The sequence below is a fragment of the Lactuca virosa genome, chromosome 2 (assembly GCF_052849685.1).
Source record: "Lactuca virosa cultivar CGN04683 chromosome 2, Lactuca_virosa_CGN04683_v6, whole genome shotgun sequence".
Lineage (NCBI taxonomy): Eukaryota > Viridiplantae > Streptophyta > Magnoliopsida > Asterales > Asteraceae > Lactuca > Lactuca virosa.
Genome location: NC_136427.1, coordinates 231306419 through 231378507, shown reverse-complemented (window position 1 = coordinate 231378507; position 72089 = coordinate 231306419). Strand labels below are relative to the sequence as shown.

The 72089-nt window shown below is 38.3% G+C and overlaps 4 protein-coding genes and 1 pseudogene across 5 annotated transcripts; all 5 read right to left on the bottom strand.

Annotated features, from left to right (window-relative positions):
• Window positions 1–29961: 29961 nt before the first annotated feature.
• COL2 (CONSTANS-like 2) lies at window positions 29962–32165 on the bottom strand. Its single transcript, XM_079079574.1, has 2 exons — window positions 31344–32165; window positions 29962–30505 (listed from the first exon to the last, which is right to left on the bottom strand). Exons 1-2 carry the CDS (start codon window positions 32109–32111, stop codon window positions 30143–30145), a joined length of 1131 nt encoding a protein of 376 aa, XP_078935700.1. The 5' UTR covers window positions 32112–32165; the 3' UTR covers window positions 29962–30142.
• A 2060-nt stretch (window positions 32166–34225) lies between these two features.
• LOC145160403 (uncharacterized) lies at window positions 34226–35500 on the bottom strand (annotated as a pseudogene).
• A 98-nt stretch (window positions 35501–35598) lies between these two features.
• LOC145160402 (S-adenosylmethionine decarboxylase proenzyme-like) lies at window positions 35599–38149 on the bottom strand. Its single transcript, XM_079079573.1, has 4 exons — window positions 38023–38149; window positions 37877–37938; window positions 37169–37314; window positions 35599–37067 (listed from the first exon to the last, which is right to left on the bottom strand). The coding sequence occupies exon 4, from the start codon at window positions 36922–36924 to the stop codon at window positions 35836–35838; it is 1089 nt and encodes a 362-aa protein (XP_078935699.1). The 5' UTR covers window positions 36925–37067; window positions 37169–37314; window positions 37877–37938; window positions 38023–38149; the 3' UTR covers window positions 35599–35835.
• A 1918-nt stretch (window positions 38150–40067) lies between these two features.
• On the bottom strand, window positions 40068–43639 carry LOC145160401 (Tetratricopeptide repeat (TPR)-like superfamily protein). 2 transcript variants are annotated; one of them, XM_079079571.1, is made up of 3 exons: window positions 43429–43639; window positions 41245–43260; window positions 40068–41161 (listed from the first exon to the last, which is right to left on the bottom strand). In XM_079079571.1, exon 2 carries the CDS (start codon window positions 43047–43049, stop codon window positions 41268–41270), a length of 1782 nt encoding a protein of 593 aa, XP_078935697.1. In that variant the 5' UTR covers window positions 43050–43260; window positions 43429–43639; the 3' UTR covers window positions 40068–41161; window positions 41245–41267. The 2 variants fall into 2 exon arrangements, with proteins under 2 accessions (XP_078935697.1, XP_078935698.1); XM_079079572.1 differs by lacking the exon at window positions 40068–41161 and having other exon boundaries at window positions 41197–43260.
• A 17684-nt stretch (window positions 43640–61323) lies between these two features.
• LOC145160400 (Ypt/Rab-GAP domain of gyp1p superfamily protein) lies at window positions 61324–64111 on the bottom strand. Its single transcript, XM_079079570.1, has 9 exons — window positions 63859–64111; window positions 63336–63523; window positions 62858–63053; window positions 62604–62774; window positions 62406–62522; window positions 62137–62334; window positions 61987–62046; window positions 61768–61866; window positions 61324–61663 (listed from the first exon to the last, which is right to left on the bottom strand). The coding sequence occupies exons 2-9, from the start codon at window positions 63467–63469 to the stop codon at window positions 61565–61567; spliced, it is 1074 nt and encodes a 357-aa protein (XP_078935696.1). The 5' UTR covers window positions 63470–63523; window positions 63859–64111; the 3' UTR covers window positions 61324–61564.
• Between the last annotated feature and the right edge of the window lie 7978 nt (window positions 64112–72089).

Genomic DNA, 72089 nt, shown 5'->3' with positions numbered 1-72089 from the left:
ATCTCCCAAAATTCGTGTGTGCTAGAGTGTAAATCCAAGAATACTCCACCAAAAAGCTACTCATTTGGTAAGCTACTCTCTAAGTTTGATAATTAACTTCATTTTATGATAATCTTCACTCCTTAACACATCATTTCGTGATCCATGCTCTTAGATCCATCTTAGGTTGGAGATCTACTCAAGAAAGCTAACTAGGGCCGAGATCTCTCCATTTTCTTCACCACAACCGAAATCATCAAACCAATGTGAGTTCATACCCCCTATTTTCGATTTTTACTATGTTTTGGGGGAGAATACAAGTTGTTTTGTGTAGATCTATGTGTATATGCATGATTTTGTGTGATTTTCATGATATAAGTGTGATTATGTGTTATAAACTTCATAAACTTGAAAATACGCTAAAATATGATGATAATTGTAGAACATAACACTTATTACAACTTATTATGCAAATAAAAGGTTTAAAACACTTCAAAGTTGTTTAAAAACTAAGAAAGTTGCATGAGAGGGCAAAAAATGACAAAATAATCAAAAGAGAGGTTATTATATATAACTCACGGTTTTAAGGGACCAAAAAGGATTTATTTTTGATAAATATGAATCTCTATGGTATTTGTGATTTTAAAAGGGCTAAAAGTGTAAATTATCACAAATGGGCCTCATTTTGGGATTTCACGGCTTTTGGGCCAAAATTGTAAATTTTTGGGCTTTTGTGGGCTTAAGTGTCATTTTAAACAAAGTTGAGCCAAAAATGTAAATTTTCGATAAAAAGGGTTGAAAATGTAAATTTATTAAATCTTGGGCCAAAAAGAAATTTGTTCATAGTTGGGCCGAGAATGTGAATTTTTCATAAAATTGAGGCCAAAAATGATATTTTTGACAAAAGTGGGTTAAAAATGTTACTTTTACTTAAAACTAGCCTTAATTGTAAACTTTTGGTCTTAAAGGACCTAAAGTGTCATTTTTACCAAAAATGTGCCTTAATTGTAAATTTTTGGCTTTAAGGACCAAAAATGTCTTTTTACAAAAAGTGGGCATTTTATGTCATTTTGGTAAACAATTAAACTTAACAACCAACGTAACAACAAACAGATCAGTTTTAGGGTGTTGAAATCACAACGTTTTTTTTAAACAGACAGCATCGCGTTGTCTGGAATCATTCACTTCATACACTCACAAACATTAACACACATGCATTAACACAAGACCTGACACAAACATTTCAAACTGTTTTATTTTTAGAAAATATCGGATTTTCTGGTGTTTACAAAGTAATACAAAACATTTTACCCAAACATGCTTATGAACTCACCAACATTATATATGTTGACCTTTTTAATTTAACTTGTATTCTCAGGAATTCGTTGAGCAGGTCGGTCAGCAAGAATACCTGGATATTTTGTTATCACCATCTATTTTGGCATGTAATATTGAAATACAATACTTGATGTAAACAATGACAGTTCTAATATTACATGTGTGATGATGGTGATGTATTGTTTCAATTATATACACTGTGATGATACTACAAAAATGAAGTCACCCAAGCCCCCGGATGTTTCCGCCGTCTGGTTTGGGGGTGTGACAGATTAGTATCAGAGCATTGTTTATAGTGAACTGGCATATCTAGTCATACAAGATATGCAACTATAAATATAATGAGACTAAACTACTATGAACAAAATAATTAAAATACATACTTAGATGTGCATTAATACAATAACACTAAAAGTCTCTGGAGGAAATTGAACATCGTGGTTAAACTCGTACAGTATGTAGTCGTATTGGGGATAAATAGAGCCTGATCAACTATATTTATTCAAAATACGACCAACGTGTGTTTGGGAGTGATCATGGTGGGCAATGAATCTAGAAACTTACCAACCTTGTATCCAAAAAGCTTTTAAGGAACTCAAACATAAACAATTGAAATACTATAGGAGTATTTTGGAATGCTATCTACATACACTCCCCTTACACACTTCTCACCCCTCCGTTTCTCGCGCAATCATCATGGAAGAGTTCCAACAGGGATTCCTTTACTATCATTCCCTAGTGGCCAACGGGTTGATTGAGGGAGAAACTGGTATGATTCAAGGAGCAGATCCAGGTTTAGGACCTGAGGAGTACGTGGAGACAGACTATGAGTACAAGATATCCGATGAGGAGATGGAAGAAGTAGGGGACATTGAGGAAGTCCCCAGCGAGCCTCGCCCTTCAGAGATGATACAGGACCATCCCACAGCACAAGAGGATTCCGCCGATCGGACACGCTCCTTGGAGGAGGAGGTTGCCACCCTCAGACAGCAAATTTTAGCAGCAGAAGCCCGAGCGGTGCGAGCAGAGCATGAGAGAGACGAGATCACGAGGGAAATGAGTGACATTTGATTACCCCACCTCATGGTGCGACATTTTGGCATTTGATTACCCCACCCGACCCTTCTCGCCGCAACTAGGATCAGTTTCATCCACTATTGTTATGATTTCCTTTATGTACTACCGACTTCATGATTAAGTGATTACACTACTCATGGAGTCGTTACGCTGTCGGATTTTTATGTAATGTATGCCTTATAAAGGCAAATTTTCATGTACTAAAAAGGATTATTACTAGTGAAATTGGTTATATATATTTATCGTGATGTTGTTACCTGCTATGTGTTCTATTATTTTTATTTCATGTTGATTGTATGCATTCATTTACACGCACAACCGAATCACCGAAATTGTTCTATATTCAAGGAATCTCGAAAACAAAATGCGCTGAATACTCACCATCTTTCCGTGCCATGACAGAAGATGCCTCAAATACCAAATCACGGAAACAACACGGCACCACCACCACCACCTCCACCGGAGGTAAACTCGGTTGCGTTCCAAGCAGCAGTGTCAGTTGCGGTCACCGCAGCACTGGCACAGATTCACAACGGGAATAACGGTAGAGGTAATGGGCAAGGAGTTGGAAGTTCAAACCAGGGGATGAACCAAGGACCTACAAAGGTCTGTACCTACAAAGATTTTACGAAAGCCAAGCCTCGAACCTTCAACGGAACGGGAGGCGTGATAACCCTAAAGCGGTGGATAGAAAAAGTTGAATCAGTATTCGAGATCTGCGTATGCCCCGAAGAGTGCAAGGTGAAGTTTGCAGCTTGCACATTTGTCGATCAAGCGCTTTCCTGGTGGAACGGTCATGTGGAGGCCATGACTCTCCCAGTGGCAAATGTTATGCCATGGGAGGAGCTTAAGGAAATGTTAATGGCGGAGTACTGTCCAAGAGGAGAGATCCAGAAGATGGAGCAGTAACTGTGGAATCTCACAGTTCAGAACTCAGACATTGATGCTTACATCTCGAGGTTTAGTGATTTGTCACTCCTATGTCTAGGCATGATCACGTCTGAAGGAAAGAAGATTGAAAGATTCATTTGGGGATTAACCTCTCCAATCCAAGGAAATGTAATAGCAGCAAACACTGAGACGTATGACAGTGCTAAAAGACTAGCCAAGAAGTTATATGACCATGGCAACAAGAAGGGTGCCAAAGCTGGGGAAACTGAAGTCAAGAAGGAGGGAAAAGATGACAAGAAAAACAAGGACAACAAACGAAAAGGACGACAAAACCAAGAGTCATCGAAAAAGCAACAAACTATAGCAGTCCATGCTGCTACTGCTCAGGTTGCCTCGGCACCACATGCTCCAGCCTCATCTGTGCAAACCACCACCAAACCCTACTCGGGAACCTTAAACAATTATAACAAATGCGGCTTTCACCACCATGGAGAGTGCAGAGAAATACAGTGCACAAATTGCAACCGTAAGGGTCATACCGCCCGATACTGTAGATCTCAACCCCGACCGAACCAATGGCCAAACAACAAAAACAACAACAACAACAACAACAACAACAACAACAACAACAACAACAACAACAACCGCAACAACAATAACAACAACAGTAACGTTGGGGCTAGTCACACATGTTATGGATGTGGAGGAACTGGCCATTTCAGACGCAATTCCCCTAAAGCCAACAACCAAGGGGCAGGAGGATCAGGGAGGGTCCTGACTTTGGGTCAAGGTGAGGCAGTCCAAGACCCGACAATTGTCACTGGTACGTTCCCACTTAACAACACTTACGCGTGCATTTTATTCGATAGTGGAGCTGAGCGGAGCTTTGTTAGTAACAAATTCAAACACTTACTAAACCAACAACCCAAAAGCTAAGCGAAGCCTTCACGGTGGAGATGGCTAATGGGAAAACCGAAACAACCAAAGATGTTTAAGTAGGGTGCACATTAACACTAAACAATCATTCATTTCAAATAGATTTGATGCCAGTAAATATTAGGAGTTTTGATGTGATAATCGGCATGGATTGGTTAAGCCCCCACCGTGTTGATACTGCCACGAGAAGGTCGTTCGCCTTCACCTCCCCAATCACGAAACCCTAATAATCTATAGTGATAAACCTGGCGCCAATCTTCGTCTTATCTCATGCATCAAGGCACAGAAGTGCCTGCACAAGAAAAATTATGCCTTCCTCGCACATGTTGTGGATAAAGCCAAAGAAGAAGTAAACATTAAAGACATCCCAGTGGCATGCGACTTCCCGGATTTATTTCCTAAAGACCTTCCAGGAATACCCCCAGAAAGACAGGTTGAATTCCGAATCGACCTAATACTGGGAGCCACATCAATTGTCAAATCACCCTACAGGTTAGCTCCCGCCGAAATGCAGGAGTTATCCAATCAATTAAGCGAACTTCTGAACAAAGGATTCATCAGGCCAAGCTTCTCACCCTGGGGAGCTCCGGTCTTGTTTGTAAAGAAGAAAGACGGATCCTTCAGAATGTGCATCGACTATCGGGAGTTGAACAAACTCACCGTCAATAAACCGATATCCACTCCCTCGGATTGACGATCTATTTGACCAGCTTCAAGGATCTAGTTACTTCTCCAAAATATATCTAAGATCCGGTTATCATCAGCTTCGAGTTCGGGAAGAAGATATTCCAAAAACTGCTTTCCGAACTCGATACGGCCATTACGAATTCATTGTGATGCCCTTCGGTCTAACAAATGCCCCCGCAACATTTATGGACCTCATGAATCGAGTTTGTCATCCATTCCTCGATAATTTCGTGATCATCTTCATCGATGATATTCTCATATACTCCCGAAGTAAGGAGAAGCACGGTCAACATCTCCGTCAAATCATGGAAACCCTAAGAGCTGAAAGGTTATATGCGAAACTCTCCACATGCGAGTTTTTGATTCGCATTGTAAACTTCTTGGGTCATGTAGTCAGCGAGGAAGGAATTCATGTGGATGCTTCCAAGATCAAGGCCATTGAAGGCTGGGCGATCATGAATACACCAACAGAAATCCGACAATTCTTGGGTCTCGTAGGCTACTACCGAAGGTTTATTCAGAACTTATCCAAGATAGCCAAGCCCCTCACCACTCTGATACAAAAATGCGTACCCTTCAACTGGACGGACAAGCAAGAAGCTGCCTTCCAAACCTTGAAGCGAGCCCTCTGTAGTGCTCCAGTGCTATCCTTACCAGAGGGAATCGAAGACTTCGTAGTGTATTGCGATGCTTCGAACCAAGGGTTAGGTTGTGTCCTCATGCAGCGTGGAAAGGTGATAGCTTATGCGTCTAGGCAATTGAAGACACATGAAGTGAATTACACCACCCGTGATCTCGAGCTGGGAGTCGTGGTCTTCGCCCTAAAAATTTGGAGGCACTACCTATATGGTACAAAGTACACCATCTTCACGGATCACAAAAGCCTCCAGCACATTCTAAATCAAAAGGAGTTGAACATGAGACAGTGAAGGTGGGTTAAACTGCTAAACGATTACGAATGCGAGATCAAGTACCACCCAGGCAAGGCTAACGTGGTAGTCGATGCCCTGAGCAGGAAGGAATACTCAGGTTGTCGGGTGAAGACATTATCAATAACCATCCACTCCCACCTAACCTCACAGATCAAGGGAGCCCAATCAGAGGCATTGAAGCCGGTGAATGCCGCAAATGAAACGTTGTGTGGGATGGATAAAAACCTTGAAACTAAAGATGATTGAGCTTACTACTTCATGAATAGAATCTGGGTCCCAAAATTTAGGGGATTCAGAGAGATAGTCATGAACGAGGCTCATAAAACGCGATATTCCGTCCATCCAGGTTCGGATAAAATGTACCTGGATATTAAACAACATTATTGGTGGCCAAATATGAAGGCATAGATCGTCAATTACATGGGCAAGTGTCTCACTTGTGCCAAAGTGAAAGTGGAGTATCATAATCCCTCGGGGTTATTACAACAGCCAGTGATACCCGAGTGGAAATGGGAAAGGATTACCATGGACTTCGTAACCAAATTACCTAAGACAGCGGACATATTGGATGCTATCTGGGTGATTGTAGATAGGTTAACCAAATCCGCCCATTTCCTGCCAATCAAGGAATCGTACAAGATAGAAAGATTAACACGAATCTATATAAGAGAGATCGTGAGACTTCATGGGGTATCGGTATCTATTATCTCGGATCGGGATAGTAGATTTACTTCACAATTCTGGCAGTCGCTTCAGAAGGCAATGGGAACACAAATAGACATGAGCACTGCTTACCACCCGCAAACCGATGGCCAAAGTGAGAGAGCCATCCAAACACTTGAAGATATGCTCCGAGCCTGTGTGATCGATTTTAAATATTCATATAGTTTACACATAATAGCCTATAAAACACGTAAGCATACAAATATATGAATAATTCTTTCTTATTCATTCATATAAAAATTACAATGGTTGATCAAAGTGATTACAAACTATGACTTAATCTAAGAGGAAACGCATGCGTTACAAATATAAAGTTAGAGAGTGTGTGTGTGTGTGTGAGAGAGAGAGAGAGAGTGTGAGAGAGAGAGAGTGTGTGTGTGTGTGTGTGAGTGAGTGAGAGGAGGGGGATGGGTCAGACTTATTTTATTTATTTAAATTACAAATAAATAAAACAAATAAAATTGATAGGGTCATATAGTAACGTAGGTTTGGAAGGGATAAAAATGCAAGACTAACACTAATCGGGGACAATCCAAGTGGGAAAAAAATACCAAACACAGATTATCCCAAACTATTGGTAGCACTCCAGTAATTTACTTATTTTATATGTTACAATTAAAATTTTGTTTCATTTACTATATATATATATATATATATATATATAGATATATATTGTCACAACTAGCATTTTTGGTTAGGAAATTATGTTTTCATGTAAATCAACTCTTGTGTAACTTATAATCTAAGTTGATGTCATGTACTATGTTCATTCAAAATCAACCATTTGAATCAAAACTCATGAGTGAAGTTCAGAACCTAATTTAATACATCTCATATACTCAACTGTGGGTTGAAACCCTAATTTCACAGTTCAAACCCTACTGGACTAGAAATCATTTATTGGGCCTAATGGGATAATAAACTCACAACTTGGTTATTTGGGATCTAATTGGACCCACTTTCATGAATATGTAACCTTTTGGACCATGTTGGGCCTAAAATATCTCATTTCACTTTTATGGGCCTTATTGGACCTCAAATGACCCACTTCATTCTCATGGGCCTTTATGGGCCATGAATAACTCTCTTGAAACATTATTGGGTCGTAAACTCCCTTTCTTTATCATTATTGGGCCGTAAACCCTCATATGGGCCTAATGGGCCGAAAACATTCAATTTGGGCCACATAATTTCGAATATAATCAAACATGGCCCAAACTCTTCTTTCTCTTTTCTTTCCCCCTCATTCTCGGATATATAACAAAAAAAACAATAGGATAATTAGGGTGTTGCCACCTCACTAATGTTTAGAGGTTAACCAAGCAACAAATCTCATGTTTCTAGGACTCTAAACCTTCATGTAATAACCTCATTTCAAATCACTCTCTTTCCCCTTCTTATTCTCGACCAAGCCTCTCTTCACTCACCACTCTCCATTCAAACTTCCAACATTACAAAACTCCTCTCAAAGCCATCTAAAATTCTCTCATCTTCATCTCCCAAAATTCGTGTGTGCTAGAGTGTAAATCCAAGAATACTCCACCAAAAAGCTACTCATTTGGTAAGCTACTCTCTAAGTTTGATGATTAACTTCATTTTATGATAATCTTCACTCCTTAACACATCATTTCGTGATCCATGCTCTTAGTGATGGGTTTTGAGCATTCTAACACTCCTAAGTGTACATGCAACCCTAAATACCTTGGATCTATGTTTTTCTCTATTATACATGCAAATATGATTATCCAAGGTATTATCCTAACTAGCATAGCAAAATATTGATACTAGGATACTAAAATAGATAGAATACATACCTTGTTGTTGTTGCTTGACTCCATGAAGCTTGAGAGCCTAGTGCCCCAAGTGTGACACCTCAAATGGTTCACACAACATCATGAACTCTTGGAATAACCATGAGAAGAAGACATACATGTTCAAATCGGCTAGCCCTCAAAATATGTATCACTAGTGCCAATTTCTTGAACTAAAGGGGTTCTTATATAGTGTGGCTATTAGGGTTACACCATGTAACTCATGACTTTACCCATTCCTTATGCTCCATGGGTTTTAACCTCCATGGAGTATCCATGGATCACCACATGGGTTAAACCCAACATAAAGGAATCTTGGATCATAAGCCCACATATATAAGAATGAATGATTTACACAATCAATCCCCATATATTTAATTAGTCTCTTTTTGATCACTAAATTAAGTCCAAATTAATTCTTGATCAATACTAATTAAATAACATGATTTCATATTAATATATTAGAACTTATAATATATTAATATGTCACAAAATGTCTTTTCCTCATAAACGGTCTATCCAAATGTTCCGATGCCATGCAACCCAAATGAACCATGTCGAGTCGGGACAAGTACATAACAATTATAGTTATGGACTTAGACACTAATCCAACAGTCTCCCACTTGGATAAGTCTAAAACTATTATTGCGTATGACTTCAGGAACCAACTGGCAATCGTAGCTCTCAAAAGCCGCTGTCGAACTCTGACCTTGTAGATGAACTCTGACCTTTGTAAATGACTTGTCCATTAGATAAGGGATCATATATTCCTCCATTCTGGATATCATATGGACTGAGACATGGATTATAATCATTCTCTCTGTCCATTTGTTGTTTCCCGATTTCCGATTTATGACGACTGACTAATTGAACAAATCAAATCAGTCCTGGCTCGGCCGAGCACTTCCATTTGTCATCATCAAATCATCGAGGGGCCCACAGATATCGCTTTTATCCCGAAGGTAAAAGGAATGGATAAACTTCGACTCATATGGCTTGTTCTACTACTTGTTGAATCATACACAAAGGCACGTTTTATAACACCGAGTTACCGAATGCGTTTTCGTGCAATCAATGTACAACCAACTCATAGTAACAACTCATATCTCTAGGTTTGAAGAATATAAGATATTATCGTCTCATGATCACTCGTGATAAAATCCATGAAGTGATTCCAATGAGCGCGGGTTGAATCCAATACTCAGAACTTATGAGCACTCATGAGTGTTTTAGCCCCTTGTCCAACATCTTAGACCTCTACAAGCCAACCCATGACAGTCTTGATTCATATCTACTTCCAACATATGACCGACTGTGGATAGTTTGAATAACTTAGTCAATCAGGAAGAACGACCTAGTTATTCTGGAAGTCAAAACATGCAAAATGAAACACAATAATAATAGAATCTAATATGGTATCAAAACATATGAACATAAATAAAACACATTTTATTTATCACCATATGATTACACATTATTCATTGTATATTGTTTCAGCTATCAACTTTATTCTTGAATTTAAAACAATAGTTGTCCCATGCTCCAAGCATGTACACTATGTTTTCTAAACACTAGTCATGCCATACACCAAGTATGCATACTATGTTTGTCTATGATCTTCACTTTGTGAATTAGATCAATTGAACATAACTCCAATGATCCTCTTTCACAGTCCCAAATCCTTACTGCAAATGCAAGAATTCCAAATTCATGCCATTTACTGAAATCTGTTAGATTCTAAACTTATATGCATTGATCCTCCTGTAATGATTATGCACAGAGTCAGAAAGACTTGACAACAACCATTACAGAGCATTCCAAGGAGATCAACTCCTTGGAAACATCCTTCTTGCATTAAGTTTCCTAGTCTTACACAGATTGAATAATTTCCAACTTTGAAACATTTCCATATTCCATTTTGACTATCACTTCTGAACAAGAGTTGCCTCCTTACAGATTATGTCAATATGGTCCTTCCAGAATTAACACTATACTTCCAACTGTCCTTGAGCAACCAATCTTTGGTAAACCTTAGATTGTCCTCGACAATTGCTTAATCCTTTTAGTCATATCCAGTTCTAGACCTTTTCCCTTCTTAATGCCCCAGGCATTTGGAAAATTTTAGAAAGGATAAATATAGCACATGTAATCGATCCTATATCCGAAGCATATGGGACACGAGTCATGATGTCTCACATAAAGACTAAACCAGTCTTTTGCTATAACATTTCCATTTCTATTTGCCAAGTTCTCATAATTCAGATTATGAAAAGGGATGCCGTAATCATAATCGAATTTTAGAACGCAAATAATGGACCCATATATAGAATTTCCTTATGTTGAGTCATTCCAACATGAAATTCATATATATATCCTTGACTAAATACGACTTAAAACCTCAATCTAAGCTTTTAGAATTGAAATGAAGTATAATTTCCTCTCCTTTAATTATAGCAAAACAACTTTTTCAACCCCTGCAGCCTCACGAATTGAAACTTTTGTTTTCTATAATTAACATTGCTAACTTGCAATCTTTATCATAATTATCATGCTCCCACTAACATGATGATTATTAGCATAACACTCATGCTCCCACTAGCTTTGACATGCAATCAGAAATCAGCTGGACTTCTAGAAATCAATACTTTATTGACTTTCTTACCAAAGTTCAGATTTCTGATACTAGATTGCTTTGATAAAACTTTATCAATATCATACACCTTATCTTAGATAGCTCACAGGTGTGTCTAAACAATTTTAAGAACTATGAAAAGGGATGCCGTAATCATAGTCTCGATTGTTTAGACCTTTACCACTTCTCACAAGTCCATGTTAGTGTGCTGGTTAACCACACACGCTCCACTAACGACTTTGAGAATGCAAATATCACAATTGCTATCTAGCTAAAATCTACTTAGTGAAAGTGTTTCCTCACCATCATTTTCATGAATCGGAGAGAAACCTTATGACACTTAGATTTTATGGTGTATGAGTTCCTATCCATATGAATTTTGTCAAAACCATAATCACAAGACAAGGTTACTGACAAATCCACACTTATATGGATTAAACTTGTGTAATCTTAAATTCTTGCCATTTGGCAGCTCAAGGGCCTGCCATTGCTTCCAAGTAGCTGTGCAACCAATTGAGAACTCTCATAACTCCTATGCAAAGCCAACTTGAATAGGCACAGACATGTCGACACGATAGGTTATAAACCTCAAGTCGTGTGCTAGTGAAGAACTTCAGGTTTTATTCTTGATTAGTTCTTGAGACTTTCAAGACCTTTAAGACTCCCACTGTCCTCTTGACATATAAGACTTTCTTGTCAGATATTCAAGAGATAGTGTGGATTCTAATCAAGACAAACACTTCACACAATTGGCCTTAGTTGGTCTTTGTTTTATCCAAAACATCACAACTTACCAATTTCAAATGTACAAGAGTAGAAAACTTTTACTCTTACATTTGACAAGTGTTTTAAACCTTCTTTAAGACATGTCACTCAAGTTACAATCTTAGAGTATAACTCTAAGAATTGTTTTTGGAACGAAGTATAAATCATCTTCTTGATTTAACCACTTCAACAATTCATAGCTCCTCTTCTTAGCTACCAGAATGCACTTAGAGGATGAATTGTGATAAGGTCTCTTAATCATTAAGATGATTATATAACATGATACTAAAGTACTCTCCCATCTTTTCAGATTTGAGAAACTTTTAGCTTTCTGCCTAAGTTGATTCTTCTTATTCGCTCTGCCATACATTGAAACCTTTTCTAATGTCTCAGAATTACACTTAAGCTTGTAAGTATAACCATATTTACTGAATTTTAGTAAATAATGACGAATAGTCTTAACGATTATTTGTGGTAGGCTTGATCAGTGCACAAGAATGTGTACTCGATCCTTTACTTGACTCACACATCCATGTGAACAAGTAGTTAGTCTTAATTTTTCCAATGCTTGAAAGTTCTTATTCATCATGCTATACAACTTGCATGATTCCAAGTTTCTATCCAACTGAAACTTAGGTGATGAGAATCTTTCCTTATTTGGTAAATTTAGATACTACCACAAATGAAAAAATCACATTCATATTTCCACTCTTGCTCTTAATGGAATCTTATAAGCAACAAAAGTTTTCACAAATGCCATTGTAAGGATATTTTAAAATAAATAAAATCAAAAAAAAAATTTCTTTTATTTTAAAACTTTGCGGAAAAACTATCCTTACAATGCAAAAGCACATGAAAACTTTGTTGTTATTTATTCCTAAGCAATATATCATAACTCTTAAGAAGTAGCTCAAGAATCCGATCTTCAAACTATGCGATAGAAATCCATCTATGCCATCAGATTCAACATATTCTTTCTTTAAGTTTCTTCACTTTTTCTTTGATTCTTAAAACATCAACATGTGACCCAGTCACATCATGTATCAAGAATCTCAGAATAGAAACTTAGCAGAGTTAGATAGTGGACTTTACCCGAAGTAGAGTCAAACTCATTGACTTTAATATCCTTAGGTAAATTTGGCAGTTTCGCAACCAATGCCCCTTTCTTTGGCAATAGACCCTTGATAATGGGACTATCTCAGACTTAGTCGTTCTCTTTACCATTTGGTCAACCGAGTTGACTATGGCCGATCCCTTTCCATTGGGAAGAGAGAGCTTTACTGGATATCCAATGTCATCATTGTCAATGTCCATAAAGTTTTAGGAAGTTGATCTTAGCAAATAGATAAGATCATTAAGGGTCTTGTCATAGTCTGTTTCATAGGAGTCCCAAAGGAACTCACTATGTGACTTAGAAAATAGTTGAGTCACCAACGTTATCAAGACTTTGACACCCAACTCTCCCGGCTTGTCAATATCTGACTACATCTCCAAGATGTGATCACATATAGACCTTTGCTTGAGTGACCTTAAACTTTTCAGGAACTTGTGGGTTAGGGAGAATAATTGGAGGAGGTGAAAGAAGTATGATTTCCATGGGACATCATCTTCATTTAGGAAAGCTTGTTTCAAGAGATTTGGGAAGATCATCTTTTGGGAGATATTCAAGAGAGTTGATTTAAAGTCCTTAATATAACACCCAATATGAAATATTAAGGCTAGGACCCAACAACCTATTTATAACTGGAAGAGGGATGCCGTAATCCAAGTTATAAAATAGTTGAAGGTAGGTAAATGACGATTTACCAATTTCCACCATGAAAAACGAAATATAATTAAGTTTTAATTGGATTTGAAACTCCTAGATCTTTTGAGATACATTGAACTTTCAATGGCATGTTTGAATCTCGATTGTGCCCTCTCAAGTTTGTGACTGGGATGCCGAGGATCACAAACAAGGTGTGAATAACCATGCAAATTGACTTGGTACCCTTAACTTTATCACCTAATCGATGTGCCGGTTAACCACACACGCTCCACCGATCTATAATAGAGTCAAGTTACCCTTTGCCACTCTTACTAGTCCTTATTAGTGTGTCGGTTAACCACACACGCTCCACTAATGACTTGGTAAGGTACAAAGTGTAATTTCATGGGTTAGCACCTTTTCACATTTTCCTAAGTAACTAAGATTGGGAATGTACAAGTGTTTAGTTACTTAGTATTTATCATTAATACTTTTAATGAAGGGAGAATTATAGTCATTTCCTACCCGTTCGGCTAACGACCCTCCACCAGTCAAGGAAGCGGTGGGTGAGAGTAGACACCCATTAAACTGCCATTTTATAGGCAGTAACCTTATACCCCCCTTATAGACCGGCTTCGTGAATGAGGCCTACTAACGGTAAGATTGACTTTATCTTATACATATCTATATAATTAAAATTATAATAATAGTATAAGGGTTTGAATTTTAACTTTTAAAATTCTAAGGGCTAACTTGGAATTAAAGTATTCATAAGAGAAAACTTTTCAAATTCCAAAACTTGAGGGCAAGTTTTGAAACTATTCAAAACTAATTAATTTCATAACTTATGTGTTTAAAGTAGTTTTAATTAAAAAAAAACTCTTCAAGTTCCATAACTTGAGGACAAGTTATGGAAAACTTTAAACTAATAAAAGAATGTAACTTTTCTTTATTTTGTAATTTATGGAATTAATTAAGGTTACACATTTTATTACTTAATGAAGTGACTCTTGAACCTCCATAACTTGAGGACAAGACTCTTCATTTTTGTAACCATTACCAACTTTTATGAGTTTTATGAAACTTAAATGTGACTTTTCATATAACTTGAGGACAAGTTACAAAAAGACATTTTAGAATCAACTCTTAGATTAAAATGGATTGAAAACACATAATCAATTAACTTTTCTATTAATCTAAGCAACTCATAAGAACAAGATAATTTAATCAAACTTTTTCATGTAATTAGCCTAATCACTAAACTAATACAAAACATGAATCTATTGACAATTATCTTTGAAATTGGATTAGTATGAACATTACCACATCAAAAACAGGATTATAGGTTCAAAAACAGCTTATGGTAATGTTCCTAGTCCATTTCTAGCCAAAAAACTCGAAGATATGCTGTCAGGGGCTCCTACTCGTCGAGTGTATCAACCTACTCGCCGAGTAGGATGATTTTCTTCATGGAATCGGCGAGTTCATCAGTGGACTCGGCGAGTCCAGTGCCCAGAATGCCCGAAATTCGACTTTTTCAGCATTTTTCAGCAATTTGCATCAAGTATAATTGAAAACAAGCCTAGGCTCTGATACCACTGATGGGTTTTGAGCATTCTAACACTCCTAAGTGTACATGCAACCCTAAATACCTTGGATCTATGTTTTTCTCTATTATACATGCAAATATGATTATCCAAGGTATTATCCTAACTAGCATACCAAAACATTGATACTAGGATACTAAAATAGATAGAATACATACCTTGTTGTTGTTGCTTGACTCCATGAAGCTTGAGAGCCTAGTGCCCCAAGTGTGACACCTCAAATGGTTCACACAACATCATGAACTCTTGGAATAACCATGAGAAGAAGACATACATGTTCAAATCGGCTAGCCCTCAAAATATGTATCACTAGTGCCAATTTCTTAAACTAAAGGGGTTCTTATATAGTGTGGCTATTAGGGTTACACCATGTAATTCATGACTTTACCCATTCCTTATGCTCCATGGGTTTTAACCTCCATGGAGTATCCATGGATCACCACATGGGTTAAACCCAACATAAAGGAATCTTGGATCATAAGCCCACATATTTAAGAATGAATGATTTACACAATCAATCCCCATATATTTAATTAGTCTCTTTTTGATCACTAAATTAAGTCCAAATTAATTCTTGATCAATACTAATTAAATAACATGATTTCATATTAATATATTAGAACTTATAATATATTAATATGTCACAAAATGTCTTTTCCTCATAAACGGTCTATCCAAATGTTCCGATGCCATGCAACCCAAATGGACCATGCCGAGTCGGGTCAAGTACATACCAATTATAGTTATGGACTTAGACACTAATCCAACACTTAGATCTATCTTAGGTTCGAGATCTACTTAAGAAAGCTTACTAAGGCCGAGATCTCTCCATTTTCTTCACCACAACCCAAATCATCAAACCAATGTGAGTTCATACCCCCTATTTTCGATTTTTACTATGTTTTGGGGGAAAATACAAGTTGAACTGACTCGTCGAGTTGGACCGCCAACTCCTCGAGTCCCTATCCTTTCATATGTCCTTCCTCAAGCCCCTACTCGTCGAGTTTAGCAACGACTCGACGAGTTCTCCTTCTAAAACATCCTCGAATGACCCTTCATCTGGCTCGCCGAGTTGTATGAACAACTCGTCGAGTTCATCCCCATCCTATGAACATGTCTGCCCTTGACTCGCCGAGTTGTATGAACAACTCGTCGAGTTCATCTTCGAACATTGGGAGATTGCCTTGGACTCGCCGAGTCTGTTCATACACTCGCCGAGTCCTATGATCCCCAGGACTATGGCTAAGTCCAATGTGTTGGGTCATTCCCCCGAACCCCTCTAAGACCACTCTAACACTCACTGGGTTCCTTCGAACCATAACAGAAAAGGGAAGTCAAGCCATGGACTCGCCGAGTCCAAAGAACGACTCGCCGAGTCGAGAATGACTAAGTCTTATTTCTCGATTTCTGACGTACAACACTTGACCAAAAGATAGATCTACGCTTCTAGGATCGATCTAGCACGTAAAGTTACAAACTTTACGTGCATGCATGGGACTATGAGCTCAAATGGCCCTAAATGAGACTCTTATGATGCATGGGGCTCTCTAAGGCTCCAAAATCAGTCCCTTTCTGCCTTGTAACCCCTCAAAGACCTTGGATCTGAAGTCTTAACCCCAACCATGCTTGAACTCATGGTTGGTCACCAAGAATGGCTCCTAAAAGCCCTAAATCACCCCAAAAGGGATCTAAAACATGAAAGAGCAAGGTATCAACTTTATACCTCTAAAGAACTGCAGAGGGTGCACAAACTCGAACACCTCTGGCCTCCTCTTGATTCCTCAAGTCTTTCTCTTCCTTCTTGTGTTCCAAAATCACCAAAAACCAACACAAAGGCCTTAGATCTTTACACAAACGATTAGGGTTTGATATGGAGAGTTCTGAGAGCAATAGGGACGAAGGGAGGCTGAATGAGATGTTTAAATAGGGTGCAATCCGTTAAATTAGGGTTTTGTCCAGTCAGGGCCTACTCGTCGAGTCTGGCTGCCGACTCGTCGAGTAGGTCATTAAACTCCCGGGTCCAAGTCGTTCCTACTCGTCGAGTTGGCCATCAACTCGCCGAGTTCTAGGCAAAAAAATGAATAATACTTGAACAAAATTCATACCAGGAACCGGGTGCTACAAATCTCCCCCACTTATCTTAGACTTCGTCCTCGAAGTCTGCTGCTCGGCCCTGAAAAAGCTCTGGATAATGCTCCATCATCTCGTCCACCGGCTCCCACGTCCACTCCGAGCCATTCCGGTGCTGCCATTGCACCTTCACCAGCTCGACCTTCTTGTTCCTCAGATCCTTCGACTTCCGGTCGAGGATCTCCACGGGCCGCTCAATGTAGTTCAGGCTGCCATCAACCTGTATATCCTCCAGGGGCACCACTGCCGAGTCGTCCACCAGACATTTCCGCAGCTGGGAGATGTGGAAAGTGTCGTGGATCTGACTGAGTTCCGCTGGCAGATCCAACCGATATGCCACCTTGCCCACCCGGGCCAAAACCCTGAAAAGCCCGATATACCTGGGGCCCAGCTTGCCCCGCTTCCTGAATCGGATGACGCCTTTCCAAGGCGACACCTTCAGGAGAACCATATCCCCGACCTGAAACTCAAGATCTGTACGGCGCTTGTCGGCATAGCTTTTCTGCCGACTTTGTGCAGTCTGAAGCCTGCTCCTGACCTGTTGAATTCTTTATGTCGTCTTGAGCACTACTTCGGTGCTCCCCGTGACCCTCTGGCCAACCTCACCCCAACATATCGGGGTCCGGCACTTCCTCCCGTATAACTGATGGGTTTTAAGCATAAGAACAATCCTATGTGCTCATACAAACCCTAATGCTTGGATCTAGGTTTCTCTATTGAACATGCATTGAATCCAAGACTTGCAAACCCTAATCTAGCATACATAATTCGAAAATTAACTTATTACATCAGATCTAGATGTTTACCTCTTCAAAGATTGGCTTAGATCTTCTTTTCTTCTTCTCTTGAGCTTAGAGTCACAATTGTAACTCCTCTAATGGATCACAAACACCTCAAGCAAGAAGGCAACTTTGAGAGAGGAGGGAGGATGCTAATTTTCGGCCCTAGGGTTTCTCTTGGAAGCAAGTGGCCGAAAATTGGAGCCTTGGGGTCTTATTTATAGTGCAGGCTGCTAGGGTTTCAGTCTAAACCCTAATGGATACCTTAGCCACCAAGTAGCCCAAGGAACCTTCTGGAATAAGGCCCTTGGACGAAAATATGATGATCCTTCATCATAATTTCGTTCCCCCTTAGTCCATTAGGTTTCCCGGCCCAAAACTCAACTATCACACATTTGACAGTTTATGCCCCTTTATTTAATTAATCTCTTTTAGTCACCAAATTAATTCCTAATTAATTTATGACTAATACTAATTAAATAAATATGATTTCTCCTTTAATATATTATTCTAATAATATATTAATAAACCATAATATCTTCTCTCTCATATCAAATTACCTTGTCAAGTTGCTTTGGTGAAGGCAACCCAAAAGGACCATGCATAACCGGGTCAAGTACATACCAAATATAGTTACGGGCTTAGACACTAATCCAACAATAACATCTCAAAGGGAGGATCATCGATACTCGCGTGGTAGTTGTTGTTGTAGGAGAATTCAGCCAATGGGAGGTAAGTATCCCAGCTACCACCGAAATCTAGCACACACGCCCGCAGCATATCTTCCAAAGTCTGGATGGTTCGCTCGCTCTGACCATCTGTCTGCGGGTGAAATGCGGTGCTAAAGTGCAGCGAGTACCCAACTCGTCATGGAATTTCTTCCACAACCTGGAAGTAAACCGCACATCCCTGTCGGAAATCACAGAGACTGGCACTCCATGCCGAGCCATCACCTCTCGAATGTAAATGTCAGCCAGCTTCTCGGCCGATATACTCTCCTGGATCGGTATAAAATGGGCGCTCTTGGTCAACCGATCCACGATGACCCATATGTAATCCACTCCCCGCGCGGTCCTGGGAGGTTTGGTGATGAAGCCCATGGTAATATCTTCCCATTTCCACATGGAAATATCTAGCGGCTGCATCTTTCCGTGTGGCCTCTGGTGCTCAGCCTTGACCTTCCTGCAGGTCAAGCACCGCTCCACATACCATGCTACGTCCTGCTTCATGCAGGGCCACCAATAGTCAAGACGAAGATCCCTATACATCTTCGTCGCTCCGGGATGAATAGAAAACTTGGATTTGTGCGCCCCCTCCATCAATATCTGACGCACACCTCCATGATAGGGGACCCATACCCTACGGTGAAGGGTCAACAACCCTCGGCTATCATAGTCGAAGGAGGAAACCTGACCCACAATACGCTCGCTCTTCCGGTGTTCCTCCTTCATCGCCTCCTGTTGGGCCTCTCGTATCCGCTCCAACAGCGGAGCCACCACGGTCATTGTCACACCCCCAAACTAAGGATGGCGGAAACGTCCGGGGGTGGAGGACTTCATGTATAGTATCACAACAACGACTATAATAGTGCGCAAAGTAAATACAACCATCATAAATATAATTGAAAAGGTTACACCATAGTATATGTTTACATGTTTCAAAATCAATTACATTATGATGACAAAATGAACTGTTTGACGATTTAACGTCCCATCCTCAAAATGCTGTTGGTTTCCTGTTTCACTGATTTCCTGAGAATACAAGTAGTTTTGAAAAGTGTCAACAATTAAGTTGGTGAGTTCATAAGAGTTTTGTTTGAGGAAAAAACCGTTTTCCTTGTAAAAGCGACAGAGTATGTTTCCAGAAAATCCAATATTTTCTTTGTTAAGTGTGAAATGAATGCTCCTATGTTATGCGATAATGAATCCTAGAAGGACCCGTAGATTCCCTCTATAATCACCCCGTGTATATAAGTTATATAATATTTAAGTTGAATAAACCGTCGAATATAATGGGTCTGCCCTAGGTCCACAACCAAACAAGGAACAGGAAGTAAGGCGGGCCCACCAATTCTAAGTCGATTGTGACTAGATTCTTATATAACTCTAGCATATACACTTAGTAATTATAGCTGAAGTCTAACAATTCTAGACGAAATGTAGTTTTAATAGAAATATGTTTCCAAAGAAAATCCAATATTTTCCTTATAAAAGTCATGTAGTCCTAAATCCCAGGACCGAGAATATGTGTGTGTGTTTTGTACTTATAATGTTCATAATAGTAATGTGTTTCCAAAGAAAATCCAATATTTTCCTTATAAAAGTGATGTAGTCCTAAATGCCAGGACCGAGAATATGTGTGCGTTTTGTACTTATAACGTATTTGTAGTTTTAAATAGATAAAACCCCTTTTTCAAAGTAGAATTTCCCTGTAAACTTGAAAGTTTGTTAACTCCTTATGTGAGTCGCTGTAACCATACTATGACGAGAAATAACCTCCACAACGTTTTTCAGACGTTAAGATCCTATGACTCTTGTCACCCGTAGACCTGTCGGTCCGGCTGTAGCTAGCAGCGAGGTGTGGGGTGTCAATCCCAATATAGATCTATACACAATTATCACGCTCTCCCTACAAGAGACTTTGGTTATAACTTACAGGAATTGGAATCCCGTACTCGAACGTACGGGGAGAGAATTGCCTCACAACCTAAGTTAACTAGTTTACACATAGTTTGATATTAAAACATCTTCCATGGAGGAAGTAAAATCATCTTTTATGAATAAATTAGTGATATTAAATCCTTAAACTATTACTATTATAGTTTATCATGTAGTATATGAAAAACTCATTTGTTTTGAGAGTAAAACCTTTTTCACGTAGTAAAAATCCATAAACTATGCTTATTGTAGTTTATTATATGTGTTCGAAATGAATGAAGAAACCTTATCATGAATGACTAAATTTCAGTTTATTACGATAAACTAACGAGAAAATGCATTCAATATTTAGAACTTATGGTTATACACTTTGCTCAACATACTACAAAGTGTTATGAAAGTTGTAAGCTGTTAACTAGTTTTTAACCTTTCTACACTGTTTTAGAAAAATCATAGAAAAATCATACGAAGTCAAAAACTGAATCCGTAAATTCTGAGAGTTCCCAAAATGTGTCTAGATTATTCATAATTTTTATTATGATTTTTAAAAGTCTTTAACTTGTGTTAAAATGTTCATATTCACAGACTGGTCCGAATTCGTTTCTGAAATGATAGGCAGTTTTGTAAAAATCACCATAAATCATAGAAAAATCATATGAAGATGTGCAAGTAGTCATTTTAAAGGTATGAACCTGAACTATTTGCATATTAAACAGTTTTGAAAGATATTAAGTTTAAGATAGTCAAAACAGTCCGTGAATAAGACTCAACTTTTCTGATGAAAGCTGTTGTTTGTGTTTAGTTAAGTTTTTGGTGTTTTAACTTGTATTCCCCCCCTAAAACTTGAAGAAAACATGAAAATGTAGGGGTATGAACTCACCTTGAGTGATTTCAGAAGATGGATGATGAAGAAGAGAAGTGTTCAACTCAAGAACACTTAGAAGATGCTTGATGATTCGAAGATCTAACAACAAATATGACGATATTTGTGTAAGGAACTCATGATTTGAGTGAAGAAGTGTAAGGAAATCAAGTGTGGGAAGAGATTTACTTACCAAGGTGTATGAGAAGCCTTAGAACTCCTGGAGAATTCGAGAATTTGGAGAGGAGAGTGAGAGAGAAAAGTGTTTGCTCTTTGGTGAAAAGTGAGTGAAATGGGAGGAGAGAGGAAATTTTCAGCCTTTGGTGAACCTTTACAGCTGGAGGAGGGGTGTCAAAGGACAAATAGTTGACTAGGTAGGGGGAATAGTGACTGAGGGTTGTACCATGGAGGTATGGGGGAGGTTGCTTGTGTCTTACTCTAGATAAAGTCAACACTCTACTCCAAAATCTAATTTAATAGATTTTATTCTTGGACAAGGATTTCCCCCAAAATATGATTAAAATGAATATTTAGGGTCTCTTATATTAAATTACGAGTTTTGGTGAAAATCCCGCGTTAAAATCACGAAAAACATGCTTAAAATGAAGATTGGGTCAAAAACCGGGAAGGAAATGGGAAAATCCGAAATTGGGGCCGAAGTTGCGAACGTTCGGTCTTAGGAGCATAGAACCGAAGGTAGGGTTCCGTTGTGTGTTGGAACCGAGAGTAGGGTTCGGTCTCAGCTTCGCATCTCGGAACCGAAGGTTGTATCTCGGACCGAAGGTTGCATTCTCGGACCGAAGGTCAATCTTGTCAGAACCGAATCTTGTCAGAAGCGAAGGTGAAGTTCGGTCCAGGAGGCTTCTTAGGGTTTCGGTTCCTTAAGAGGGTTCGGCTCCTTAAGAGGGTTCGGCTCCTTAAAGCTGTTTTTCGCGTAAACTTCCGTTTTCGAGTGGTTTTCGACTAAATTAGAGGTCGGGATGCCCCGAGTGATTATAAAAAGTTGAGAGAGATTTGGGAGAGATTTCACATTCTTGGAGAGATTTCTCATACAGAGAGAGATTTGGGAGAGATTCCACATACTTGGAGAGATTTCTCATACAGAGAGAGATTTGGGAGAGATTCCACATTCTTGGAGAAATTTCTCATACAGAGAGAGATTTGGGAGAGATTCCACATACTTGGAGAGATTTCTCATACAGAGAGAGAGATTTGGGAGAGATTCCACATACTTAGAGAGATTTCTCATACAGAGAGAGATTTGGGAGAGATTCCACATTCTTGGAGAGATTTCTCATACAAAGAGAGATTTGGGAGAGATTTCACATTCTTGGGGAGATTTCTCATACAGAGAGAGATTTGGGAGAGATTCCACATTCTTGGAGAGATTTCTCATACAGAGAGAGATTTGGGAGAGATTCCACATTCTTGGGGAGATTTGGGAGAGATTTGAGAGAGATCTTGTTTGCGACCTTTTTGAGTGTTTGGCTTCATAACGCAAGGTTTGTACATCCCGTTAAGTCTCGTTATGATTGTTATATGCCCCCGAGGGTTAAGGAATAATGTTTTATCGAATAGTTTCATCACTTGGCCTAATTAGGGTTTAGAATTTCCGAACACGTGAAAACTCTAAGTGATACTTTGTATTAAGATTGCGAGTAGTACAATAAGAATCATAATGGAAACCCTAATATACAAGGGTTAGATGAGTTGACCGGTTTGACTTGTTGAATTTGGTTGACTTTGACTTGGCCAAAAATTGACGGTTGTCACAGTCATCCTCATACAGATACGCCTGATCGGCGCTGCCTTGCGGCTAAGCGCGTCGGCCACAACGTTGGCCTTCCCCGGATGGTAGAGGATCTCGCAATCATAATCCTTTACCACATCAAGCCACCGACACTACCTCATATTTAGATTCGGCTGGTCCATGAGATACCTCAGGCTTTTGGTCCGTGTAGATGGTACAACGAACCCCATAGAGGTAATGACGCCAAATCTTGAGGGAAAAAACAACAACCCCCAGCTCCAAATCATGCGTCGGATAATTCGCCTCGTGAGGCTTCAACTGTCTCGAAGCGTAAGCAATAACATGTCCTCTCTGCATCAAAACTGCGCCCAAACCCGAGATGGACGCATCGCAGTATACGACAAAATCCTCCATGCCCTCTGGCAGAGCTAAGATTGGCGCCTCGCACAATCTCTGTCTCAATGTCTCAAATGCAGTCTGCTGCTTAGGCCCCCAGCGAAAGACCACGGCTTTCCTCGTCAGCCTGGTCAGGGGTACGACTATCTTGGAGAAATCCTGGATGAATCTCCGATAATAGCCAGCTAATCCTAGGAAACTCTGAATCTCAGATGGAGACCTCGGAACCTCCCATCTCATCACGGCCTCCACTTTGGCCGGGTCAACCGATATCCCGTTCTGGTTGACAAGGTGCCCAAGAAACTGCACATCGCGCAACCAGAACTCACACTTGGAGAACTTAGCATACAAGTTCTCCCTCCTCAAAGTATCCAGGACCTCCCGCAAGTGTTCCTCATGCTGCTCTTGCGTCTTCGAATAAACCAAGATGTCATCAATGAAAACTATCACGGACCGATCCAACATCGGTCTGCACACGCGGTTCATGAGATCCATGAACGCGGCAGGAGCATTGGTGAGCCCGAAAGGCATCACCACGAACTCATAGTGACCATAACGCGTCCGAAAGGCAGTCGTCTGTACATCCTCCTCTCTGACCCTCATCTGGTGATAAACTGAACGCAAATCAATCTTGGAGAACCAAGATGCTCCCTGTAGCTGGTCAAAGAGGTCATCGATCCTCGGGAGTGGGTAACCGTTCTTCACCGTTACCTTATTTAGCTCCCGATAATCTATACACATCCGATGCGACCCATCCTTCTTCCTTACAAACAGAATCGGGGCTCCCCAGGGCGAACTGCTCGGTTTAATGAATCCCTTGTCTAACAGCTCCTGCAGCTGTGTAGACAACTCCTGCATCTCAGGAGGAGCCAATCGATACGGTGCCTTGGCTATCGGAGCCGCCCCAGGGACTAGGTTGATCCTGAACTCCACCTGCCTCTCCGGAGGTATCCCGGGCAAGTCCTCGGGGAATACATCCGCAAACTCTCACACTACTGGCACATCACCCACCGTCGCCCTTCCCGTCTCCTGGGTGTCCATAACATAGGCGACGTATCCTGCGCAACCCTGCTGAAGGTAGCGCCTAGCCCTCGCTGCCGAACATAAAGCTGGTCCTCGCTGTGGCCTCTCGCCCTGAATCACCAGCTCTCCTCCACTTGGGGTCCTGATCTGAACCAACTGTTGCGCGCAGTCAATCACTGCCCCATTGGGGCTTAGCCAATCCATACCAATAATAATCTTGTTCCCCCTCAACGGTATGGGAACCAAATCCACTAGATAACGCTCTTCGAACAACCTCAAAACACAATCCCGGAAGACCTCTGATGCTCGCACAGACCGGTCGTCCGCAATATCGACCTCTAGAGGGCACTCCAACATGCCCGAGGACTCAGGAAACTTCTTGCTAAGCGCAAGGGAAACAAACGATCGGGTAGCGCCCGAATCGAACAACACCAGAACTGGGATACCGTTCACATGGAACGATCCTAAACATATATATATATATATATATATATATATATATATATATATATATATATATATATATATATATACAGAGCATATATCAATATCATGAGCATCATATGAATAAATCAGGGAGAAAGAATCATACCTGTCACTACATCAGGTGCGGCGCGTGCCTCCTCGGCAGTCAACTGGAAGGCCGGCTCCTCACCACTGGAGCGTCTGACTTGCCCTGCCGGCCATCTATAATCCGCAGGGTCGCTGGAGCTGGCACCTTCACTGGCGCTACTGCTGTCAACTGGGGGCAATTGGCCCTCTTATGGACCCTCTGGTTGCAATGGAAACACAGCAACTCGGATGTCTGAATAGTGGGTGCAGGGGCGGTATAATCCTTGCTGAAATGCCCCAACTTGCCGCACTTATAGCAGCCCGACGATCCCAACCTGCACGCTCCCTCATGTGACTTGCCGCATTTCCTGCAGCGGCCTCGGTCCTGCTGGCCTTTTGGCCCAGCGCCTGATCCCTTGGGCTTCTTCCCCGAAGCCCCAGTCACCTGTCCCTCCTCGGCCTTCCTCTTCCGGATGTGCTCCAGGTCAATCTCCCTCTCCCTTGCCCTGACAATCATGGAATCCAGGGTAGGGCAAGCTGAAAAGCAGACATGCTCCCGAATGTCGGCTCGCAGCATGTCATGGTAGCGGGTCCTCCTCATATCCTCGTCTCCCGCATACTGGGGGACTAGTAACGCCCTCTCCCGGAACTTGGCGGTGATCTCCGCCACTGTCTTAGTCGTCTGTCTCATATCCAGGAACTCCCGGGCCAACTGCTGGAGCTCCACCGCAGGCGCGAACTCAGCTCTAAATCGGGTCACAAAATCCGGCCTTGACATAGCCTCAATAGCCGAGGCTCCCAAAGAGTCACCAACCGACTCCCACCAATCCCTGGCCCGGTCTCTCAAGCATCCTGCTGCATATCGTACCATCGACCCCTCGGGGAAGAAGCTAGTCAACTGTGCAGACTCAATGTCTGCAATCCATCGTCTGGCAGCAATGGGGTCCTTTGCCCCCATGGAAATCTGGCGCACCACTGCCCCTGAAGTCCTTAAAGGACAGTGTGCGTGATCCTGACTGGCTGGTCGCCATATCACTCCTGAACGCCCTGAGGCGATCTTCCATCAGCTAGATGATCCCTTCCTTGATCGACCCAAAGATGACTGGAGTCGCATCAAGGATGCCTCTAGTGATCTCGGACGCGATGAACTCGCGTAGCCTCTCATCCACTGGTTCGGAACCTGAACCCGAACCGGATCCCTCTCCTGAACTGCCAACTGCTGGCCTAGAGCGTAGTACCACCATTCTGAAAACACATAATGACAACCGTTAGAAATACTGATATATCTAGAGGAATCACATTTACCACAAGTTTCCTGGTCTTGTCTCAGCCTTCCTCGATTCGAGTATGGATCCTCTGCTTTCAGTAGTACGGGCCCATACTACCTTCCACATCTATTCGTACTTTCCTCGAGAACTTCCTTAACTCCACCAAGTCCCTTCTACTGCTGCTGATCTCTGCTATTCTCTTCCTAGGCTTGCCCTAGGGTAATCACCAACCCAAACTCAGACCTCAGCTACTGAAGGTATCCTCATAATGCCAATTAGCCACTATCTGAATACCATCACATGTGACGAGGCTCAGATAATCCTTCGAGTAAAGGACTCGTCCCTATAACGGTTAGACTCAAACAAGAGCTGCACGATAGGGCCAAATCCAACACTCTGAGATTATTCGACCCTGATCACGTGTGACTTAACGTATTCACCTGATGGCTAACTCTCATCACTCAGAGTCCCACAAAGCACAAAGCAAGTAGCATTCGGACGAAAGGGAAACCTAACCACATAACCCAATCATACTGCTCTCTCCTCTACTCAGGAATCTATACTAGCATGCAATTCATAAGGCTCATACACATATAACAGGCACATAAGGCATCCTCCTAGATTCTTAGTCCTAATCTAGCATGCTGTTCTACTGAACTGATAATCATAACATAAACTTGTATGGGTACTTTGGGGAAAAACTTACTTGAGTTCGGCCGGTCGCGCACATCACACACCTTGTTCTTTCTCAACCCTTTTAACTTAGCTTTTAGAAAACCATTTTCTTTGTAAAAAATATTTTAATCCCTCGGTTTGAGTCCAGACACCCCCGAGGGTGTGTCCGAATCCCTCAAACCAAGGCTCTGATACCAACTTGTAACATCCCAAATTTCGAGTCCAAAAATTTCATTTTTAATTAATTGATTTATAAAACTTCCATAAGAAAACATAGTAAAGACATATCATTTCATAAACTAGTATCTCATGTCTGAAAACCAAGCCATAAATATAACAACGTCAGAGTACAATCCCAAGAGTCTCGTAATACGGAAATCCAACGTATGTGTATGATGTGCAGCTACCGCGCCGGCTCCTTCCCCTTCGTTGAAGAGGTACCTGAAACAAAACTGAAAACTGTAAGCACGAAGCTTAGTGAGTCCCCCCATCGTACCGCATACCGTACAATCACATAACATACATGTACTGTCAGGCATATATGGGTGCCCGACCTACCCCTTCGGTCCTCTCGACCGGATATTGCCTAGCATATCTGGTGCTGGCCTCCCCTTCGGTCCTCTCGACCGGATACTGCCTAGCATATCTGGGTGCTGGCCTCCCCTTCGGTCCTCTCGACCGAATACTGGGGACTATTTCACCCCTCTATTACTACCACATAACATATAACACATAATCATATTCTATCTAGCATGACTGGGTATGACTACCCCCTTCGGCCCTATCGACCGGAAATCTTGGGGACTATTTCCCCTACTGCTACTAGCATATAACATCATATCATACTAGCACATAACACATCAGGTAGTAGCAAACCTAGATGAATATCACAAAGACAGTCATCTAACATACAACTCCTACTGGTAGGCCGACATTGTGGCCGTAGACCCACCGCTACTGTAAGGTAACTCACCTCGCAAGGCTGACTGCTGAAAAGATGATCGGCAGATGTCTGACTGCTGCTCCGGTGATCCTCTGGCTATAAATCCATAAAACACATAGTCAGACACTGATAACTACTCTTAGGGTAAAATGACTATTTTACCCCTGACCAAGTCAAAGTCAAAGTCAACCTCCAGTTGACCTGACTTGTCGAGTTGGGCCGCCAACTCGTCGAGTCCCTATCCTTTCATCTGTCCTTCCTCAAGCCCCTACTCGTCGAGCTTAGCAACGACTCGACGAGTTCTCCTTCTAAAACATCCTCGAATGAACCTTCATCCGGCTCGCCGAGTTGTATGAACAACTCGTCGAGTTCATCCCCATCCTATGAACATGTCTGCCCTTGACTCACCGAGTTGTATGAACAACTCGTCGAGTTCATCTTCGAACGTTGGGAGATTGCCTTGGACTCGCCGAGTCTGTTCATACACTCGTCGAGTCCTATGATCCCCAGGACTATGGCTAAGTCCAATGTGTTGGGTCATTCCCCCGAATCCCTCTAAGACCACTCTAACACTCACTGGGTTCCTTCGAACCATAACAGAAAAGGGAAGTCAAGCCATGGACTCGCCGAGTCGAGAATGACTAAGTCTTATTTCTCGATTTCTGACGTACAACACTTGACCAAAAGATAGATCTAGGCTTCTAGGATCTATCTAGCACGTAAAGTTACAAACTTTACGTGCATGCATGGGACTATGAGCTCAAATGGCCCTAAATGAGACTCTTATGATGCATGGGGCTCTCTAAGGCTCCAAAATCAGTCCCTTTCTGCCTTGTAACCCCTCAAAGACCTTGGATCTGAAGTCTTAGCCCCCAACCATGCTTGCACTCATGGTTGGTCACCAAGAATGGCTCCTAAAAGCCCTAAATCACCCCAAAAGGGATCTAAAACATGAAAGAGCAAGGTAGCAGCTTTATACCTCTAAAGAACTGCAGAGGGTGCACAAACTCGAACACCTCTGGCCTCCTCTTGATTCCTCAAGTCTTTCTCTTCCTTCTTGTGTTCCAAAATCACCAAAAACCACCACAAAGGCCTTAGATCTTTACACAAACGATTAGGGTTTGATATGGAGAGTTCTGAGAGCAATAGGGGCGAAGGGAGGCTGGATGAGATGTTTAAATAGGGTGCAATCCCTTAAATTAGGGTTTTGTCCAGTCAGGGCCTACTCGTCGAGTCTGGCTGCCGACTCGTCGAGTAGGTCATTAAACTCCCAGGTCCAAGTCGCTCCTACTCGTCGAGTTGGCCATCAACTCGCCGAGTTCTAGGCAAAAAAATGAATAATACTTAAACGAAATTTATACCAGGAATCGGATGCTACAGAATTGATGGTGATGGTGATGGTGGTTGTGGTTGTGGTAGGTAGTGGAAGAGACGGTGAGATGATGGTGAAGGTGACAATGACGTAGAGATGAAGATTATTTCTTACAAATCTAATAATAATATTCGTAAGGAAGTTTTTTGTCATGATATATATATATATATATATATATATATATATATATATATATATATATATATATATATATATATTATAAATTTGTTGTGGACTACACATAGTTGTTTTAAATTTGGTAATGGTGTTACAAGAAACATGCACAGGTTTCATTGGTAAATGTTATCAATAAAATCTTAATCAACACCTCCAATTTTAAACCAATGGACTTGGGCTTCGTCTGTAAATAAGGCCAAATGGGCCTGACCAAAGTCACAACTCACAAGAGAAATGAAAGAACACTTGAAATTTGAAAAAAGATAAAGGTTATTATTTTATATCCCCACAATACAAAATATATGAGAAAGAAAAGCAAAAAACAATTAAGGCTTTGCAGTTATGTTTACAATTAAAGCGAACCCATATGCTGAAGATGATTGAGTCCTGCTTACTAAGATGATGCTAATATGATCATCTTACCATATCCAATTTAAAATGATGGGACGATACCATATCCACCTTCTACCATATGGTTCGTAAGGAACATTTGGTCCACATCCTCCTCTCCATTGTTTCTTTTAGCAAAACGACCTTTGATCCTTGGTCTTGTTTCTGCATATGCTTTTCTTGATGCATAACGAATAGTCTTTTCAAATTTTCTTGTTTTCTTCTTCTCCCTATACCTCAATACCCGAGCCTCACGATCCATTGGAGTCAGTTGGGTAGGCAGTACTTGAACCGGAGGGTTTGAGAATAGATCGATCGTACCCTTTGAGGGTCTAGAATGTGAAATTGAAGCCTCCGTTCTTGATGAATCAGGCACGACTCCGACTTCCAATGATGACATCGAAACCTGGACAAATATTACACCAAGCAAAATTTTTGTTAGGTCAACTTCAAAATAATTACATGACTATATCTTTGTGGAAACTTATCCTAGAACTCTTTTCAATTCCAACCACACTTAAAAGGCCATATATCATATCTATTACTAGTAATTTTGACTTTTTTAGATTGCACAAAATGTTGATCTTGCTCTATTTTCGTCGACTTCATTAATCATTAACTTAAATTAGTAATTTGGAAGAAAAAACATGGCATAATTAATAATTTGGTAAATTGTTTTACAATATTCTTTAACAAAAACAAAATATTTAAAGAAAAATTATATATAGCAATTAAAATTCCGAATTCATACGACGATCACTAATTGATAAAAAGTACAGTAAATCTAAAACTTGTTGAAAACCAGTTTTAGTCTTTTTATTTTTTTGAAAAAATAAAATACAAATTTGTAAATAGAAACAGGTTTATTTTGTTATTTCTATGAATATATAAAACCAAGAAAAATACCCAATTATTTATAAAAGGAAACATTCTGTATTCAGTCATGAAAACATCACTCAACATATTCTATATTGGTGATGGCCGATGAAATAATTAAATATCATGTAAGCCATAATCATTAGATTTAAGGACTATAAAAGTGCAAGTTTGACTTTATATATGAAAGATTTAATTATCAAGTCAATTAATTTTATAATCCAACATATATTGATTATCAACTTCAACTAAGATATCAAACCTTGGTCAAAGATAATTATTTAGCTTTAGCATTTGTTATATATAGGGATGGAATAATTTTCGTAGATTTAATTTCTTGATGAAGAAGATAATGATATAAGACTTACGCTATGAGTAAGTGCAGGATAGCCATAACCACCACCATTGGAGGTCTCATATTCCATCCCCAACTGAAACTTCTGGCTCTGAAACTCTTGGTGGTGATGATTTTTCTGAACCGGCACCACACTATCGGCGTTGCCACCACCATACATCTTTTCCGTCACCTTATAGCATTGTTGCTGATCTTCACCGAATTCCATGAACTCCAAGTACTCATCGTCACCTCCTTCTCCACTAAACAAATACCCATTATCTTTACCATTTTGATTTTGGCTGTTCTTGGGAGGCGGCAGACCATCAAACAACAACCATGAAGCTGCTTCGTCTTCATCCTCATCGTCAATGGTGTCTTCACCGTCGTGTGACAAAAACCCACTTTGAGATTCAACTCCTAGCCCCATCACAGTCCTTGGATCAGCAACCTGAGGTCCATAGAGAGCACTTGGAATCGGCATGACCGGGACGCGGTGGTGCCGCCGTGCAAGAGGGTTGGCGGAATGGATATCGGCGTCACAGGTGGTGCAGAGGGAGGCGGCGTCGGCTTTGCATATAAAAGCCGCCGGAGCTTGCTCACACGCTTCACATACCCACACACGTTCGTGCTGGGAAGATTGCAGCTTGTTGGGGGCGTGGATCCGGGCGTCGCAGGCAGTGCAGAGGTACGCGGCGTCTGGGCGGCAGTATATTGTGCAGGGGGCGGAGCGGCAGGTATCGCAGACTCGAGCCCAGGTGGTACTACTTTTTAAGCATAAGATACTGCTCTGATCTAACATTCTGTATTTGGGTTTGTAATTGTGTGGTTCGTGTTGTAGTTTTTGAGTTCCGTTTTGTGGTCACAATAAAGAAGCAAAGTAACAAGTGGGAGGCGGAGGAGAATCTAGAAGATGACACGTGGAAAATAACTAGTGGGTGAGAAAGTTTGTGAGGATTGGTAAGAGTCTATGTGGGGCCAAAGTAATACCAATGAGATGTGCGAAAAGGAAACTGTGGACCCCTTGATTCTTCAAATTTTAAATTTAGTAAAACTTATTTTGGGCGTCCTTTAATATATATAAATTACAATAAGTAAATTAAATTATTGGAGCTTTGATTTGGCTACGTACCAACTGTTCTATAACATGCAAATTTACTTTGTATAACTTTTTACTTAAATATTCATAATTTATAGTTTTATATTTAATTTTGAGACACTTTGTTATTTAATATTTATACACTAACTAGGAAAAAAATAAATTCTTAGTCGATACAAAAGGGGGAAAGCTTTTCAATTGTGGGGTGAGGAAGCTCAAGGTCGACCCGGTTAGTGTTGACAAATTTGGAATCTCTTTCAATACGTGGGTCCATGGGCCACGTGAAGCGGATCATGGTCAGCCCTTCTCTCTTGTAACAATGCAACCCATATTGTCGTTTAGCTTAGCTGGTGGGCCTCACTTGCTTGCTTATCTCTGATACGTGGCAGTTAATTGTGGTTGCCAAATGTCGTGTGGGGCCAAAATGAGTAAGTTTCATATGGTACTTCAACGAATGGCTCTACTCCGACCACATCTCTAATTTAGATGGTGCTTCCTCTTTCTTCTTTATTTATCTTATTCCCCTTTAGTTTTATATCTTGCATTTTAATTACCTAAAATTTAAAGTGTTTTGGAGTTATGAGTACCTGGGAAGAGAGATTTTGGAATGGGATGGAATAGAAAAAATGGGAAGCGCTATCGATATGGTTTTTTTTGTAAGGGAGAAGCTTGTGAATCCCCTTCCAGACTGTCAGTTATTAAAAATAATCAGTTCGTAAACCGATCTTGATCATTTAACTTGTTTTTCTCCCCGAGTAGTTTGGTTCTTAACCGATTTCCCCCCACAAAAATGTGAGCATGTGACTGGTCTGCTTCGTTACTTAATTGGTTTTCACTGGTTTTTTATGTTCTTTCTACTTCTTCACTTGATCAGTTTTTAACCGGTATCAATTATTCAGTTCAAATCCGATTTTCAGCATCTAGAATGTCATATGGTTAAATCTGATTTGGATTGGATCAAACCGTTCAGTTAAACTAGTTTTAGATTCGATCCAGATCCAGACACAAAAAACCTGTTTCGTTGTAAACATCTAAGTGAAAGTGTCGTTGAACCCGTATAATTTGTATTAATATAAAGACATAATTTTAATATATTCCTACAAAAGGAATTTGTTGAAATTTTAAGTATCAAGATACAAGTCTAATGTACGGTTAGATTGATAATGTTATAATGAAGGTATTATAAGATGACCCAATTTTCTATTTTTTTCATATTACATGAAAGAAAAATATGCATCTATATAAAAATCCCATGAATACATCTATATTACATATATATCATGGCTAAGTGATATAATTAGTTTTGATATTCTAAAATTTATTGATTCATTATTACATTAGATTGAGATTGGCAACTAATATTTAAAATTCAAAGTTTTTTTAAATGTCGCGTACATATACTAATCTATAAGAAGTTAAAAGTCATATATACAAAAGTCAAGGGTGTCAAGTTGCATTTATCGAACTTCTTATCTACATAGTTCAAACCAAATTATATGACTTTTATTTCGTGGTATTAATTTATTGGACCACAAGTATTCACACAAGGGTTTCCCCCTTTATCGACTTATTATAATCATTTTTCCTATGTACACTTTTCTTCTGTATTTGCTTTTGAATGTCAACTTTCACTTTTTCTTTATAATCTTGACGCTAATACTGTTTATAATATGGTATCTGTGATGTGATTACTAATATCATTGAACATTGAACGGATTCATATAAGTCATAAATTGAAAACATGTTTTCTATTCAACAATAAATATAGTAGAAGCAATAAAGAACAATGGAGTCTAACTATTAACTCCATGGCATTACAAGCTTTGCTTCCTACACATAATCTTGATCCAGATGAATCTGTTTTAAAGTACTTCTTGAAATTAAGCCTCTTTCAACTGCTAGATTCCAAAAAGTTCCCAAAATACCCTTATCAGCAGCATAACTAGCAGCAAAACTTTTATGGATTTTGTGAGTAATCATCATATCTCCAATCTTGCAATAAGCATTAATCAGTGTGTAGCAAGTGATGTTATCAGGTACAACCTTTTTTTCCACTCATTTCATTCAACAATTTGTTTGCATCCTTTATTCTTCCATCTTCACATAAATTGTGCAGAATTGTGTTACATGTAACAGTCTCAAGAGACAACAGTTTAGCTTCCATTTCATCACGCAAGGTCAAATCTTGGTCAAAACTGTTGACTCTACAACACCTATAGATTACAGTAGTGTAGGTCACGTGATTTGGATTTGTGCCTTTCTTTTCTTTAAACATTCTTAATGCCTCCCTCATTCGACCTTGTTTATTTACAGTATCCAATTATCCATAGATGAAGGAACTATAGGTTATAATGTCCGGATGGATACCTGACCTGTCCATTCTATCTTGAATACACAAAGCCTCCTAATGCATAACTTTCTTACAATATAACAATATGTAAACAGATCAGGAGAAACAGAGTTAAACTCCATCTCATTCAACAATTCTTATGGTTTTGTCCATATCAGAAGACTTGCAACAAGCATGAATCAAGACATTGAAGATATGCAAATTTGGAACAATCCCAGTCTTGGTCATTTCTTGTAGAGCTTACAAACTGTGTCAGTCAGCCTATCCTTAACCAATGAGTTTAATAGAACATTGCAAGCAGGCAAATGTGGTTTTAAGCCATGAACCCTCATGAATTGCATCTTGGGTCATCTTTGAATTTGCGTAGAAGATTACTAACCAGCAAAACACATCTTGGTCATCAAAGGTAGTGGAGAGTGCATTCAAAACTGTGGGTGAAGGTAAAAATCTCTCTGGGCAGCAGTTTTGAAGTGTATGTTTTCTCAGAACACGAGTCATGGTCCAAGAAGTTTGTAACGAGTGCTTGTAATTAGGGTTTAGTTCAACCCATTTTGCAAGAGATTCTGAAGTATATGAGGAAATGATTGAACAGATTTTGGATTTTAAGAGAAGGTCCCAAGAACAAGCCCTTAGTACAACTACACACACTGTTCTCACTAAATGTGGGTTTCAAATGGATGTAGCAGTGGATGAACAGGTTGCCAAACCAAGAAAGCACTCTGTCATATGCACAATGCACAATACGAAAAATCATATACCAATTGCAAAGTCAAAAAAACAATGAAACACCGCCAAATGCCAAATGCCAAATGCCAATACATCAGAAACAATGCCAGTGACTTAAACATGAAACAAGTCATATCATATCATCATACAGCCGTGTCTTAGTTAAAACAAAAGGCAGCCAAAAACAAACGAAAGACAACATGGTACAGTCAGATAGTAAATACACACAAAATTAGAAGCAAAAACACACACACACACACACTCTCTCTCTCTCTCTCTCAGCCAGACAGACGCAAACAGCTTCACAACCACACTAGACATTCCACTTCACAAACTCTAATTTTCTCATTCTCACTCATCCTCATTCTCATTCTCAGTTTCACTCCAACAGCTTCTATGCAGAGTTGATCGCGGAGACAACCCACAACCACTTCCACCCTTGACATACCCAAAGAACACCATCTCGCCCCCTCCTTCACCCAAATCTTCAAACTTCATTTCTTCAACACTGTACCCCTTAACATTCACACACATACCATTATCATCCAGATCAAGATCCAAATCTTTCAACTCATCTCCATGCAAAGCCACCGAAAACTCACTCGGCTCAAAGCAGCCCAAAACCCGTTCAATCAAACAACCCAGATCCGCAGACTTGAAATCATAACCAACAGCTTCAAAACTAGCATAACTAAACCCATCTTCTGGGGTCACATGAATGGTCGAGATCGCATCACCTTCAATCGCATTCATCGAATACCCACACGGGTCAAAATCAAAATCACAAATCTCAGATTCCGGAAGAATCTTACGGATTCCAGAACCTTCAGTCATCTCCACCGCACAGCTCGATTCCGATTTGAAAAACACCGATGCTTTCTTCTTGCTTAAACCTGTCATGCACATCTCAAGAGTGTAAACCGAAACGGATTCCATTCCTTCAGCTGAAGCAGAGTAGACGTGCCATTTCTGATTCTTGTCATCACCTCCCATGACATAAGCATTGGAAACAAGGTTTCCAAAGTGGCTATCGAGTACCATTACTTCTTCAGTGAAGCTCCTGTGAGGGTACACCTGAGCTCCGGGAAAGATAAAGCTTCCACGGGTGTATCGAACGGATTTCACAGTGAGTGAAAGTTCACCGGATAATTTGAGTATAACCGGGATAGAAAGGAGTAGCTTTGTAGTGCCACATGTTTTGATGATGATCTTGTATGGGTAAACAAAAAGACTGGATTCCGATAGAACATAGGAATCGAGTGAATCGTTCGATAGTGAAGAAACAATCGTGCATTCCGCCGGTGCTAGAAATTCGTCAATTTGGTCCTTTGTTAAACAACGGAGACCTCGGTTTCCAGGGTCAGGACCAGGGGTAAAAAAGGAAATCTCGAGCCTCTTCTCAAAGCCTTCGAATCCGATAGCAGACATTGTGGACGTCATCTTTTTTGTTGTAAAGAGAAGAATTGGGGAAAAAGGAGGAAGGAAAGAAGAGTAGAGAGAATGGAAAAAGAAAAGTTGTTATCTAGAGCCTAGGGGTTATGTAGGAGGGATGTTAAAAAAACTCAGGACGGCTTGCGGGTGCACTGCAAGATGGAAAATGGGAATGTGTTAAAGCGGTTTGATTGTAAATTGTAACGATGGAATGGAATGGAATGGAATGTGGATGATGGAAAGAGAAACTTACGTTGGAGAAAGCAGCAGATTTGAATTTCCTGAGGCCACCGCTTGGACGAACGTCTTCAATACCGTAACCTAGGGGAGCTTCGTAAAATAAAGATTTACTACCAGACTTTTTGCCAGCTTTTGACTCCATTAGATCATCCAATTGTCCTGCATGAGTACAGTGAAACATTAGTTAGAGCATTATAGCAATTTCACAACGTCTGGTACACTCAGCTGCAACAAATTTCCAACAAATTTGAAAACCAGGGTTGAAAGGGGTTTTGAGTATTCGTAACATGCCAAGATGTGAATTTCATAGGTTTTAGGATGGAATGTTGAAATTACTGAGTTGTAAATTCAGATGGAATTTTAATTCCATACACATTTGCAACAAAACAAGAATCTGAATGGAATCGAGCTCCAACTCCGTCAAACCAAAAGCCCCATTAATTGCAAAAGATTAATGCCTCAAAGGAAAATACTTAAAAACCGTTTTCCCCTTTGATACGCTAATATGAAAACCAGTAAACCACACCAAGAAAACGAACGTTTGAAACAAACGCAAATGATTACATATAATTGCAATTAACAATAACAACAAAACACGATGATCAACGTTACATCATTTATAACAGGCCATTGTCTAATGTCTACGACAAACAACCAACTCAAATAATGCAAAACCCTAAAAACAATCCGCGCCAAGTAATAAGAGAGGTGAATGACTTACGGATTAAAAACGAATAAAAGAATGAGAGATCCGCAATACGTAAGCCTCAATGGAGCAAAAGCCTGAAAAAAGGGATCCCAAAAACGTTATAAATGCAGACAAAAAAACGATAGATAAACAGCAGAATCAACAGGCGAAGAACATACCGATTGATTTATATTGTAAATCGATAAAAAAATATGATTGGATCGAATCAGAACCCTAGAATCTGGAACTAATCGATCGAGAAATTAGGCAGGTGAGGTGGTAGATTTATATACGGGTGGGGGTTTGAGAACTTGTGGGTGATAATAAAAAGAGGGAAAAGCGGAGAAAGTACCGGCCCAAAAAGTATCAGGTGTTGACACGTGTGTTTTTAGGATCGTTAAATGACTATTTTATCCTCGGGAATAGAAAGTGGAGGCGTGGAGCTTCTTTTGTCATCTCCAATCCCTTAAAATATTCATTTGTGTTATTTTGGTTTAGTTTTTCCAACTGCTTAAAATACAATATTTAAGATTATCTTATTTTATATATTGTGCTTAGAAATGTTGAAATTTGTGAAATCTTTTACATATAAAGCAATACAAAGTATCCTTTGGGATGACTTTGGTGTCGATACGTTCAAATGGTATAACTTATTTTAAAATAATCTTAAATCAACCTCCAATGATGAAACATATGTGTGGATATACTGGATGTATGGATTAAGTAGTACAAATTTTAATAAAATCATTTTACAACAAACCCGGTTTTGAATCAGATTTTATCCAAATAAAAATAATTAGTTTTGTTGTATACCTCTATGTGAACACGTATAATTTGTTTTAATAATTGGTTTTGTTGTATACCTCTATGTGAAGGTGATTGTAAAATTTTAGCATCAAGTCTAATTTATGGTAAAGTGACATAAGGTTACAATGGATGTAGTATAAGCTCACCAACTTTCTGATTTTTCATATTATATGAAAGAAACTAATGTCTTAAACTGTAAGTTCCATTTGGAAAGTTCACAAGTCCTGTATGTTTTGGAGTTTGGACTATGTTGCGTACATATATTAATCTATAAGAAGTTAAAAGTCATATATACTAAATCCAAGACTCGAGGGTGTCAAATTGCATTTATCGAAATTCTTACCTTCAAACAAATTAAAAATGGTGGTATTTGGACCACAAGTATTCACACAAGGGTCCCTTTAGATATATCAATAATTATTATAGAGAAATTTCCAAAATAACCAAAGAAAAAACCTTCTTTCCAGTAATGACTTTAGATATATCAATAATTATAGAGAAATTTCCAAAAAAATCTTTCCAATAATGACTATCGAGTCGGCAGAGGGGCTTCTGTGGATTAGGCATGCCCTCTGTGGACTAAGCTTTAATTCAAATTGTAGGGTTATTTTTGTAAAATTTACACTAATCAGTACTTTACTTGAGTCCGCAGTACCCTCTCTGCAGACTAGCCATACCGACTGGTTCTTCATAGAGTGAGGCCCCGTTTGATAGTTTCTGACTGAGAAAGTGCTGACTGGGAAAGGTCTGTCTGGGTAAGAAATCCTGACTAAGAAAGAAACCTTGCTGTTTGATTGTACATCTGACTGAATATACTGACTGATAAAAAATGACAATTTTACCCTCCTGCTCTAACATAATATTTAAATATTAAACAATTTTCTATCAATAAAGTGTCAACTATATTTATCAATTATATCAAGCCAAACAAAATTCAACATAGTTTTCTATCTATGTCTCTGTCACATTGATTGAAACAAAAATCAATCCAAATGTATATACATACTGGAAAACGATTGGAAAAAAACCACAGTAAACAAAATTTAACATATACAAACACCACTATGTGCACATCTTCTTTTAAGGTTTCAATAAAATGTTGCCAATCATACAGATCTTTGAATCCACTGAAAATATACAATATAAATCAATCTATAATTTTTTTTTTTTGCATTTAACTCAAATAGTTTCCAATAGGGAACAAACATACAAACCTTTCATCAGCCCAATAGGAAGTGTGATCAAGGGAAGGAAGAACTAATGTAGCCTTCATAATTTTGGCAACAGCAACCATATCACATATTGTTCTTATTCACAAGGTACAAGTGCAGATTTCAAAAAAAAAATGATTTCCCCCCTCATTAGGCTAAACCTGTTAACATATATAAAGCATAAATTACCCAAAATGCCCTTCTACTACCAAAGATTTCCCAACTATATTTAGCTCAATTTAATTAACTATTTTTCCATTTGTACCCTAACAAACACACTAGGCTGAAGTGCACGAGTAGCAATAAAACTAATCAAACTAATAAAGCAAAATAATATTTTAGAAATCTGCAGACATAAAAATGAATGAACTAGTCTAGATCAACTAATTCCAATGGAGCAAAAATGAGTTTAAAAGCAATCAACTTATACAGACAAATAACTCTTTGATTAGTAGCATCCACCAAACACCAAATCAGTATTCCATTTGAATCAGTTCAAACACCCAAATAACTCAATCTGTTGTCAGGAAATCTAATGAAACTATCCTGCAAAAATTTCATCAAAACAATCAATCCTCCTTCAACATCGAATTCCAGGTCATTAAAACAAATTCGAAAATAAATTCTAAATACTTCAGGAAGTTTCAATTTTAATTAGAATATCAACACCATCGACCAAGAACTCAAATTTTAAATTGCACAATTTCACATGGAGATTAGGTCTCTTCATAAAATATCACAGCATATACCTGAATGGTCGGCTTGGGGCGGAGGTCGGCGGCGCTGCTTGAGTCGGAGGCGGCGAACATGGCTGGCGGGAGGATGGGTGAAGAAGAGATTGAAGACGCGTTGTGGAGAGACGTACCGGAAGATACAAGTTTTTGATATCTATTTGCCTTTGTAGACGTCGGAGGTGGGCAAGGTGAAGGAACGTGTGAGAAGGAAAAGGGCAAAAAAGGGAACGATACCCATCTGTTTCAGCCAGCGAGTTTTTTGAGATGACCCGGTAAGATGTTCAAGGACCAAGTAAGACGCATCATATGGAGGTATCAAACACATTGATCTGACCGAGTCAGCCAAAAGGGTCTGACCGGTCTGGGTCAGCAAGAAATCAAACAGGGCCTGAGTTCGTAGAGGACTTGTGTACATGTCAACTTTCACCTAATAAAATTACGAAAAATGATAATCATTATTTACCTATTTTTTATAGTCTTGACGCTTATACTGTTTATAATTATGCTATCTGTAATGTAATTACTGGTATCCTTGTAATTTGAACGGATTCATATAAGTCATAAACCTGAAAACAATATGTTTTCTATTCAACGATCAAAAGAGTAGAAGTAATAATTAATTAAAGAACAAGGGACGCTAATAATTAACTCCATGATTACAAGCTTTGCTTCCTACGCATTATCTTGATCCTTATGAATCTGTTTCAAGGTACTTCTTGAAATTAAGCCTCTTTCAACAGCAAGATTCCAAAAACTTCCCAAAATACCCTTATCATCAGCATAACTAGCAGCAAAACTTTTGTGGATTTTGTGAGTGATCATCAACCTCTTCTTGTACATCTCATCAAAAATCTTCAAACCACTATCTATATCACCTGCTTTCAGGTAGGCATAAGCCAAACTAGTAAACACAACACTATCTCCTAATATCCCTTTATCCTGCATAATATCACATAATCTTTGAGCATAATCAACCCTCTCTCTTTTACATAATCTCCTTATTAGTGCCCTATAAACCGAAATATCGACAATTATACCCTTCTGATGAAACTCATCAGGTAACTTCAAAACCATCTCTTCATTGCTTAAATTGCAGTAAAGATCCACAAGCCATGAATACGTGCAATTATTTGGAGATAATCCATCATTAAGCATACAAAAAACAAACTCCTTAGCATTTTCAATGTCTTTAATCTTGCAAAACCCATGAACCAATGCCTTGTAAGTAAACGAATCAGGTTTTAATCCTGCATTCAACATTGTACCTCTAACTTTTAAAGCAGACTTCATATCTCCAATCTTGCAATAAGCATTAATCAGTGTGTTGCAAGTGATGTTATCAGGAACAACCTTTTTCTCATTCATTTCATTCAACAATTTGTTTGCATCCTTTATTCTTCCATCTTCACATAACTTACGCAGAATTGTGTTATATGTAACAGTCCCAGGAGTCAACCCTTTAGCTTCCATTTCCTCACGCAAGGTCAAAGCTTGGTCAAAACTGTTGACTCTACAATACCCATCGATTAAAGTAGTGTAGGTCACATGATTTGGATTTGTGTCTTTCATTTCTTTGAACATTCTTAATGCTTCCCTCATTCGACCTTGTTTACAGTACCCATAGATCAATGAATTATAGGTTATAATGTCGGGATGAATATTTGATCTGTCCATTCTATCTTGAATACACAAAGCCTCATAATGCATACCTTTCTTGCAATATAATGATATCAATGTGTTATAGGTAAAAAGATCAGGAGAAACAGATTTAACCTCCATCTCACTTACCAATTCTTCTGCTTTTTCAACATCAGAAGACTTGCAACAAGCATGAATCAAGACATTGTAGATATGCAAATTTGGAAGTATCCCAATCTTGATCATTTTCTTGTAAGACTTCCAAACTGTATCTGTCAGCCTCTCTTTAACCAATGAATTCAGCAAAACAGTGCAAGCAGGTAAATGTGGCTTTACACCACGGACCCTCATGTGTTCAAACACTTGAATTGCATCTTGGGTCATCTTTGAATTTGCATAGAAGATTATCAACCAGCTCAAGACATGAGAATTCACATCTTGGTCATCGCAGGTAGTGGAGAGGGCATTTAAAACCGAGGGTGACGATAAAAAATCTCTCAGAGCAATTTTGTCGAGCAGTTGGTGTGCGCTTTTGAAGTGTCTGTGTTTTGTCAAAATGTGAATCATGGTCCATGAAGATTGTAACGAATGCTTGTAACCAGGATTCAGTTCAATCCATTTGAAGAAGTTCCAAGAGATGAAAGAAGAAGATCCGTGTTGGGAGAGATTCTGAAGTATCTGATTGACAGTGGTTGAGGAAATGACTGAACCGATTCTGGGTTTTAATAGAAGGTCCCAAGAACAACCTTTTAGTACAACTGCGCAAACTGTTTTCACTAAATGGGTTTCATTTGTAGCGAATCTTAAATTAGCCATGAACAACAAGACAGATGAACCCTAATTCAATGGGTTTCCATGGTGTTAGTTTGGTTTTTTTTGGAATGATGATAGTTACGTTGGAGAAAGCAGCAGATTTGAACTTCATGAGGCCACCACTTGGGCAAACGACCTAGGGGAGCTTCATAAAATAAAGATTTACTACCAGACTTTTTCCCAGCTTTTGACTCCATTAGATCATTCAACTGTCCTGCATGTACAGTGAAAGATTAGATAAGAATCAATTTCAACATATTATGGCCATCGTTCCATTTAGCCTGCTTAAAAAAAGCTTGATTTATTATGAATCAGTATCATGGGATGATACAATATTTTCAAATTTTGGCGTGCCTCTGACCTCCTATGTGGAATTCCTTACCTCAAATACTATCACTGGTCAACGTTTATGAACAAATAAAGCTTGTAGAGAGGCATAAGGTGTTAACAGCTTAAATCTATGGCAATTGTGTTATATGTAACAGTCCCAAGAAACCTGTATTTCTTCCCCAAAAATTACAATTTTCAACCCGATGGGTTTAAATGCTTTTTAGGGCTCAGTTTTCACTATTGAATCATCGTTTTCGTTCATGTACTGGAATGGGTTAATGTCATTTTATTAAAAGATAACCGGTTATTATTTTGATTTATAAAATACCCAGTGGCGTAGCCACATTAGTACAAGGTGGGCCTTGGCCCACCCAAATAAATTTGAGGTTATATATATATATATATATATATATATATATATATATATATAATTTTATTAACTACCAAAGACTAGAGGAAGTGAATTGCCATATGGCATACCCATTAAAAATTTCAAATTATACACAAATAGAATACCTTTTGCTGCATATATTGTTACATTTTGTTATCATTTGAAGTATTTTACTACCGTTCATATTTTGTAAAATATTTGGCCCACCCTAAAACAAAATCTTAGCTACGCCTTTGAAAATATCATTCGAACTATCATTCGTTACCACCTCATGATTCATCTATTATCGGTTGACGAGAAATGTCCAGTTTGGCGCAAGGTATGTTTGGACACTTTTGGGGAACATGCGGTTCATTGTTGTAGAGAGCTCCCTGGTTACAAGTACCGACATGATGTGGTTATAGATGTTCTCTTTGATGTTTCTCGGCATGCTGGTATTTCCGTGAAGAAAGAAACGTCAGTGAATTTTTTGACGGACCCGCAGGATGGAAGATCCACACTCAGGCCGACTAACATTTTGGTTTGTGGATGGGTATGTCGCTTTGAAAGACGTTGTGTGCAAAGTGGCAAAACACGAGAATGCATGCATAGAAAATCAACATGTGTTTATACCTTTTGTCTTTGATACCCTTGGTTTTCTCGCACTAGAGGCGGTAAAGCTCCTCAACAGAGTCCATCGGGTCATGCATTCTAATGTTATATCTCCTAGATCCATAGATGTTGTTTTCAAAATAATTAGTTTTGCCATCCAAAAGGGCTAGTGGCGCAATTTATTGCCCGTTTGTCTTCCGTCGATATGTATTGACCTTTTTTTTGTATCGTACTTTTGCCATATGAATATTAGTAATATCATTCTAACAATGATATTTTTTAAAATAAGATGATAGATCATTACCTTCTAATGTGGTTTTTTAGTTGAATGATATTTTTAAACATTTTAGATAGTCGGTTACCCTTTTATGACATTAACACGTACTAGAATTAAGGAGTTAGTTAGATTTCAAACACATAGAGTAGATGAGAGACGGGGAGTTGGAACTAACCCTGTGGTCTTTGAGTTTTTTAAAGGAAGGAATAGGAAGAAAAGAAAATAAAAGTTACATTTAAGTAGGGAAAAGAATAAAGTGTGTTCTTTAGTTTTATTTAAAGAGAGAAAAAAAAAATAGAAGAAAAAACATAGTTTTTTTCCCTCAAAATCTATCTGCTAAATATGAGATGATTTGGAAGGAAAATTCCCCTCCATTTCCTTTTTTATTCCCTTTCCTTCCCTTCAATTTTATACTGAAGAATGGTATGCAAGAGAGTGAGAGATAAGATGATTGCAATAGGATTTAACCTTGTCATCTTTTTATTGCTTAAAGAACCAACAAATTCTCTCTTTCAGTTACAAATTAAATGTTTACATCTTTAAATGAAATCGGTGGGAATCTTCAAACAAAATCGGCATCCTACAGCTTTATGAGTGACCGAAGGAGAGCGTCTTACGAATGTAATTCGACCTTAACATGCTCATCGGTGCTGAAAATTTTAAAACAAAATCAACATCCCAATATTGATCCGCCCTTCACCGGCTATCGGAAATGGGATGGTGGGATGAGATAAGGTTTGTGTGAGAGAAATAGTGAGGAATGGTGACGAGAAAGGAAGAAAGGGTGAAAGAGAGATGTTGAGAGAAAGAGGGTAAGGAAAAAATGATGGGTTCATTTTTGTTTTTTTAATTAAATTTAGTAAAAAAAATTGAAAATGGTATATATTTCATTTTACATGCGCTCAGGGATTAACCCTGGAAGAAGTTAAAACCACATGGAAGATTCCTTTACAAAGGAAATAAATGCCCTATCTTTTTCATAAATCACGGGGACACATTGTGAAAATTTGTCTAAAGTTAATCTTATACTTGTTTTTTATGCTATTATTATAAAGCATGTTGACAAAATTTTGATATCATATCATTCAAAATGTGGGTTTGAAACATAGATTTGTCATTAGTTACCAAGATGACTATTTTTCATTTTACAAACAAGGGCATTTTAGAAACTAAGGGTGCGTTTAGTTGCCGAAAAATGGGTCGTTTTCCGGAAAAAATTTCCAAGACAAATGAGAATTTTGAAAACGCGTTTAGTTCGTCTATTTTTCTAAATTTTTCACGGAAAATGAAAATTTTCCGTTTTCTAAAATTACAAAGAAGTTGGAAATTTTTGGAAAACTGATAATCATTGTTTTCCACATTTTTCTAATTTCAAAATTTTTCTAAAATATAAACACACACCCACTCCCACCCCATCCACCTCTACCTACCCCCACCTTAACACCCCCACCCCCCCACACACACATACATACCCACCCGCACACACACCCACCCGCACACACACACACACACCAACCCACAAACACACACACACATACATACCCACCCACACACACACACCCGCACACACACACACACCAACCCACAAACACACACACACACACATACATACCCACCCACACACACACATACACCCACAAACATACACACACACATACCCACCCACACACACACCCACCCACAAACACACACACACACATACATACCCACCAACGCACCCACACACACACAAACACACCCACACACATACCCACCCACACCCCCACAAACACACACCCGCACACACAAACCCACACCTACCCCCACCCCCACCCACACAGACACACACACCCACACACACACACAAACCCACACCTACCCCCACAAACACACACATACACACACACAAACACACACTCGCACCCCCACCCACCCAACACCACCACCACAATCACCGACCTACCATCACCATCACCACCACCACCACTAACCCGTCACTAGCACCATCACCACCGCTGTCGCCGCCATCACCACCACTGACACAATTGCCGCCGCCACCACCATCGCCTGTCATCACCACCACCGTCGCCGACCCGATACCGTCACTGCCCCCACCCACACCCTACCACTGCTACCGTTTTCTAAAAATGAAATCCGATAGAAAAATACACATCTAAACACGTTTTCTAATTTTCTAAAACTGAAAATGAAAAATGAATAAGTTTAACTAAACGCGTTTTCTAAATTTTTCAATGAAAAATGAAAACGGAAAACCAAAATCGAAAGGGGAAAACAAAAAACGGAAAATGAAAATTGTTTTTCCGTAACTAAACGCAACCTAAATATTTTAGGAAACATCCTAGGGCGTCATCACAGTAGAGTGAGTGGGCTTGTAATCTTTCATAAAAAAAACAGCTCATGGGTAAACCCTACAAGGACAACATGTAGCGGCCTTTTGATCTCACGCCTCGTTATCTGTTTTGTTCACTCATCATCGGTGATCAACATGATATTGCATGTCTCCGACATTCTTTCACCCAACTCAGGTGAATACGCTGCAACAGTAAACCCTTTTTATTTCTGATCCAAATACTTATGCAGGGGCGGAGGGAGTACAAGGGCCAGCAGGTGTTCAGCCCCCCTTATCCCTTTTAATTAGACTATAAGAATATGAATATTAATAGAAGGCTATAAGATTCTCCATAGTTTCATTTATTCATTTTACCCATTGCCACCCCCAATTAGAGTAGGCCCATAAATAGATATTTATAAAATACGATATTACCTCCATTTTATCTTTTACCAATTCACATTCCTCATATTTTCCAATAAGTCAAATATCCCCTTTATCTTTTACCAATTAATTTATTTACTTTTCTTTTCTTATACAAACTTCCTAAATAATCTTTATAAAATTAAAACTCACTCTATTCAAAACATAAACTAGAACCTTTATACCTAATTCATTATCATCGACAAATAACGCCTCCATCGACTACAAAACTCCAAGTTTCAACATCATTTTTGAACTTATTAAAAATTCTAATTTCAAAGTTTTATATTGCTATCTATATTTCACTAATAATTACATGTTAGTAAATATTATTGGTGTGACCTACTCACGTTATATTGATAATGTTAAGATGTTCTCTTTAGAATATATATTTATTATTAAGTTAGCTTTAGTTTTGATTGAAAATAAATATGTTTGTTATTAATTATTAATAATTTAGTTAGTATTTCCATCTTCTAAATTGTTCATATAAATTATGTTAATTATTAATTAAGACATAATAATATTGAAGTCGGTTAATATTGAACTTGAAATGAAAATAATATGAAAATTTTAAAATAAATAAATTTAGATTTTTTTATTTGTTCTATAATACATGAAAACGACTTATGGTCTTAAGATATACTAGCCACAAACGTGGTTTAAATATAAATTATATTTCATATTATATTATGATATAAGCCCACCCCCCCCTCCAATTCTGAAATCCTGGCTCCGCCCCTGTACTTATGGTAGTTCCTGATATCACCATTCAACGAAATTGCCAATGATTCGAGGGGTGGTCAAGAAAAATAGATTGAGCGGTGCATTGAGGGTGACAAGTTTGCGGGGTAGTAATGTGCGGGCTTCATATGCACCCGAAACACAATGTTGAGGATAGATTATAAATGTTGAAAAAAAGGAATGTCAATTTGGATTCAGGTGGATTATAAATGTTGAGAATGTGTATAGCCATGTGTAATTCCTCTACAACTCTACCAAATATGTTGGGGTAATGTGTGCATGGAAAAAAGTGTATAAAAACATTGTTGATGGTACAAACCATGCGTTAGGATTAACCATTTTGTCGAGGGAAGCATATACATCCATATAAAACGAGAACAATGATAATAAAAAAGGAAAAGTTCATATATGCCCTTATTAAATATCAAAATATCATATTTACCCAATCAAAAATCAAAATATCATATTTACCCTGCATAACTGTAACATCCTGTTTAAAATAGAATAATTAATATTAAACCCGGAACCCCGAGAAGTGACTTTTATTATTATTTATTATTATTATCGTCCAAAATCAAATAATAATTGGTGGGGTGTTGGTTTCGGGAAGCCACATGACAAGATCTGAATCTCTAGGGGTTAAAGTGTGATTGTGGGACTTAATTTGTAAAGATTTTCATAAGTCAAGGGCTGATTGGTAACATTTTGGACTTGAATTGTAAGGATTTCCGGAAGGAGGGGTTAAATGGTAATTTATGGATCTTAATTGAGAATAATTTGTAGAGGAGGGGTTATTTTGTAATTGTTGGACTTGTATTGAAAAGAATTATGAGAGCAAGGGTTTAAAGGGTACATTAAGGATTTGTTTTGAAAGAAAAGGGAGGAGAGGGACTATTTCCGTCAATATAGGTCATAGTATGTATGGGACGGGTATAAATGGTCCATTACTCATACCCTAACCCTAACAACACCATCTCCAGCCGCCACCTTCACCACCTTGTCTCTCCAGCCGTCACCCCTCCATAACCGCCGATGTGAGTCATCGGTCATCCAACCCATAGCTGTTTCCGCCGCCGACAAGGACCACAAACCGCGCCGTGTTCTGTCGCTGCTATGAATCGCCGAAGTTCGTTTGGAGATGTGAACGCCGATGTCAGAACGCCACCATCCTCCGGGCGCCAGTGATGTCGTGAACAGCAAGGGTTTTCGCCTGGGTCGTCGGAAACCGTGAGACGGAGCCGGTACCACTACTGTTGTTGTGTTATCCTTCCTCCGTGTTTTCTTCTTCCCCTCTCTATATTCTTCGTTCCTTGCCGTTGTTGCTGTCGATTCGAAGCACCCATCGACGTGGGGGAGTTCTGCCGCCAAGGGCCGCCGCGGCTGTCGTTTTCTTATGCTAATGTTGTCGCCACCCACTTCAGTGGGTGTTGGGTTTATTGTTTCGGGCAAGTATGTTTGTTATCTGCTGTCGTATGGTGGTGATCTTGTGTTGTGTGTGTGGGTTTCTGTCGAGTAAAGTTGTGAAGAACCACCATGGCAGCCGGCCATGGTGGCTGCTGCCGTTGCCAACCGCCACCAGGAGGGTGGCTGGGTCCGTTTGCAAGCGAGAAGGCATGTGGGTGTTTGTTTCTGTTGTAGTGTGTTCTCGTGAGTGTGTGTGTGTATTTGAATATCGTGTTGTAATTTTGTAATCCATTGGAATAGTAAAGAAAATCCGTTACCACCACCGTTAGGTGGTGGTTGCCGCCTCCTGCCGCCACCGGCCGCCGTGTCTGGTGGCGGTGTGCTTTGATTGCGTTTGGACCTCGTTTGGGGGATGTTTGGACAATGTGGGACCAATGAAACCCTAGTGGGCCAATGGAACCCTAATGGGCCAATAAGGCCCAATGTGACCTAAAATCCCAACCAATGGACTAATGGGCTAGTAGTGGGTTGGAAAACCTTAATTAGGGTTTGGAAAACCCTAATGGCATAAAACCCTAATTTTTGAGAATTAATCGGGACACACACGAGATTATTTAATAACTTGAAATATTAAATAATAATCATTGGCAAATTAGCCTAAGTCAATATTAGACTTAATGGATTAAGTCCTTAATGGGTTAAGTGAGAAACACTTAACCCTAATTGTCATTTTATGTGAAACCCTAATTTGACTTGGGCTTTGTGTTGGGCCTTTTATTGGGCTTTGGTAATTAGATTATTAATGGACCATCCAAGAATGATCATATAGACTAGAATATGTTGATGGGCTTTAGGGTAAGGCCCATATGAGGGGTTAGGCCCAATTTGGAAAATTGGGCCATAAATGGGCCATAGTTTGGGCCTTTATGGTTATGTAATATTGGGCCATGGGAATTAGATTGGAATAATTGGATGGGCCTTAAGGAAAGACCATGAAGAGGTCTGGGCCCAATTTGGAAGATTGGGCCATATGTTGGGCCTTGACCCATTATTGGACTTTTGGGCTTTTGTAGTGTGAGTTGGACCTTGGGCTTGGAACCCAATTATTAATTGGGTGTTGTTTGATGTTGACAGTTCAGGAACCTGTCAACCAGCAGCTGGAGTTTTATCTGCGGGACTTCAGCAATGCTAGGTGAGTTCTCTTCACTATATCAACAAGGTCTAAGGCACCAAGGCCGACCCTTTATGGATTGTATTCGGATTATTGCATGTTATGCATACTGATTTATATCCTGGTAGTTAGGATGGTGATATGCTATGCTTTAGTGACCTGTTAGGTCGATATCCTGGTTATAGGATTGTTGCTATGCTTTGTGATTTCTTAGATCGGTTTGACTGTTATATATATACATGCTAGTGTTATATGATGTCTATGTGCACATGATTGTCCTGGTTATAGGATGATGCTATGTTAGTGACCGGTTAGGTCTGTATCCCGGTTATTGGGATGTTGCTATGATTGGTGATCTGTTAGATCGGTTTGACTGTTATATGAAATGAGCTAGCGTATGATATTTATGTGCACATGTTTGTTTGATTGGGGGTTGGGTTGAGGCGGTCCTGCTTTGTGATGTAGGCCAACATACCCGACGAGCGATCCGGATAGGTTGTAGGCCCTGCGTGGCGGTCCAAACGTGTCGAAGGCTCGAAGAGCAGTCCAGATAGACTGAAGGCCTGTGAGGCAGTCCAGTCAGGCTGATGACTCATTATGCATGTTGTTCTGTATTTGTTATATGATATGGTTATATGTGTATGGCGTTGGTATTTTGGGGGTAACTCACTAAGCTTCGGGCTTACAGTTGTTGATTATGTTTCAGGTACATCAGATGATCGTAGGAAGGCAAAGGCGTGATCGTACATCTCCTCCTATTTCATGGTTTTATGAATTGGTTCTGGGAATACTCTGATGTTTAAACTATTTTGAAAACAAACTGTAATCACTCAATGGTTTTTAAATGCATTAAAAAGTTTTAAATTGGCTTGAATTTTTGGGATGTTACAATAACCTTTAATATATCATATTTACCCTTTATAAACTTCAAAACATCATATTTGCCCAAATTATATATTAAACATTTAAAAAAAATTAACCCATATGTTTATCAATTTACTATTATACCCCCTTCATAAATTTTCAATTCAACTTCAAACACCAATCTAAAAGAAAGTTGATTGAAGTATTTTTGGAATAAGAATAGTGGTTCTTTGTTTAAGATCTATCTGCATGTAATTCAACGATTTTGCTAGAGTGCTAAGTGTGAGGGAGAAAATTATAAAGTGGGTATTGAATTTGCTATTAAATCCCGTAAGACGTTAACAAGTACTCGATTTTAAGAATTGATTTGAGAAAGATTGAATTCACTATATATTAAGTTCACTAGGTGTGAGATCCGTGTACTACACGAGAATGGCCGTGATTAATCTTTTAGCCTGCAACCAATATCAAATCTGTTAAACATATAGCAGACGAAATAAAGGCAGCTCTAGGGTACTCTTTTGGAGAAGGGATGAACGCGCATATGTCAACAAGGAAGGGTCCTGGTGCAATTTTAGAAAAGAGAGAAAGAAGGGAAAATTTGTCTTTTCCTTTATCTTTTGTATCTCGAAGAACTGTGCAACAAAAAAGGATGACCAAACAAAACTGGTTCATTTCTGTATATGACTTTGCTGTTGTTCTATTCTATTGTTTTAATCTTTGTTTATCTTATCAATGCAATTTAGTGGATATTTGACTTTTATTTTAGATATTTGACTTGTATTATATCTAATTGTATCAAATGGTATTAATGACAGTTACAAAAACTCAAAACAAACCTATAAATTACAATTATTACATATTAGATAAATGCAAAGTACATTGATATTAATCAACTATGTTTCATAAGCAAATGCAAAGTACTCTGTCATATGAATTCAATTTCTTACTATTAGGACATGTTAAAATGAAGAAAAAATAATAATCAAGTACAATGTTATTTGTTCTATGATTGGAGAGAACTAATTTAATGAAAGTTCGATGCTATTCCTTGATATGACTACAGATACAGAAACAAACAAAAATTGTGATATTTGAGCTATGAATGCATGTACACAACAGAAACTGACAAATTCACAAATATGGTCAAAATGACAATTAAAAGGGATAAAATTATACATCATATTTTTGTTTCATTGGTCCAAATTTCGAACAATGAAAAAAAACAGTATTAATTTAACCAAAATGGAAAAAAGGGAAACATAATCATTGTGCCTAAAATAATCAAAATTTATAGTTTATCCAACAATACTAAAATTTGTTAATAATGAATAGTAGGCTGCTATTAGAAGAAAAAATAAAAATTATAATGTTATAATAAAGGCATTATAGTATAGAAAGTTTAAGAAAATAAACACATATAATTTGCAACAAAAGGATAATTATGTAATTTCAAACACAATACATCAATATAATTACAAAATATTTATTAATTATGCAATTATACTTTTTACACATTATGAAGTTTGATGTACTTTCTAAATCAGGCATAGTACTATAGAAATTTTAAGATAAATGAAAAGTAGGGTGCTATTAAATGAAAAGTAGGCTACGATTATACAACATAAATGGAACGATGATATAACTTTACATTATAAGAAAGTAGGTTGTTATTAAACGAAAGTAGGTTGTTATAAATGATAAGTAGGTCGTGATTTATGTCTTATTAGGAAAAAAGAACCGATTAGGTTAAATTTGAAATTACATGGACCATTTATGTAAAATTCGATATGATATGGGTATATTTGGTAATTCATTTACCTTGTATCAATACTTTAAGTCTGGTTCTTTGCTCTTATTTAGGTGTTGTTTGTTTTTTATCTGCAGATCTTCTTGACCTCTTTTGTGTGCGTCGCGCAGAGCCGCAGACCACACGCAGACATTAGACTTCACAGACTTTTGTTGTTTTTGAAGACTGCATACCTAAAAAGGTATGCACGTCCTCTTCTTGGCGCAGATGTGGACCAGAGAAAAAAAAACTTAGATTTATTCCAACTTTATCTATGATAAATAATTTGGAAAAAAAAGTTACAAACCTTAAAGAAAAAAGGTTTGACGACACAATCATGACCTTTGTGACAAATTTATAAATAAAAATTTAATTACAATAATGGTTGTTGGAGCTATTTATATAGATATGAAAAAAATCTTAATATTGTCCTACATTTTTTGTGCCAAATTTTATAAAACATTATTTAATGCATTATCATTTATTTTTTGAGAAAAATATTTATGGCCATTTTTTAACTGATTTAATTGAAAAAGAAAAATGAAATGTAACACCCATAAAAATCATGTCAATTTAAAACTTTTTAAAACATTTGGCCAATAATTAATACAAATTTGTTTTCAAAATAGTTTAAACATCAGAGTATCCCCAGAATCAAATCATAAAATATAAGGAGGTGTACGATCACGTTTTCGCCTTCCCGCGATCATCAAAAGTACCTGAAACATAATCAACAACTGTAAGCCCGAAGTTTAGTGAGTTCCCCCAAAATACCAACGCCATACATAATATAACCATATCATATAAACAAACAACATGCATAATGAGCCATCGGCCTAACTGGACCGCCTCACAGGCCATCAGTTTATCTGGACCGCTCTCCGAGCCATCGGCACGTCTGGACCGCCTCTCAGGGACTTCAGCCTATCCGGACCGCTCGCTAGGCCTTCGGCCTGACTAGTATGCCTAACCAGGTATGCAGTCTATCCGGTCCGCCCTGGGTATGTTGGCATGTGCACAAAGCATGACCGCCTCAACCCAAACCCCCAATCAAACAGTCATGTGCACATAAATATCATAAGCTAGCTAGCATGTACAAATAGTCATACAGATCTAACAGATCACTAACATGGCAACCATCCTATAACCAGGATACCGATCTAACCGATCACTAACATAGCAACCATCCTATAACCAGTATACCGATCTAACAGATCACTAACATAGCATAACCCTATAACCAGGATACCGATCTAACAGATCACTAGCATAGCAACCATCCTATAACCAGGATACAAATCATAAAGGGTCGGCCTTGGTGCCTTAGACTCTGTTGATATAGTGAGAAGAACTCACCTCATGATGTCGAACTGTAGTGATAAGATCAAACTCCCGAATCACAGCCACAAACTCAACCACCTATAGTTACCATTGGACCAAGTCCATCAGAATCCCTAAATTACCAAAATACCCTCAAAAGTCCAACTGGTCAACCCTTAGTCAGAGTCAAAGTCAACGGTCAAGGTCAACAGTCCATGTTGACCCAACTCGCCGAGTGTAGCTTACTGACTCGTCGAGTTCTTCCAGAACTCGAGAAACTGTGAAAACCATAATTGACTCGCCGAGTTTCCAAACAAGTCGCCGAGTCCATGCGGTGTCCAAATATCGGGAAAACCCTAACTAACTCGTCGAGTCAGTTTACTGACTCGCCTAGTCCCTGCAGAAACCATAAACGGCCAACCTTCATCTGACTCGTCGAGTTGACCATGAAACTCATCGAGTCCCTTCAGTCTATTTCTCATTCAGACGTTTTTAAGCTATTCCAACGCTCCAAATTATAGATCTAGCTTCCTAAGGCATAGTTACCACGTAAAGTTGCAAACTTTACGTGCATGCAAGGTCTTAATAGGCTTAAACACTAAAAACCAAGCCTAGAGTGAGGTTTAGGGCATGGAGAATGGCCAATACAAAATAAAGTTGATAGCTTTATGAATCTGGGACCTAGAGGAGTCCAGATCTGAGACCATGTCCTTGTGACAAGCTCAAACCCAAGAGTGACTCCATTAACCCCAAAAATGACCATAATGTCCATAGAAGAAGATCTAAGCATGAAAAGTTCAAGGTCTTAGCTTTATACCTCGGATTGGTTGCCAAAACGAACTAGATGACAGATACACTTCCTCCTTCTTGATCCAAGCTCCTCACTCTTCAAGTTTCCCTTCCAAAATCAACAAATAACACCTTTCAAGCTCTCAACACACACAATGGGGGTTTAGGATTCGATTTAGGGTTTCCTCTGGCTGAAATGACGATGAGGGAGGCTAGAAACGTCCCATAAGTTCTTTAAATAGGGTGCAAAACCCTAAATTTTAGGGTTTCCATGCACAGCCTCTACTCGTCGAGTCGGGGTCCTCCGACTCGTCGAGTAGGAGTCATAAATCACGCGGACTGAATAGGTTCGGCACGACGAGTTGGGGCATCCAACTCGTCGAGTTCCTTCATTAAAATGAATATAAAGTCTTTAAAACTATACCTGGGAGTCGGGATGTTACATGAAAATTTTAAAAATTTTCATTTAAAATCAAAGTTTATTTTCATTCATTTTATATGTTAAATACTTTTATCCCTAATTACAATGTTTAAGTATAACTTTGAAACCAAAGTTTGTTGGTTTTTATCAAATATATACATTAATTTTTACCACTTTATTTTCACTTTTTATATAATAATACATAAAAGTTGATCTACATTTGTTAATTATCTATAATAAAGTCATAAAATTATTGAAAAACTATTTTAAGTTTTTTTACAAAACCAGTTTAATTATATTTTAGTTTATCTTAACAGTCTGCAGATGTTAAAAAACTAACAGTCTTCTTATTTCAGACTGCAGATGTTTGGTCCACCTCTTCTACTGCGGATGTCTACAGATATGGTCCACAGACTGCAGACATTTTGCCTCACAAAAACAAACAGCACCTTAGTTTATTAATAATAATGTTTTTTCTTTTTTTTAAAAAAAATTATTATTAAGGCTACAAATCTATTTTCGATTTACAATAAAACATAAAGCACCATGAATAAAAAAAGATCATATAGTGTTGTGTCACCTTCTTAACTTAAATCAAACTAATAAAAAGTTATATTAACTTATTATTTAAAACTTGTAATTCAAAAGTTAACTATTTCAACAAAGATTACTCTTTTAGCTTTAAATATTTCCCTAGTTATACTTCTAACGTGTATTAAAACTTTGATAGTAAGATAATCAAAATAAATTAAATGGAATGATGTTATAACATTAAATTAAAGGAAATGTTACTAAATGAAAATAGGTTGCTATAATCTAGTTTATTGTTAATAAAAGGGTAATTATGTAAAATTATATAGTATGTCACTATGACTTTGAAAATTAGTAAATTTATAGAAACATACTTTCGATTTGACAGCAAACATACATATAATATGACATAATTAGGAAGTAGGATGCTATATTATACATATAAATTTAATAAAATGGTAATTATGTGAATTTCAGTTTTGATTCTGGAAGTATCAAATTAATGTCAACGAAATAAGAAACTAGGATGGTATTAAACGAAAGTAGGTTACTATAAACGTAATTTATTTTTAGTAAAAGGGTATTTAGCTAAATTTTGGTATCCATTTGTGTAAAATTAGATAGTATGTCGTTGTGACTTACAAAATTAATCAATGTACATTTCCCTTTCACGTAAAAAATCATACAAGGTGACATGAAACCCCCAACAAAAGTACATTGCTCTCACGGAAAAAACTATACAAGTGAAAGAAAACCAAACAATAAAATCAATGTTATCATTTCATGCAAAAAGATCATACATGTGACAAAAAAAACCAAAAAAATCTATTAACATAAATGATATTTGTTAAAAAAAATTAACAAAAATGGTCCTTGTATAAAAAAACAAATAAATGGTATGTGTTTAAAAAAATTAACAAAAATAGTCCCTTTTTTAAAGAAACATAAATAGTCCATGTTTAATCTTTCTATACTATAATGCCTTTATTATAGCATTATACTTTTCGTTTTTTTTTAGTCTAATAGCAATCTACTATTCATCAACATCCAATTACACTTCCAGTACAGTCAAACGTGCATTGCATCAGTTTTATATATTTTTAGTTGAGTTAAACAACTAATATCAATAACCTTAATCATATATATATATATATATATATATATATATATATATATATATATATACAACAACAAAACTATGAGAAGATAGATATTATAGGATTTTTTTTTTCTCTGAAGCAATTTATCAAACATATACAATGCACCATATGACATATTAGCAATGTAGAAGTAAACGTGTATTTGTAGTTCTACTGTACAACATACTTAATTACTGTGTCAATATGATTATATGATGCTATGTATAAAAAGGACTTAAGAAAACAAAAATGGATGGATAATGAGTTGAAGTAGAATCGCAATACACCAAATAAATTACACCGCATCTTCTGAAACAAAAAATAAGTTGAATTACATACTTGGTGTAGTTATTGTGTCGTCTGAATGTGATATCAGGAATTCAACTTCAAAAGAAAGAATCGACTAACTGTCATGAAGGAATGTTGTTTATCAATTGGAGTTCAGTTCTTTGTATGATTCAAAAATTGGCGTGAGTAAATAGATGGTCAATTGAAATACCATATAAGAAAATTTTCATAAATTAGGAAATGATTTACAATTTGTTGTGATTTTAGGGACGATAAAATGAAGTTTTAATGAGGGAACGGATCATGCATAGTAATGTTATATCCCCTAGATCTTCGGATGTAGTCTTTAAAAGAATTAGTTTTACCATACAAAAAGGTTTAGCGGCGCAGCTTGTTGCCCGTTTGCCATCTCACTCATTGTACGATGATAATTAAATGAGGGAATTGAAGCAACTAAAATTAACATTTAATTGTTGTGGAAAATATTTAAATGACTTGAGGTATATTAGCAAAAGAAACGGAAAGATATCATATATGTAGTTTAATTTACGGATTTATTAATGGAATGAATACATTAATTAAATTAAAATAAATACAAATAATTCAAATAAACTACAAAATGGCATGCAGCTTTTATTTTAATCAAAATTACCACAATATTACATGTGTCATAGTGAAGGAGATAGTGACATGTGGGAGGAATGATTTTTATTTATTAGGATTGATTACTTCTGAGTAGAATTTAACACAACCAAAATTCAAAGCAAGAGAGTTGCATATATAACTTTGATTGCTCGAATTATTTTGAGATGCTTCACAAACACATTGAGCACTTTTGGGTTTGTTCCAAAAATATTTCAATTTTTTAGATGAGATTTTGAAGTTCAATCAATCAATGAATGTTGGAGAATTTATGAAGAGTATAATAATCCATTACTAAAACTAAATATTTAAATTTATTATAAAATGTTTAAAATGGATAAATATGATATTTTGAGGTTTATGAATGGTAAATATGATATTTAGATTCTTGGTCGGATAAATATGATATTTTGAAGTTTTTGAAGGATAAATAATTAAATATGATATTTAGATTTTTGATTGGTAAATATGATATTTTAATGTTTAACAAGGGCATATACAGAATTCTCTAAAAAAACATAATAATAAATGCCACTAACACTTAGAGGGGAGAGAGGACATGTCCATAAATTTGAATTAAAAAAGATCAAACATCCAATTAACTACATGCTAGTAATGACATGACACTAACATTTGAAATGAACTGCAATTGATTGACAAGAATTAAGCGACTAAAAATTGTCATTCCTAATAGTTGGCTAGGTGGCACGATAGCTAGAGGAGGAGACGTAGTCATGAGGTGGTCACCGATCAAGTCACATTTGAGGAGGGTTTGGTGGGTCCGAAAATCAGTCACGTTTTAAGGAGCGGGCTTGCATGAATGATGGAAGGGGAGAGCATGGACGAGTGACACTAGCAACGTGTTCGTACTTTTCAGACAATACATTGATCATGTAGGTTACAATTCTTTTTAGGGACACTAGCATCAATGGTGTCAAAGAGATTGATTAGTCATGGTTTTGATACGTTTGCCGTACTTTAGGATGGAGAAGTCCGCAATTACAATGTTGCACTGTTTGTTTGTCAAGTTGGATGGTTTTTGCTTTTTTGTTGTCTTGTAAGAGATGTTCCAGGCTCGTTCATATTGCCCAAGCTATGAGTCCTTTCTTGAGGATAATCCAAATGAGTGATTTGGAGATAGTGCTTGCTGTAAATCCATAGACTGACAATAGAATCAAGTTTAATTTGTTTGGGCTCATCATGATTGCATGGAGATGTGCCTAGTGCCACCAAGGCATCAATGTGACCAAGCACATTGAACCTCATGCATTAAGTCTCAAACAATTAATGTCATGCATCATAGTTAAGTTTGTCAAATTCAAAAGTGAGTCGGATGAAGGTTTTGATGCTTGTAATTCTACATGGTTTCCCCGATGATTCTACATGCTATGGGTGTGAGAGGTAGAGAGGAGAGTATGATGCTTAAGGTTTAGGTCGTGAGAGAGAGAAAAGGAGGTGAGAAAAGATGGATAGGGTTTGCACCCTGAGGTGAGAGATGAGGGCTAGGATTTTGCTAATATACCATGTAGAAGTTTTATTTTTTCCACGAATAATCCTTCAAAAACTTGTACAAGTACAAAATAATACAAGACCCAATCTAGAGCACGTGTTATGAAAAAAATTTCTAAACAAATTATGATAGTTTTCTCATCATATACTATAATATAATGACCATTCCCTTCATATGTGCAGCAGGCAGCAGGTTCTCAAGGAAGCCCGCATTCAGAAAACTTTAAATTCTTCTAATCACCTTTTTCTTGATGTACAAAAATCCTCTCCATTTGAGGTAATACATATTCTGTTTGAAAATTATATTTATTGTTGTTATTTAATTTCCCATGTCAGCAAGTGTGACATATTTGTTAAATTTGCTATTTATTACCACGAAATAAAATAGGGATAATGACTTAAAAGGGTAATATATTTTTCGATTAGTACATATTTTGTCACTGAGTTTTTTTTTCGTCCACATTTACCCTTTCAACTTGTTAAACTGTACACATTCAGTCATTATGAACGGTTACTTCAGGTTAGCCGAGAAAAATGACTTAATAGGGTAATATATTTCTCATTTTGTACACATTTAGTCCTTAATATTTTTGTACACATTCAGTCCTTAATATTTGTGTACACATTTAGTCCTTAATATTTTTTTTTTCAAAATAAGTCATTTTTGTTTTTGTACTCATTTAATACTTATGAATGTGGGACAATCATTATGAAGTGTGTGAGGTTGTTGATGTTTATGTGTAGCGTCTCATTTTCACAACCAAATATTTTCATTTTTAAATAAGGCAAAAGTTCCTAATTATAAATCCATTATTAAGAAAAAAAAACGTTTATTCCAAAATATATTTATCGAAAATCAGAATAATATAAGAAACGCGGAATCCTCAATACTATTGATGAGTGTGTACAGTCATGCATTCGTCTTCCCACGATCAACGATAGAACCTGAAAACATAAACAATTGGGTAAGCACAAAGTTTAGTGAGTATCCCACAAAATACCCGATACAACAAACATATTATCGTTCATAAGTACTGAATGAGTAAAAAAACAAAAATAACTTATTTTGCAACAAAAAAATATTAAGGACTAAATGTGTACAAAAGTATTAAGGACTAAACGTATACAAAGTGAGAAATATATTACCCTATTAAGTCATTTTTACCGGCTAACCTGGAATAGCCGGTCATAAGGACTAAATGTGTACAGTTTAACAAGTTGAAGGTGTAAATGTGGACGAAAAAAAAAGTCAGCGACTAAATGTGTACAAATCAAATAATATATTACCCTTTTAAGTCATTATCCCAAATAAAATATATACAGTCTTGACGTTTTATCTTCTTTTCACCATTTAGTACGAAAAATGTCATCTAAGCTGAAAGCTTCACTTGCAAACATGAAAAATACCACTCAAAATGCAATGATGTCTCAAACGACACTATCAACATTTCAAGATTCTAATGCCTTAGTTACAAAGAAAAAATTGGTGTAGATAATGATCCTCAGAAAGATCATATACGCATATTTACAAAATAATATGTATGCAGTATGCACTGTTTTTGTTACTCAAGCCAGCTGCAGCTGTTTTTGCTTCGACTTAGATTCTGCTACCTTCCCATGTATCTTCTCATACTCCAGTTTAAGTTCCTCCAAACGCTTGGATACCTTAAAACATCACAAATATGAAACACATTATATATAAATGCTCCATGAACAAAAAACACAACATGTAATGTAATGTAAACAAGAAAAGTCAATATTTTAACTACCTTAAATGAGTAGGCCATTGGAAGCAATGTATCAGGATTCATTGCATCATCAGGGAAGTTACGAAGAGCATGTATAAGCTTCTCAAACGGTAATTTCACCTACACAAATAATAACACCATCTTTATATTTTAGTCAAAATAAAATATATATATATATATATATATATATATATATATATATATATATATTATTTTCCACCAAATTTCAAAGCCACGCACCAAGTCATCATGGCAATATTTGAGCAGAGCTAGGCCAACTTTGAAAACAATCTTAACACCCTGAACATACAAAAGCCGGTTACTTTTTTCCAAAGAAAATTGAATAATCTTTATTTACATGTATATATATGCATGTTGTATGCCACTAACCTCATAAAGAAAAACATCCCAAATTCGAAGAGCCAGATGAAAGGGGAAAGAATAGGAGAAAACAGTAATAAACCACTGGCTTCCATACATGCTTGGATTTATCATTTCTTCTGTGAAGTGCTCCCCTAACTTGGGCATGTACTCCCTCATCAAACGGTCAAACTGAAACAAATATTGTTGAACCAGTGGCAATCCCTCCTGCACCAGAAAACTTAATTATTTAAAAGTTAAAACCCAAAAATAAATTTGTTGGTAAGGTAAAAAGTTACCAAATATAATCCTTCCATTGGAGCATGAACTGCTCCTTTCAGTAATGCCACCACCAGCCAAAATGCATCTTCTTCACTCATGTAAAGCAGCAAGAGACCAGCTAAATATCCCATTCCCTGTAGTGAGTGTGTGTTGAGTCTTGTTAAAAAAGGTCAAAAATGTAATGTGAATTACTGAATTATATTGTATTTATTTACCTGTACATATCCAACCTCCCTGTCATATACAGAGTAGGCCTTTAAAACATTGTAAAGTGATCTTTGACCAGGTCCATGTCGTTGCTGGTAGAACACATGTGATGGAAAAGTGCGTGAAATATCCCGTATTATATCTAGCTCGGAAGCTGATGTCTCATATATCACCAGTTGCTGCAACAAAAGAAAATAATTTTCACTTATAGTCTTTCATTTATTTGTAAATTGTAACAAGAAAAATGAAGAATTGGGAATACCTCATAAACACCAGGGTTCATGAGCAAGAGGTCCCGGCTTCCAGAAATCAATTGCCAGACAAGACCTCTCAAACAATCAGGAATTCCTTTCCGTATACGCCGTTTAACAACATGTCCTCTCCTTCTTACATAATGCTTCCAATCACTACCTCCAACACCAATCATTTTCCTCCATTTTCTAAGTATTTTCTGTTCCCTGTTTAATTGCTTCATTCATTTAATTACAGCATAAAAGAGAGATCACTCACTCACTCCTGCTTGATTTTAGAGGTCTACATTACTTTTTGACTTCAAGAGTTTGAGTAGAAATTGATAAATATGTAGTAGATTGTAGATGTAATAACATTGTGGTACACTAGCACCTAATCATCATCAAACAATCAAAAAGACCCAATGGAGTTGACATAACAGTAAATCAGTATCGGTAGATTAATTTGATCTACTAGAAATCAATGGTTATAACATAAACCTGCATTACCTCTGATACTCCAAAGCCGACTTGTTTCTAGATGGCCCATCAGGCGAGTTATGTTCCTGTTTTACAAACCCGAATCTGTCTACTCTTCCTGAAGCTGGTACTTGCACACTCTCATCCACTCTTTTCTTCTCCATATTTTAACTCGATGACCACCACCACAGCAACATTTCCCTAATGCGCTGGATGCCCTAATCACACAAAAACCTTCATAAACACAAAATATTGCATTCCAGAGCTTAAATGAATTCTTAAGAATCCTACGACATAATTATCTTTCTCATGGCAACCAATCAAAATTGTCAAACCATTGGTGACAGCAAATGTCAGTTATTTCCGAAATTATAATAAAAATAAAAAGTGACACCCAATTTATATACCTTATGTACAAATCAAAACGAGAACTCGTAAGTTGCTCGCGATAATGTTGAAGGATATAGAAGCATTTGATTTACTTACCGATACACATGGATGTAAAGTTCGATCTCAAAATTTTAGGGACAATAATTGGAATGAAACTTCATACCTGTGTGATCTACGGAGTTGTTCCCTGATCCAGCTTTCTATAAAAATCTAACACGTTCCGATCGAAATTTATTGATAAGTATTCTGAATTTTTCATGGAACAAAAGTTGATATGCGATTGGGTTGTGTTTTCTTCTTCCAGAATCCAGACGGTAACTTGACGGAAAGTATATGCGTGGAGAAATAAATCGCCTGCACTGCAGAAAGTTGTGCTTCTTCTGATCTCATCCGTCGATTTTCATCCAAGGGCACTCCTCAATATAAAGAGGCTTAAGGAAAGGAGTCGGCCAAACCAAGTTCACATTTCAATTTTTCTTTTTGTCATCTCAATTTTCCCCTTTATTTTCCCTTCGGTCACACTTCATTTCCTTTTATTTTTTTTAGTTAAAATAGCAATATTATTTTTAAAATACCATAGTTTAATAATAAAATAAAGTTAACAAAAAGGTAATTAATAAACATAAAAATTAATAAAAAATATAAATATTTTTTAATTGAATTCAAGCTGAAACGAAAAACAAAATAGACATTAATTTTATTATTTTATTAACAAAAAGGATTATACTGATTATATAATTTTAATTTAATCAGATATCAAAGGCATATAATTTCTTTTTCATATAATCCATATTGTGACAAGATGACAAATCATCATGATTTTTTCAGAAAATATCTAATATTTATTTGTGTATTTAGGTAATTATTTCTATAACTTTCAATAATGTTATTTTTTTTCTATGAAAAAAGAAAAAGAACCATAATTAGTTAGAGAGGAAGGTCATTATTTCCAACTCATATGTTACAATTTTTCTTTATGTTTTCATCTCTTTCGTCGCACAATATATGAAAATTCTTATTTTTCATCTCTCTTAACTCATATATATATATATATATATATATATATATATATATATATGAACTAAATAAAAAAACATACAAAACTAATTCGTAAACTATAAATTTAATACAAAATAAAACAAAAGATTGATAGGTTTGTTACTAATATTAAATTCATACAATTTATAAAAAAAATGTTTGTATGTGTGTGTTAAAAAGAAAAAGAGGAGAGAGAGAGAGAGAGAGAGAGAGAGAGAGAGAGAGAGAGAGAGAGAGAGAGAGAGAGAGAGAGAGAGATGTTCACGGATTAACTAACCCGCTTGGCTTTACTCGAGTGGCACTGGTTGGCTTCACTTTATCGGTACCATATGGTCGTTGGATTCATTTTCATGGCGGTACCATCGCCCATCTACCCCGCCAACATAACGATATCGTCCATCCGAAGGTCGTCAACAATTTTCAACGTTGGCACCTCCTTTTGCATTAAGAGTCTATGTCAAATATGCAAGCTATATATTTTGAAATATTTTGGATTCATTATATAATATCATAGCTATTGGTTGGTAACATTGAAGATGAGAAAATGAGAGAGAGAGAGAGTGTGTGTGTGTGGTGAATATGTTGGATTTATATGCTCAAGAATCATTATTGAATGATATTTAATAACATATGATTCTATAGGGTTACACATTTATCAAGTTACTACTAATTGATCATTTATTAATAATTTGGTTATTAATAAATATAATGAACACTTGTATTTAATTGGGAAATTATTATTTTATGAAAATAACATTTTACTAATTGGGAAATTATTATTTATGGAAATAATATTTATTGGATAAATAACAACTTATAAAATATGTCATAAAGTATGATTTTATAAGTTATGTATATATCTTGTTATACTAGTTAGAGTTTATTTATATAAAAAGTAGTTTTATATAAAAGAAATATATACATATAAGTACTACTATTTATATATTACACATCTTAGAGATGATTTATACAAAAGACGGTCTTTTATATAAAAATAACTATATATAAATAAAATTTTGTTAAATTATGTAAATAACTATTAATATTTTACGCCCCTATAAAACTTTTCTCTTGTTGAGTTTCAAGAGATACTAACATTTGATGGTTATAATTTCTATAATTGATATAATATATTGAGGTTCTTCTTTAAGGATAAATAGAAATTATATATATATTAAAAGATCTCATGACATATTTATTGTGATCATGATGTTTTGATGGAAGCATTATTGTGATGATGTTGATGTATCTCACATCATACTGGAGTATTTGACATTGTCTTATAGAAAGTTTTGGATGATTATGAAACACATTAGATGTCTCATTAAATAAAGCAGATATTCATTATAGACAGTAAAACGTGCTTCAAACTTGTTCAAACATTGAATAAAAGGAAGATCTAAGAGATTGTGTACTCTAATAGACCTATAGTGTAACATCGCAAAAATCACAACAAAAATTAACTTTTCAAAAACAACAATTCAATATATAATGTTTACAAAACCATTGTTTCAAAAGTGTTTTCTCGGAACTCAGAGTGTTCCAAACAATCCAGATAACATAAAACCGAAGGATATGCATGATTACGCCTTCGCTTTGCCACGGTCCTCAGAAGTACCTGAAACAAAACTAAAACTGTAAACCAACGCTTAGTGAGTTTCCCCCAAAGTACCACCACATAACATAACAAACAACAACATGCATACAAAGCCTTCAACATGACTGTACTGCCTCACCGGTCCTTCGGCCTATCTGGACCGCTCTCTGGGTGTAACATCCCAAAATTTCGATCCAATTTAAAACTTTTGGATTCATTTGAAACCATTCAATTATTACAATTTGTTTTCAAAATATTTTATACATCAGAGTTCCCAGAAATCATAATCGTAAGTCGAGGAAGTGTACGGTCACGCCTTCGCCTACCCGCGGACATCCGCCGAACCTGAAACAATAAACTGAAACTGTAAGCCCGAAAGCTTAGTAAGTTACCCCCAAAATACCAACCTCATATAACCATATTCATATCATATCAACAAATACAGAACAACCATGTATCTCGAGTATACAGTGTGACTGGTCCGCCCGCACCGGCCTTCAGTCCACCCGGTCCACTCTCTGAGTCTACAATATGATTGGACCGCCCGCACCGGGCCTAAAGTCCATCTGGATCTATCCCGAGCCTTCGGTATGACTGGACCGCCATACGGGCCTACAGTCTATCTGGACCGCTCGTAGGGTATGTTGGCCTTCAGTACAAAGCAGGACCGCCTCAACCCAAACATCAAGCAAATAACCACGTGCACATATAACAGGTAATCACATAACAGTCCATAGACAAACAAACCAATCTAGCAGATCATATAGTATAGCAACATCCAAATCAGGATACCGACCTAACCGGTCACTATCATAGCATCATCCTATATACCAGGATATCGAACCTAACCAGGTCACTAAACATAATACCGTCCTAATTACCAGGACGCCGATCTAACAGATCAATAAACATATCAAAAATCCTATAACCAGGATATCGACCTAACCGGTCACTAACATAGCATATCACCATCCTAACTACCAGGATGTAAATCAGTAAGCATATCATGCAATAATCCAAATACAAACCATAAAGGGCCGGCATTGGTGCCTTAGACCCTATTGATATAGGGAGGATAACTCACCTTGCAATGTCGGACTGAACCACGAAAACACGCTCCCGAAACACTGCCCCAACCTCCAACACCTATAACCATCAATGATCCAATCATAAATACCCGCTTACCAATTATCCTCAAAAGTCAAAATGTTCAACCCTTGGTCAAATTCAAAGTCAACTATCAAGGTCAACAGTCCATGTTGACCTCAACTCACCGAGTATCTTTAGCTACTCGCCGAGTTCCTTGCATAACTTGCCAACTCGCCGAGTCACCATGTCACTTGCCGAGTCCAAGGCAATCTTCATCGGACTCGCCGAGTTGTTCATCCAACCCGTCGAGTTCATTACCATCTTCATATGACTCGCCGAGTCTACCATGCGACTCGTCGAGTCCCTTCAGTACTTCATCCATACATATGCTTTTTAAGCCATGCTAAGACTCCATACTGCAGATCCAACTTCCCAAGGCATGCTTATCACGTAAAGTTGCAAACTTTACGTGCATGCAAGGCTCTAATGACTCATAATGCCAAATCCAAGCTTGAAATGGGGTTTTACACTCAATGAGGGGTTCATACTTGCCAAAGCTGATAGCTTTATGGACTTACAAATCAAAGAGAGTTCAGATCTGAAGTTACAACTTCAGATCTGACCTCATACCCAAAAATAGCTTCATAACCAAACCAAGAAGCCCTAATTTCATCCAAAGAGATCTAGAATGAAATGGAGTTGGGATAACAGCTTAATACCTTCCCACAAGATGCCAACTGAAGTAGATCTTGATCCCCACGAATTCCTTGCTTCAATCCACATGTTTCCCCCAAGCTCTTCTCACCAAGAATCCTCTTCCAAAGCTTGAAACACACAATGGGGCACACACACACGTATTAGGGTTTGCTAAGCTCTCAAGGGACTGTAAAGAGGCTGAAGGTGGCTTATGATTCTTTAAATAGGGTGCCAAACCCCGAAAATTAGGGTTTTACCTTCCAGCTCCAACTCGTCGAGTCACTCTTCCGACTCGGCCAGTTGGTCACTTAACACGTGGTCCAAACCCGCTGCTACTCGACGAGTCAGGCAACCAACTCGTCGAGTAGACCTTGAATTCATGATAATTCATAACCATATATTGGTATTCGAGAATCGGGGCGTTACAATTCTCCCCCACTTGGACTAGACTTCGTCCTCGAAGTCTGCTGCGGTGAACATCCTCGGATAGTGCTCCCGCATCTCTGCCTCCGGCTCCCACGTTCACTCGGACCCTCTTTAGTGCTCCCATTGTACCCTTACCAAAGGTACCTCCTTGTCCCGCAGAACCTTCACCCCTCTCTCCAGAATGGCCACAGGCCTCTCCACATAATCCAGGCGCTCACCGACCTGAATGTCATCCAACGATACTACCGCGTCCTAATCCATGATACACTTTCGCAACTGCGAAACGTGAAAGATGATGCAAAACCCAACCGAACCTTTTAGAAAGGTCTAACCTACAAGCCACTTTGCCAACTGACCAATTCCTGATGATCCAACGTATCGGAAACCCAACTTTCCCTCTTCCCGAGGCGAACCCTTTGTGCTGTCAGGACAATTGTCCCTCATCATCATACAAAATCAATCCACTAAAACACGAACACTCATACCTGGCCCAACCAGCCTCGGCCTAGAATACCAAACGTATCAGGTCCAGTCAATCACAGGGCCCGGTCATCCCTAGGATGGAATACCCTAGATTGGAATACCTCTATGAACATAACCCGAGTCTACTCATAACTTGAGACCCAAGGATCTATCCTTGCGTCTCATCCACCCTCCTCAGTTTCGTCACGACCGAGTGCAACTCCCCCGAATATTCAACAATACGTCCAATCCGAACGCGCTCCTACCGCAAAAAATCCAACACAATCTCTATGCCCACCGCCTATGATTGGAATACCCTCACGTGGTCCTCAACATAGGTCTGGATTGCCTCTGAGCCCACAACATGAGTCTGGTATGCCCTCCTCGGCCCTCGGCTCATGACTGGAATGCTCCCGATGACCGATCGACACTACTGTCGTCACCTTAGATGCCCAACACTCCGACCCTGCAGATATCCACTTTCCTCTGCCATTCGAAGGTCTAATCGACGCTCCTCTCATCGACGAGCAACATAACGATACAAAAACTACTACTACACATGAATCCCAAGTCATAAACCCATTTCAACTCTTCTTGCTGCCATATGACGTTTCTCAAGCGAAGTTGAAACCTCCTTGGTCCCAACTTGTCTGTCCACTACCCGATCATAGGACACCTCATCAATTACTGAACCAAAAGACACATACACACAGCAGTCTCACGTGTCTCTCGAAAAGAATCTGACTGGTTGGACTTGCTTCCACGCCCTGCCAACATAATGAACGCTACATGACCTACGTCAGCCTCACATCCTACCTGGTCTTCAGTGACCCATCTTTTCCTTACTTCAGACACGCTATGGCCCTTTCGCAGATGAACCAACCCAAGGAACACCACAATAACTCAAACCATCATCACCATACCTACCACTACCGGCCAACCAGTACGACACTCATATCTAACCCATATCACCCCCTTCGGGTTGGAATACCAACATGTCTAATCAATTCAACTATTGAGTTGAAATTCTCAGGGTTTGTTGGCCTACCGTCTCAAACCCACCGCTCCCTTCGAGCCTCCGTGCCTACGACTTACAGTCGGCCCGCACCGGGTATCTTGGCCTACTGCATAGAGCAGGACCGCCTCAACCCAACCAAATGCCATAGACGATCATGAGAAAGATCTAACCCGGTTCCCAAAACCTGAATGACAGGATATTCTAATCCCAAACCTTCCCAAAACTGACTAATACCCATTCGGATCCACTCTCAGTCCCTAACTGGAGTATTACCCGATCCAAGAAGATGAAACCTCGGAGGCACTCCGAACTGATGGGATCACCAAGATCCTTCGCACTCCTTTTGATCTCTAACAACAACTTCCGATCAAACCAAAATACATTGGAGTCTTCATCCTACTCCAGCAGCATGTTCAACACTTGGAATAGACCTATTGATTGCTATAGCATAGCAGCCTACTCAATACCCGAACATAGATCTACAAACATATACTGAGTCTCCAGTCTGACTTGACACCAGGCCTTCAGTCTATCTGGACCACTCTCAGAACCTTCAGCATGTCTGGACCGCCTCTCTGGGCCTTCAGCATGTCTGGACCGTTCTCCAAGCCTTCGGTCTGACTGGTACGCCCCACTGGCCTTCAGTCTATCCGAACCGCTCTAAACTGTTGAGCATCTCCCTGGACCAGCCCTCTTGATGCTCTCTCCCATGCATCCTGTTCTCACCCACTTGGGGCTTCGAACTCCTGATCTACTCTGTGGACTATATCCCCAGCCTAACCCTAGGCCTCATGTCGATTGTCCACCCCCTCGGAATTTCGTGGTCTGTTCCCCGACCTGCGTGTCTACTACATACGATAAATAACCCGCACTCCTGTGCTGAGTGTATTGCCGAGCCCTGGCATCTAACAAAACCGTCAATCTATCAATCCAAAAACCCTTAGAGTCGAGCACACCCTCGACCGAATACTCGAACTGAACTCAAACCATGATCAAATCTCCAACCTGATTTCCACGAATTCTGTTATCAACCACCGATAAGACATGATACACGTGCTGGGGAGTTTTACCAAACTCCCAACTCACACAATCCTCCAACCAAACAGCCACTTGGTTTGTCTTCCTTCCTGTCAACGATGTGAGACTTATCCCATTTTCAACACCGCTCCTGCTTCTGTATCCTGGGACGATTCTCCCCCATTTAGATTCGACTAAGTCTTCACAACATATGGACATTGGGGAAATTCCCAACCCTTCTCACTTTCCCACAATCGATCCGATGACAACCAACTCTTTCCCAATTGGTCACACACTTCTAATAACCAGATGAACACTTTATGTATCCCAGTGCAACCGACAGTCACTAATGCTTGAATGCCCCACCCTCATGTCCTGGAGACCAAAAGATAAATGTTGCAAATAATGCCTCAGCAACAAACCACTTCCCTTGGCGCTTTCATTCGTAAATCACTAACGGTTGCTGAAACCACTGAATCCTGACGATGATGGATAACCCTTCTATGGGACCCTATCCGCAGACTTCCCACCTAATACCCCTTTTCCCTGAAGGTGCTCCAAACAAGTTTCCCGCTCTCGGGCTCTAGAATCATTCTATTCGGGGCTCGCACCCTAACTCACTTACCCGCTCAAACGTCCACAACTGAACTGCAACAACTGAAGCAACCTCTGCCCTAACCTGGGCTTCGAACTACTTCCCAAGACATAGTCTACAATTCCAAAAGTGCAATAGATCGCACAATAAACCCTTACCGCCCGATACAAGAGATCTAAGGCAAACCAGACATCACAAAATACTTATGCCACATCGACCCACCTGAGCTCAACGACGCTGAAATAATATCGCCAATCCCATCAACCAACTGACCCCGAGCAAGAATACAACCTGATCCTGGGGTCACAAGCCTGCTCACTCCTTCGAGCTCGGAAAACTGAAAGGGCACAATCCTTTCCCTATAAAATGACAGTCCAATCCATCAATTAACCATTCCACTTCCAACTGCAAAATCCCAGCTGAACTTAATCATCACTCCCTTCCGGAGTTCCCAAG

Coding starts and splice junctions, on each gene's coding strand:
- COL2 (XM_079079574.1), bottom strand. CDS start 32,111: ATGTTAGATCAGAGCAGTATCTTATGCTTAAAAAGTAGTACCACCTGG. Junction 30,506..31,343: donor ATCCTGCACTTACTCATAGC/GTAAGTCTTATA, acceptor ATATTTGTCCAG/GTTTCGATGTCATCATTGGA.
- LOC145160402 (XM_079079573.1), bottom strand. CDS start 36,924: ATGACGTCCACAATGTCTGCTATCGGATTCGAAGGCTTTGAGAAGAGG.
- LOC145160401 (XM_079079571.1), bottom strand. CDS start 43,049: ATGGCTAATTTAAGATTCGCTACAAATGAAACCCATTTAGTGAAAACA.
- LOC145160400 (XM_079079570.1), bottom strand. CDS start 63,469: ATGGAGAAGAAAAGAGTGGATGAGAGTGTGCAAGTACCAGCTTCAGGA. Junction 62,523..62,603: donor GGGAGGTTGGATATGTACAG/GTAAATAAATAC, acceptor CACTCACTACAG/GGAATGGGATATTTAGCTGG. Junction 61,664..61,767: donor CAATGGCCTACTCATTTAAG/GTAGTTAAAATA, acceptor TGATGTTTTAAG/GTATCCAAGCGTTTGGAGGA.